The sequence below is a fragment of the Triticum aestivum genome, chromosome 6D (assembly GCF_018294505.1).
Source record: "Triticum aestivum cultivar Chinese Spring chromosome 6D, IWGSC CS RefSeq v2.1, whole genome shotgun sequence".
Lineage (NCBI taxonomy): Eukaryota > Viridiplantae > Streptophyta > Magnoliopsida > Poales > Poaceae > Triticum > Triticum aestivum.
Window position 1 is genome coordinate 473,310,493 of NC_057811.1, and position 72,089 is coordinate 473,382,581.

The window sequence follows — 72,089 nt, forward strand, 5'->3', positions numbered from 1 at the left end:
CTAGCTTGTCTCCGCTGCGGAGAATGCCACTCTCACGGCCCCATTCTCAGAGGATGAGGTCTGGGCGGCCATTAGAGGCATGAAGCCCTCCTCGGCCCCGGGTCCGGACGGCCTTCCGGTGAAATTCTTCCAGACCTTCTGGAATGTGATTAAGCCGGAAATCATGGCCATCTTTGACGAGTTCTACGTTGGGACCATCGACCTCGGGCGCCTCAACTATGGGATCATCTTGCTCATTCCCAAAGTGCCAGGGGCCTCTGACATTCGCCAGTTCCGCCCGATCACGGTGATCAATGTGATCTTCCGGATTCTGGCAAAGGGGTACGCCAATAGGGTAACCCTGCTAGCAGACCTCATTACCCACCCCAACCAGTCCGCCTTCGTGAAAGGGCGGTATATCCTGGATGGGGTATTAGTTCTCCATGAAGTCCTCCATGAGGTGCGGTCTAAACACCTCAAGGCGGTCTTCCTAAAAATTGACTTTCACAAGGCCTACGACACTGTTAGTTGGTCCTTCCTTCAGGAAGTTTTGCTCTGGAAGGGCTTCGATGATCGTTGGATCACCCGGGTGATGCAGATGGTGTCCTGCGGGCGCACTGCCGTGAACATCAATGGGGAGATTGGTCCTTACTTCCCCACCCTCTGTGGGGTTAGACAAGGCGATCCTTTCTCTCCGTTCCTGTTCAACATGGTGGTGGACGCGCTTGCCGCCATCCTAGATAAGGCCAAAACCGCTGGCCATATTCGTGGGATTACCCCTCATCTGGCGGGCGGCTCCGGGATCTCCATGCTCCAGTACGCTGACGACACCATCATCATGGTCGAGGGCTCGGACACGGACATCGCTAACCTCAAGTTCCTTCTTCTCTGCTTCCAACAAATGTCTGGCCTCAAGATCAACTTCGACAAGAGTGATGTGATGGTTATGGGCTACTCTCCGGCTGAAGCCCTTGACATCGCCAACCGCCTCAATTGCCGCCTCGGCTCCTTTCCCACGACTTACTTGGGAACCCCCATCAGTGACTCTCGACTCATTGTCGCGGACTTGCGCCCCACGGTCGCCAAGTTACAAACGCGCATGGAGCCTTGACAAGGCCGATGGCTGTCAAAGGCGGCTCGGACGATCCTCATTAATTCCTCCCTCACTAACCTCCTCCTGTTTCTTATGAGCTTCTACAGCCTCCATGAGACCCTTCACCATGAGATCGCCAAAATTCAATCTCGTTTCTTCTGGGCGGGTGACAACAATAAGCAGAAATACCACATGGTTAGCTGGCCGGACATCTGCAAGCCCCGTGAACAGGGAGGCCTCGGTATCATGTGCTCTAAACGCATGAACATCACCCTCCTCACTCGCTGGCTTTGGCGCATTTCACAAGGACACGGTGTTCTCTGGCTTGACCTTATCCGGAACAAGTACCTGCGCGGACAGCCCCTCGCCTTCTGTCAGAGATCCGGCGGCTCCCAGTTTTGGCAATCGGTTGTCCAACTGTTTCCCGTCCTTCGCATCGGAACCTCCATCGCGGTTGGATCGGGTACAGCGACGCTGTTCTGGTTCGACCGGTGGGCGGGAGACTCCCCCTTTGCGGCCCGTTTCCCCGACCTCTTCTCCATTGCTGTCGCCCCCTTAATCTCCGTTGAGAGGGCCCTTATTGACTTAGGGCACCTCGCCTTCCGGAGGCCATTTGGGCCCCCGGAAGCGGCCGCGTGGCTTGAGCTGCTTGATTGCGTCGCTCTCCACGAGCCGGCGGTGGATGCGGGCCCGGACGAGGTTCGGTGGCGTCTTGAGCCTTCGGGCCAATTCTCCACCAAGTCCCTCTACTCGGCCATTGCCCCTCCTCCGCTCCTCCCCCCTCCCTGCGGTTTGCTCCATCTGCTTGCCATTGAAAATTCGGATATTCATGTGGCAATGGATCCGCGGTAGGATTCCGTCTGGGGTGGAGGTCCGCAAACGCAATGGCCCTGGGTCCGGCATCTGCCCCCTGTGTGGTACCCCCGAAGATTCGAATCACATCTTCTTCTCCTGTGTCTCAGCTCAATTCATGTGGAGCTGCTTTAGGGAGGCAGTGGGAGGAGATTGGTTTCACACCAACTTCCCCGACCTCTTCGCCGAACTCCAGAACTCCCCTTCCCCCTCTCGCCACATTAGGTGGCTCGAGATCAGGGTTCTAGCGTGGACTCTTTGGACGATTCGCAATAAGCTTGTGATCCAGCGTATTCCTCTTCGACGGGCTACTGACGCTCTCTTCAAACTGTCTGGTTACTTGCAGCTTTGGCGGCCGCTTAGCCGCCCTCAGGACCGCGACGCCATCACCGCCTTCATCGCCGACCTTCGCTCGATGGCCGTCCGTCTGTCGCCGCCGCCCCCTCCGCCGCCCCTGGAGCCGGATTAGACGCCTTGCCTCGGCCTCGTCCTTTTTGTTTATTTTGGGCTTGTTGAGCTGTGCCCTCAGCAGAACCTTTGTACTTCTCGTTTTGTGACTTGGGTATGTGTGTTTTGAACTAGTCCGTGTATGTGTGCTCTTGGCGGTTTGCTTTATATATAAAACGGAGCGAAAGCCTTTTTCAGTAACTACCAAAGAGGAAGCTCAAAACTAACAGCAAGCAACCATGGCTTCTTATGACCAACAATTCAAGGTTCTCGAGGTACCTCCGATCGTGCAAGAGCTGGTGGGCGCCGGCGTGCAGGAGCCACCGAGCCAGTACGTGCATCCTGAGCAAGACCGTCCCACTGCTGTGATCTCCGAGATGCCCGATCCCATCCCCATCATCGACCTCAGCCGGCTGTCTGCCGGCAGCGCCGAAGAGTTCGACAAGCTGCGGTCCGCCTTGAAGAACTTGGACCTCTCCCTGGTAACTAAACTTCTTTGCGTTATCATTTACTAGCAAATATGCCCATGCGTTGCAACGGAAGATTTTTTTTTCCTTTTCACATACCCCTATCTCAATAAGCATCGCTCAAAAACAAAAAATAGCAGACAATAATGAAGGTATGTTCGTCCGTTCACTCTTGGCTGAGGACATAATGGTTTTTGACATGACGTTACTATTAATTGTCATAGGTCTAGACACAGAAACGGTAGAGACATTTCTATTCACTTCTAGAAATTTAATAGTTAAATTATTGGCATGAACATGATCAAACAAATTTTAAGAGAGTGGATTTTCTACTCTCGGGTGTACTACACCTGAGTTGTCAATTTTTTTTTTAAATACGTGATCAAACAACTTCCAAAAAATTTGAAATTTTGAGGCATCAAACACTATAAAATGTTTGAGGATCTTACAAAATTTCATCCAAAAATAACATCTGATGAGCTGTCACCAAAAATAACAAAATCGCTGCTCAAAAAGTGCACAAAACTTTAAGCACCATTTTTTTTGTGAGAGCTCCTGGGATGTTATTTTTGGCTGAAATTTTGCAAGAAACCTGAAACTTTTTATAGATTTAATGTCACAAAATTTCAGATTTTTTTGATGTTGTTTGACAATGTTTTTTCAAAAAAAAATTACCAACTCGGGTGTAGTACATCCAAGAGTAGCCACTACTTTCTGAACTTTTAACCTAATGGAAGGTGCATCTCCACTAATGTATATGTGAAACAACACTCGATATCACAAATTACTTAGCATGCCAAATGATCAATAGCTAATACTACTGGAGTAAACCGTATTGTAAACAATTATTCCCTCATTTTGGTTTTGTCAATTATCATCTCAATGAACTATTCTATTCCACCGACTACACTGATATAACACTAAAGCCATAACTTAGTTCTTATAGCCTGTAAAATAACTAAGAACAGTACCTATAATAAAAACTAAGAACAATCACCACATTAAAGTGTAATTGCAGATTAGCATTTCTCTTAAAGCACCATTACACTGGCCCCCAACCGATGGTGCCCCATAGGTAAGAAAGTCAAGCTTCAGACAAACCGAGCCTTCCCACTGAGTTGTGCAATTAGATTTAAGGAAACAGGTACCAAGTTTGATCATAAATTACGCCAACTAACTTTTCATTTGTAGTCTTTGGTCTGGTGTACACTATTGATAGTTCCAGTGAAGTGAAGGACAAAGGCAAACTCACACCAGATTTAGTAATCCAGTGCCTCGGGGAACATGCAGTGTCCCTTCTGAATAATGGTTAGAACACTGAAAAAGGAACACTACGGATCAATAAATATGTTGATCGCATGGCCTTGGGAAGATTGTGGAGGGCGAGAGGACACGGAGGGGGCCTTTTAAAGAACAAATGCCAAGTGTACGTGAGCTAAATATACTTATACTGATGTAGGGGATACGATGAAACAATGCTTCCTAGCAAAGAAAGAAGTACATGATCTGCAATGGCAAAACCAAATCTGCACATAGTAATTAAATAACATGATACAGTATAGACTGTCTACTAGAGGAAACTACAACAAAACGGTTCACGAAATGTACAAACTTTACTGTACAGAGTCCGCTGCCTATAAAAACTTTACTCAGGTGTAGGTTCTTGAAAGTAACTTCAATTGGTTGCACCTTTACTCAAATCAAGTACAAAGTAGTAGCTGCATTTGTTCAGAAAAAAGAGTGAAGCGTTCAGAGCTTACCTGCCCTTTGCTTCAGTTAAATAACAGGTGCTAGCTTGCAATATGGATGTGCCCAAAAAAATACAGTGAACAACTCTGAACCTGACTTTGGCCAAAAGCACAAAATCATTGGCTTATGTGTTCTGCATTATGGACACTGTGAAATGAGTAGCAACTTGAGTAAAGATAACCTGGAAGAATAACATCACCGAGGCCTCTCACCAAGCCTCCAGCTCATTCTCTCATCTGTGCACAATTTTCCAATTAGTGCAACATCCAAAGCTTTGATGATCTGAATCTGAAGGAAGTGTCTGATTTGGTCTGAAGCAAGAAGAGCAGTGGGATTAAAAGTGTTGGAGATATGCCCTAGAGGCAATCATGTATGATGATATTTTCTATGTGTTTACGAATAAAGATAGTCCTTGGACATTATCAATGATGTATATCAGCAAGTACATGACTTGTTTGTGGGACTATGCATTGTATGATGACTGTTCTAAAAGGTCCCTAGTCGACAGGGCTGTGTGGACGCGCAGCCAACTAGACTAGCATATGACACGGTCGATGGCTTGGTCTCGCTAGCCATGGAGCATTGGATGCTAACCGGATAATATGGACTCAGAACGATCTAGTCGGATTCGACGTAATCGGATCCGAGTCAAGATAAGGTCCGAGTCGGACTGACCCAACTATGAGACGCAGCGATATGTCATCTGTGAGTCTCTAGTACAACATACGTTCTATGTCCTAAGACCTGAGCTGGCGCATGTACTCGGGATGGTGACAGACCTGCTTTGGGCTGACCAAACGCTACTCCGTGACTGGGTAGTTACAAAGGTAGGTTTCAGGCTTGTCCAGGCCCATGCTGCGAGACATGGTCGAGCAAGATGGGATTTGCCCCTCCGATCAGGAGAGATATACTCTGGGCCCCTCGTGTGATCCGACCAGGAGAAGCATGGCCATGCGACAAGGATTCTGAGATAATCCGGATAGTGGTCGGCATCACTGGAACGAGAAAGAGGTCGGGCTAGCACAAGGATGACAATCTCGCCTTGAGCCCGACAACATATATCATGTGGCAAAGGGAACAGAAGTGTGACATGTTGTACAGGTTCGCCTAACCAGCTTCATAGTCTGCTTGGTGTTCGGCATGCCTTGCTAGAGGCCGCTACCAACCGTGCAGTTCGGAGATGATCCGAACTGCGACCAAGCCGACTTGAACCTAAGGGGTCGCGCGCTTAAGGGAAGGAACCTGTGAGGCCGGATCGGACTCCACGAGTCAGATGTGATTCTACTCGGACTCGGATCCCGGCCGAACAGATTTTAGGCTTTAGGTTCCGTGCGAGGGCCAAGTGTTGAGCCCGCGACGGACGCCTATATAAAGTGGAGGTGCGGCACACTCATGCGGTTGATCGCTTCGGCACTGTCACTAGGGTTTGCATGTGTTGCGAATAGCCACCTCCACTCGCCGCCGACTGTGTGATCGGACCTAGCAGTCCGTCGCACGGTGTTACTCCTGCACGCGCGGATACCGTTAGAGGCGGTGCACCTGCGCCGCTCCAACGAACTTGTACGTGGGATCGGACGACCGGCTGTACGAGGGTGATCGGATGAGGAGGAGACGATCCACGCGTACGCGCTGCCCCAACTCTTCTTCCGCTGCACGGCACTGCGTGTCGAGTGGTAACGATCAGTGATCCATCTGAAGTAGCATGTTCCTGGATGTTCTGCGCGTAGGATTCTTTAATTTGCAGTCGACGCACCCTACCATAGAACCCAACAGTGGTATCAAAGCCTCTGCTATAGGATTTGGATTCAGATCGTATGCATATTAGATATGTGGAGGCGGCAGATGCGATCTGTCGTCGTTTATCAGATCGGCTATGTGCACGGTTGATGAGATCAACTGCACATGGGGATCGATGTGGCTATGTTTTCTGTCAATCGGAATTGATGAGGTCGTGACACAACCTGCCGGTCGGTATCCGCCATCGGGGTTAACAGTGAAACGTAAATCCGAATCGGATTCGCGATGATCATAAGATCGGTCAGATCAGAAAATTCAGCGTGAACGGAGTTCAGATGCGATCTGTGATTTCCGAAAACGTGTGCGTAGCGCCGTGTATTTCGTACCCGACACACAAACCGGTAGAATGCGATTCTATGCATAACTTTGTTTTGCAGGTTTGATGTGAATAGTATGGCTCATGTGTATGTGATGCATGTGTGTAAATTGTACATGGCCTGCGTGTCATGTTTGTCAGCCGGCAGTAGGCAAAGTGCTGTCATTATATTGTATAACGACCTGCGTGTCGACTTGTGACTCTATGTAAAATTCATTACTAGTAGTAGTAGTTGGATAATAGAGATCAGGTTGGTGGCTTGGCGTCCCGGAGTGACGAACAAGATGGAGTTCCTAGATGGTCATCGGAGTCGAAGCCGACCTAGAAGAACGTCCATGAAGGAGCCATACTATTTCACAATATATGTTTATTTGTGATTGTTATGCTTCTTGTTTTCTATGCATGTTAGAATGGTAGAAAGATCCCTCGTTAATATCAAGCAATTTGCCATTCCCGATGTTGCACCTTCGCACGTCAAGTACGTCTAGTAGTGGGCTCATAAAACTGGGGTGCTGCTAGGTGTCCTTGAACTGAAGGGTTCGTGTCGGACACGGACATGCACTGCATCAGGTTAACTTGACAAGGCTATCAAAACAGTTTTGGGCTTTGTGGCAAAGAAGGTTGGGGGCCGGGGTATAAGATACCTTCCCGACTGACAGGAGTCATATAGAGATACGATTAGCAAGGAGTTGCTTACCGGATAGGTATGTTGGCTAGCAGTGATGCTAAAGCTCACTAGTTGCATGCGCTAGTCGAATCCTGAATCACTGAGAGTTTGCGGAGGGATGCTGACTTCAGTTGGAGTATTTCTGTTTAAGGCTTGAATTACTCTACATAAACACATTGCTTAGTGATTGCATATTTTTCTGTTGTAGATCAATGGCACCACCTGCTCAACCCAACTTTGCATTGAAATCAATTCTGGAAAAGGATAAACTGAATGGGACGAACTTTACCACCTGGTATAGAAATTTGAGAATTATTCTCAACCATGATAAAAAGGAACATGTTCTAGAGGATCCACTTCCAGAGGAACCTGCTGATAATGCTAATACCACAACTAAGAATGCCTATCAAAAACTCGTTGATGAATCAACGGAGATCAGCTGTCTGATGCTGGCTTGCATGGAGCCCGATTTGCAACAGCATTTCGAAAATGTTGAGGCTTACGATATGATCGAGAGTCTCAAGAGCATGTTTCAGACACATGCTAGGACCGAAAGGTTCAACGTCTGGCGATCATTGATGGATTGCAAGCTGAAGGAAGGTGATCCACTGAGCCCACATGTGATCAAGATGATCGGATATGTGCAAGCTTTGGATCGGTTGGCCTTCCCGCTCTTGGATGAGCTGGCTACAGATGCAGTTCTGGGTTCTCTTCCGCCTAGCTATGGGACGTTCATCTCGAACTATCATATGCACGGCATGGATAATAAGCTCACTGAATTGCATGGGATGCTTAAGGTGGCAGAGCAGGATATTAAGAAAGGCACACATCAAGTGTTGATGGTGCAGAAATCGGCTAAGTTCAAGAAGAGTTGGTCCAAGAAAAAGGCTAAGGCCAAGGGCATGGAGACGGTAACCTCCACCTCTGCGCCGAAGTCTGGACCGGACTCGAAGACCATTTGCTATCATTGCAAGGAAACTGGTCACTAGAAGAGGAACTGTAGCAAGTGGCTTACAGAGCATGGCAAGAAGGCCGGGAATGCTGCTTCAGGCAAAGGTACACTTGTTGCATATGTTATAGACATTTACCTTGCTAACATACCTAGTAGCTCTTGGGTATTTGATACTGGATCCGTTGTTCATATTTGCAAATCGATGCAGGGGCTGGTAAGAACTAGGCGTGTGGCACAAGGGGAGATTGACATCAGGGTCGGCAACAAAGCAAGAGTTTCTGCGTTGGAGGTCGGCACGATGCAGCTCCAGCTTCCTTCTGGATTTATTTTGGAATTGAATAATTGTTATTACATTCCTGCACTTAGTCGGAACATTATTTCTGCCTCATGCTTGATGAGTCAGGGTTATGAATTCAATTTAAAGGACAATGGTTGTTCGTTTTATTTGAATGGTATGTTCCACGGCTATGCACCCATTGTTGATGGGTTATTTATATTGAATCTGGAACAGGAACCGGTTTATAACGTGAATGTCAAGAGGCATAAGCCTAATGAGATACATCCGACATACTTCTGGCATTGCCGGCTTGGACACATTAGTCTGAAACGCATGAAGAAGCTCCATGATGATGGGATCCTAACTTCGTCCGACTTTGAGTCGTTCGAGACATGCGAATCATGCTTGCTCGGCAAGATGACTAAGTCTCCTTTCGCAAAGAGTTGCAAGAGGGCGTCCGAGCTGTTGGAACTGATACATAGTGATGTGTGTGGACCAATGAGCACAACTGCCAGAGGTGGCTATCAGTACTTCGTGACTTTTACCGAGGACTTGAGTAGATATGGATATATCTATTTGATGAGGCACAAGTCGGAAACTTTTGAAAAGTTCAAAGAGTTTCAGAACGAGGTGGAGAATCAGCTCGGCAAGACTATAAAACTTCTACGATCAGATCGTGGAGGTGAGTACATGAGCCAGGAGTTTGATGATCATGTGAAAAGCCGAGGTATAGTACCTGAACTCACGCCTCCGGGTACGCCACAGAGAAACGGCGTGTCAGAACGGAGGAATAGGACCTTGTTGGACATGGTTCGGTCAATGATGAGCAAATCCGTAGACAAGACACCACATGAGATGTGGACCGGGAAGAGTCCCAGTTTGTCTTTTCTAAATATTTGGGGGTTGTGAAGCATTTGTCAAATGACTTATGTCAGACAAGCTTACACCTAAATCGGATAAATGCATATTCGTGGGATATCCAAGGGAAACCTTGGGATATAGCTTCTACAACCGGGAAGAGAACAAAGTTTTTGTTGCTCGGAACGGGGTTTTCCTTGAGAAAGAGTTTCTCAGTCGGGAGGCCAGTGGGAGAACGGTCTGACTCGAAGAAATTCGAGGACCACTCGGGGACAACTCGGCTGATGATGAGATCATACAGGAGTCAGTCAGGGAACCCGTAGTGGAAGAGGCACCGGAACCACGAAGGTCAGAAAGATTGCGCAGAGTGCACGATGTATTGTTGCTAGAAAGTGACGAGCCGGCCACGTATGCGGAAGCGATGGTGAGCCCGGATTCCGAGGCATGGCTAGAGGCCATGAGATCCGAGTTAAAGTCCATGGATGGGAATCAAGTCTGGGAATTGGTTGATCCGCCGCTTGGTGTAACGGCCATTGGTTGCAAATGGGTCTTTAAGAAGAAAACCGAGGTGGATGGAAATGTTCAGATCCACAAAGCTCGGCTTGTCGCTAAAGGTTATGGACAAGTTCAAGGAATTGACTACGACGAGACTTACTCGCCGGTAGCGATGCTGAAGTCGGTGAGGATCGTACTAGCTATAGCTGCATATTTCGATTACGAGATATGGCAGATGGATGTCAAGACGGCTTTCCTTCACGAAAATTTAACCGAGGACGTGTATATGATACAGCCCGAGGGTTTTGTCGATCCGACTAGCACTAGTAAGGTATGCAAGCTCAAGAGATCCATTTATGGGTTGAGGCAAGCATCTCGGAGCTGGAATATTTGTTTTGATGAGGTTGTCACTGGTCTCGGTTTCATCAAAAGAGAAGAGGACGCTTGTTTATACAAGAAGTTAAGTGGGAGCTCGATAGTGTTTTTGATCTTGTATGTGGATGACATATTGTTGATCGGGAACGATGTTTCGATGCTGAACTCAGTCAAGGAGTCATTGAATGGCAAGTTTTCGATGAAGGACCTTGGTGAGGCAGTGTATATTTTAGGCATTAAGATCTATACAGATAGATCGAGGAGGCTGCTCGGCTTAAGCCAGAGCACGTACATAGATAAAGTGTTGAAGCGGTTCAACATGAGTGAGTCAAAGAAAGGGTTCTTGCCACTCTCACATGGTATAAGGCTAAGCGAGACTCAGAGTCCTTCGACATCTGATGAGCGAAGCAGGATGATTAGGATTTTGTATGCCTCGGCAATCGGATCCATCATGTATGCCATGATATGTACAAGGCCAGATGTTGCTTTTGCAATAAGCCTAACAAGCAGATACCAGGCCAACCCAGGTGAGAGTCACTGGGCAGCGGTAAAGACTATTTTGAAGTATCTGAAAAGGAATAAAGAGATGTTCCTAGTTTATGGAGGTGAGGAAGAGCTCGTCGTAAGGGGTTACGCCGATGCTAGTTTCCAAACCAACAGAGATGATTGTCGATCATAGTCCAGATTCGTGTCCATCATGAACGGAGGAGCAGTGAGCTGGATGAGTTCCAAGCAAGATACATTGGCCGATTCTACCAGAGAAACCGAATACATTGCGGCTTGTGAAGCTGCAAAGGAAGGTGTTTGGATCCGGCATTTTCTGGATGATCTTGGTATTTTCCTAGCTTTGGTAAAACCGTTGGACCTTTATTGTGATAATTATGGTGCCATCGCACAAGCCAAGGAGCCGAGGAATCACCACAAGGTCAGACACATAGATCGGAAATATCACCTGATACGAAAGATCGTAAAGAATGGTGATGTAGAGTTATGCAAAATTCACACGGATGCAAATGTTGCGGATCCGTTGACTAAACCGCTTCCACAACCCAAGCATGAGGGGCACGTTAGAGCTATGGGCATTCGATGTCTATTTGATTGACTCTAGTGCAAGTGGGAGACTGTTGGAGATATGCCCTAGAGGCAATCATGTATGATGATATTTCCTATGTGTTTATGAATAAAGATAGTCCTTGGACATTATCAATGATGTATATCAGCAAGTACGTGACTTGTTTGTGGTACTATGCATTGTATGATGACTGTCCTAAAAGGTCCCTAGTTGTTGGGGATATTACTACTGGGCGTAAACCGGCCAGGAGAGGCCGGGTTAACTTCATAAGTAGTTCATCTGTATCTGAAGCCCATGAAGACAAACGGTGACGCTTCATGAAGGCCCAGGGCCCAAAGCCGGTTTAAGGCATGTAGACACAAACCGGCATTGAGATGTAAACTTGTGTTGTAAGATATGCGTAGCAGAGACCAAGCCGGACACGATTATGAGCCGGCCTCGGAGTCTGTAAACCGACGGGCGTCAACCCATGTATATAAGGGGACGACCCGGCGGCGGTTCAGGGACAACAGACAACAACTCGAGACTCAGGCAAAGCGTATTCGCTCCCTGGTCATCGAAACCCCATCAATTCCATCACAACTAGACGTAGGCTTTTACCTTCATCGAAGGGGCCGAACTAGTATAAAACTCTCTTGCGTCCCTTGTTCGCTTTAACCCCTTCAAGCTAACCCGTAGCGATGGCTCCATGACTAAGTCCTTTCTCTAGGACATCTGTCGTGACAAAACCACGACAGTTGGCGCCCACCGTGGGGCTATCGCACGATGGTTTCAAGTTCTTGGAGGGCAACTTCGAAGGACTCAAGGGTTACGCTGTGGGCCGGATGACCAAGAGTCGCCGGGCCCGCTCTACATTGACGATGCAGGCTGGGGCCCCGAGGCCGGCTCAATCGAGTACGGGTACCGGGTCCCCTTTGGTAGCATACACGTTTTCATTGGCAAGATCGGTGAATCGGGGCCTGAGCCGGACATCTGCACCGACCTCGTCGAAACGGCTCAGCGTGCGAGATCTGCCCGGGTCAAGCCTATCATGAAGCGTGCCTTCGTGGGAGTCATCCATGGAGGGGAATCTGAGGATATATCGGAATCTGGTGGTGAGACCGTCGTTTATTCCGGCGACGAGTCATTGATTGGAGAGACCCAGTTGTTATATCAGTTACAAGATGGCCGGATTGGGGGCTGTTCCGATGGCGACAGTATTCCGGACCCCTTTGATCTGCCAAGCCGGGTGGCGATCTTCATGGCCGGCACGCAACCAGCGCTCCACTCTTCGACCGCAGTGGCGATGATTTCCGGATCAGCAGCGGCGGCAGCAGCTGGGGCAGGAGGCCCTGTGCGACCGCCGGCTCAGGTTCTATCTGATTGGTTTGATATGTTGGCAACGCCGATGGCGGAGGTTAACCCGGCGGATCAGGATACACACAATGCGGAAATCGCGAAAGTGAAAGATCAGATCACCCAGGAAAAACCCGACTCAGCGGCTGAGGATACCAAGATAGCCGCGGAGCGGGCCGCTTTGGATGCACAAGCTTACTGGATTATGCTGGATCAGAGTGCGTCGAACGAAGTCCTGAAGAGGAGGCACCGATCTCGCCTGCCGCCGGTTTATGACGCTAGAAATCTCTTTAACACCCCAGGAGCAGGAACCAGTAATCCCCGGTGGTAAACCGGGCAGAGGCACCCGGAGCAGGGGCGCGGTTCAGCCACGTTTCGTGGATCCGCCTCGTCAGAACAACGTTGTGGTACCTCATGTCCCCACACCACCGGGTCATTATTCTAACCAAATGGACAACATTGTCGCTGCCGCTTCACGGCTGGCGGCCATCCCGATCGAAGGCGATTCTCCAGCAGCGGTCGAGACGCGTCGGGTTAAGGAGCTTCTTCAGACAGCCTTGATTCAATAGGAGGCTTATTCATATAGTCGCGATCGGGTTCATTCCACTCCCCGTCCAAGCCGGAGTTACAGCAGGCGTATGGATGAACCGGCAGTATCAAGCAATGCGCGGAACTGTGATCCGCCCCGTGGCCATAACCCAGCGGGTGGTGCCGATGATGCTCACGACGTGGTGGACCGGGCTCGGGCACGCAGAGAGGCCGGATTAGCGGCGCAGCACGAGGCCCGTCAGCTTACTCCGGTTCGTCCAACCACATCGGTGGAACCAGGAGTTACCTCTAGTTCCTTGGGAGTGCCATGTCTTGTCCCGGTGTTGCGCAATGTGCGCCTGCCCAAAGATTTCAAGGGCCCGCGCAAGGTGCCAAATTACACCGCCGATTTATCCCCTGAAACATGGGTCGAAAGCTATGAGATGGCCATGGAGATGCTGGACGTGGATGATGCGGCATGTGCGAAGTACTTCACCATGATGCTAGAAGGAACGACCCGCACTTGGCTAAAGAGCTTACCGGCTAATTCTATTAGGTCATGGGCCGAGTTGAGAGCCCGGTTTATTCAGAATTTCAAGGATACATGCAGGCAGCCCATGTCGATTGTGGACCTAGCTGCCTGTGTCCAGGAGGAAGGAGAGTCAACAACCCATTGGGTGCGCCGGGTTTTGCAGATTTTGCATTCATCAGACCGCATCAACGCTGACACCGCAGTTTTAACATTGGAAGGCAATTGCCGGTTTGAACCATTGAAGTTGAAGTTGGGACGGCTTAAACGTCATTGTAATGACATGGGAACCCTCATGGCTGCACTAGTGAAGTATGCCGACTCTGATAGTACCAAGGATCCCGAGTCTGACGATGATAAGACAGGGAAGGGAAAGAAGAGCGGCAACGCCAAGGGGCAGCACCACGACCCGGCGGGTCATGGAAACGAAGGCAAGCGTAAAGCGGACCATGGTTTAGACTTTGTGGCTAACACTAATACACATGACAAGGGCCAGCGGCGTAAGGGTAAACCGCCCCGGCGCAATGGAATGCCAAATCCTAACCCGGACCGTTTGTCGTATCTGTTAAACCAGCCCTGTCCAAAGCATGGGACGAAGGAGGAACCATCCACACACCTCTGGAAAGATTGTTACATCATGCAAGAGTTCAAAAATTCTGACTCTTTCCGGTATGATCATGGATCAGGAGGCGGTTTAGGTGGAGGAAATTCCGGTTCAGGATTCCATGGCAATCAAGGTGGACATAACAATCAAAGTAATCAGGGTAATCAAAGTGGCTATAATCATCAGGGCAATCAGCAGCAGCAGCAGTCACGTTACCAGAGCAACCCAAAGCAGTTGAACAGCGGACAGTATCATGTCTTTACCACTAGCATGGACAAGCGCGATCAGAAGCTTCATAAAAGGGTAGTGAATGCCGTTGAACCGATCGTGCCCCGTTATTTGCGCTGGTCCGAGCAGCCGATTGTGTGGAGTTGACAATCCGGGTCATCTGGTTCTGGTGATGGCACCTCAGGTGGGAGGCTATAAGTTCACTAAGGTAGTCATGGATGGAGGGAGTAGCATCAATATCCTTTATTACGAAATTGTCCGTCGCTTGGGGTTAACAGATAAAAATATTAAACCGTCCAATACGGTGTTCCATGGTGTGGTGCCTGGTAAGTTGGCATATCCTGTTGGTAAGATAGCTTTGGAGGTGGCTTTTGGAGATGAGCATGATTCAAGATCGGAAACCTTGACCTTTGAAGTGGTGAAAATCAGCAGCCCATATCATGCCCTATTTGGACGGCCAGCTTATGCTAAGTTCATGGCACGGCCTTGTTATGTCTATTTGCAGCTCAAGATGCCGGGTCACAAGGGAACTATAACCGTGCATGGGAGCCGCAAGATTGCTCTGGAGTGTGAAGAAGGTGATGCGGCTTATGCTGAGTCGGTTTGTGCAACAGAAGAGTTGAAGTTTTACAAGGACAATGTTGATCCGGCAGATATGACTTCGTTGAAGAAACCAACTACGGAGCATGATCTGGCCCTGAAGTTTAAATCGGCTGATGAGACTAAACTTGTTGACTTCGTACCTGGTGATTCGTCCAAGTAGTTTAGCATCAGCGCTAACTTGGATCTGAAATAGGAAAGCGCGCTCATCGAGTTCATCCGTGAGAATTGGGACATCTTTGCATGGAAGCCTTCTGACATGCCTGGTGTATCAAGAGAACTCGCTGAGCACACTCTCAATGTTGATCCTAAGTATAAACCGGTCAAGCAGTTTCTCCACCGGTTCAATGAAGAAAGACGCAAAGCTATTGGGGAAGAAGTAGCCAGGCTCTTGGCGGCTGGATTTATCGTTGAAGTATTCCATCCTGAGTGGTTGGCTAATCCTGTACTGGTCCTCAAGAAGAATGGCACTTGGCGTATGTCTGTAGACTACACAGATCTCAACAAAGCTTGTCTAGCAGATCCTTTTGCCCTCCCCCGTATTGATCAAATTATTGATGCTACGGCGGGTTGTGAGCGTTTAAGTTTTTTGGATGCATATTCTGGTTATCATCAGATCAAAATGGCAGTTAAGGACCAGGAGAAGACAACCTTCATAACTCCCTTTGGAGACTTCTGCTATGTGTCCATGCCCTTTGGGCTTAAGAGTGCACAGGCAACTTATCAACGGTGTGTACAAAATTGTCTTCATAAACAGATTGGCCGCAATGTTCATGCCTATGTGGATGATATTGTGGTAAAATCAAGGAAGAAGGAGACATTGATTGATGACTTGAAGGAAACCTTTGATAACCTGCAGGTTTATAAAATGATGCTTAATCCGGCGAAATGCGTCTTTGGTGTACCTGCAGGGAAGCTCTTGGGCTTTTTGGTGTCTAACAGGGGCATTGAAGCTAATCCGAAAAAGATCAAAGCCATCACCTCCTTGGCTAAACCGAAGTGTATCAATGATGTTCAACGCCTGGCAGGCCGGATTGCCGCGTTGAGCCGTTTTGTCAGTCGCCTTGGGGAGAAGGCCATCCCTTTGTATCAGATGCTGAAGAAAATGGATAACTTCGTTTGGAGTGACGCCGCTAATGAAGCATTTCCGGACTTAAAGCGGCAGCTAGCTAATACGCCGGTTCTCGCTCCTCCGGTTGACAAAGAGCCATTGTTGCTATATGTGGCAGCTAACGCTCGGGCTGTTAGTGTGGCTATTGTGGTGGAGCGCAAGGAAGCAGGAAAGGAATATCCGGTTCAACGGCCGGTTTACTATATCAGTGAGGTACTTATTGAGTCCAAACAGAGATACCCACATTGGCAAAAATTGGTGTACGGGGTTTTCATGGCAAGCCGGAAGCTTAAGCAGTATTTCCAAGGTCATCCCATCACGGTGGTCAGCTCTGCTCCTTTGGGGGATATAATCCAGAATAGGGAGGCAACTGGTCGAATTGCTAAGTGGGCTATCGAGCTCGGACCTCACGAGTTGAAATACATACCCCGAACGGCGATCAAATCTCAGGCGATTGTGGATTTCATCAATGATTGGACAGAATTACAAGCGCCAGAAGAGAAGCCGGATCACACTTATTGGACTATTCATTTTGATGGGTCCAGGCAATTGGAGGGCTCGGGGGCTGGAGTCGTGTTAACTTCCCCACGAGGTGATAAGTTTTGTTATGTTCTTCGTTTAATGTTCCCTTGCACTAATAATGCAGCTGAATATGAGGCCTTACTCCATGGTCTTCGGATGGCTAAGGAGATGAATCTCAGCCGAGTTAAATGCTTCGGTGACTCGGATCTGGTGGCTCAACAAGTGTCTGGCACTTGGGATTCCAAGGACCCATTAATGGCGGCATATCGTCGTGAGGTGGATATTGTTGTAGGTCACTTCAAAGGTTATCAGGTGGATCATGTGGACCGGCGGAAGAATGAAGCGGCAGACGCTTTAAGCCGCCTGGGTTCCCAACGTAAACCGGTTTCACCTAATGTCTTCCTGGATGTTTTGCATAATCCGTCCGTCAAGCTCCCTGGTGAAGAGGATTTGGCTGTTCCTGATCTGGAGGCTCAGTTGGTGGCAGTTCTACATGTTATCCCGGACTGGACGGTTCCATATTTGGCGTATATAAACCGGGGCGAGTTACCAGATGATGAAACTTTGGCCAGACAGATAACCCGGCGGTCCAAGTCCATGACTGTTATCAATGGAGAGTTACATCATCGCAGTGTGACAGGGGCGTTTCAACGCTATGTATCTCCTAAGGAAGGCCGTGAAATTTTTGCGTGAGATCCACGAAGGAGATTGTGGACACCACACCGGTTCAAAATCTTTGGTGGCCAAGGCGTTTCGTCACGGTTTCTATTGGTTGACAGCTCATGCTGATGCCGAGGACTTGGTTAAAATATGTGATGGCTGTCAGAAATTCTCACGGCGTGCTCATGTACCAGCTCAAGAATTGAGGATGATTCCAATCACCTGGCCGTTTGCAACCTGGGGGCTGGATATGGTTGGGCCTTTCAAGAGGTCCAAGGACAAGAAGACTCACCTTTTGGTGGCGGTTGATAAGTTCATGAAGTGGGTGGAGGCAGAGCCAGTTAGTAAGTGTGACGCAGCCACGACAGTTCAATTCATCAAAAAGGTGATCTTCCGGTTTGTCTTTCCACACAGAATTATAACAGACAATGGTACCAATCTGTCAAAGGGTGCCATGAAGGAGTTCTGTCAACGTGAGCACATCCGGCTTGACGTGTCATCAGTGGCTCACCCCCAGTCCAATGGTCAAGCGGAGAGGGCCAATCAAGAGATCTTGAGAGGCATCAAACCCCGGCTTATGGTTCCTTTGCAACGGACGCCGGGTTGTTGGGTTGAGGAGTTATCTTCAGTATTATGGAGCATCAATACCACACCCAACAGATCAACAGGCTACACACCGTTCTTCATGGTTTATGGAGCGGAAGCAGTTCTTCCTAGTGACATCCGTCATGACTCGCCTCGTGTAGCGGCATATGTTGAAGCGGATAACGAGAAGGCACGACAGGAAGCTCTTGACCTGTTAGATGAGGAGCGTGACATGGCGGCAGCCCGTTCGGCGATTTATCAGGAAGATCTGCGTCGTTATCATAGCCGCCGGGTTAGAACCAGAACCTTTCAAGAAGGAGATTTGGTGCTTCGACTCATCCAGGATCAGATAGATATGCACAAGCTATCCCCCCCTTGGGAAGGACCTTTTGTGGTCAGCAAGAATCTGCGCAACGGTTCATACTACCTCATCGATGTTCGAGAACGCAAAGACTCGCGTAAATCGGAGGAGGGGACCAACCGGCCATGGAATATGGCTCATCTTCGGTCCTACTATACTTGAGCTACAGGCTCTGCTCATGTACATATTATGACATTGTATATATTATGATCAATATAATAAACCGGAACCTCAGCTAAAGCGGGGTATCTGTTGTTTTCTTACATCATGTGTGGTTACATGGAGCTTCCAAAGCAGCGTTCGGTTTACCCCTTGATTCAGCTTTTCAAAGCTTGATATCGGATCACTTGGGGGCTTGGTCGTATTCGAACCATAGCTACACCTCTTGATCGGCGTAATGCCACAGCATCACTTGGGGGCTTGGTCGTATCTGAACCATAGCCACGCCTCTTGATCGGCTTAATGCCACAGCATCACTTGGGAGCATGGTCGAACCCGAACCATGACTACGCCTCTTGATCGGCGTAAAGCCATAGAATCACTTGGGGGCTTGGTCGTATCCGAACCATAGCCACGCCTCTTGATCGGCGTAATGCCACAACATCACTTGGGAGCATGGTCGAACCCGAACCATGACTACGCCTCTTGATCGGCGTAAAGCCACAGAATCACTTGGGGGCTTGGTCGAACCCGAACCATAGCAATGCCTTTTGATCGGCGTAATGCCATAGCATCACTTGGGGGCTTGGTCGAACCCGAACCATAGCAACACCTCTTGATCAAATTTGGGGCCTGGCAGCCCGTGAAAAGCCTCGACTACAACGGTTTTATTTGCTTTTTGCTAAGTTTCTTTTTCTTTTGCTAAGATTTGTGATGTTTTCAAACCAGTGTTTATCAACCCGGTTGGGCTGTCAACTACAAGTTGTCAGTACTTGACCAAGTTATAATCCGGAGACTATCAGCCCGGTCTGGTTTTGACTCATAGTCACCAGTATGGAATAAGCCGGTGTTTATCACAACCCAGAACGGTTTTGTTGTAAACCGGCATTATATAACAGGAGATACTTTTACTCCGGATTAAGGTTATTACCTTCATTACAAGGTTGGTCAGCCAACACTATGCCTAAAGGTTGCAGGTATCATATATTTCCATACTTGGTTATCTTTTACAACCTTGGTTATAAAGCTTGGTCATATCTATAGTTGGGTATCATGACCCGCCCGGTGGTAAACCGCCAGGGCGCTTTAAGCTTTTTATCTGCATGAACAACTGGAATAAATAGCTATGGATTATGAACACCATATCTCAAGCATGGCGGATTAATATGCATCAGTTGCAGATAAATATGCACGAAGGCATAACAGACCAAGTGTTTTAACTAGCCTATTACAAGGCGGTTCAGTGCCCCAAGGAATAATTGTTTCTCAATAAACATTGCAGTATGGAAGATTAAACCGGCCCCCGGGTTATGATCACTGAGCAGCTTGACCTGACGGCTGCGGGTCATCTTGCACCGGTTCTTCTTCTTCGTCCCTACCCAGCGACTGGATGTCAACAGTTGTCCAGTCGATCCCAGTTAAAGCTTGGAACACAGCTTCGTCGCTTATAAGCGTGGACGGTTCAATATCAGGGGCATAAGTGTGCTTACGGATTGGAGGGATCGGGTTTTGAGCCTCAGGAGACGGTGCAGCAACCCGCTTGTTATTGATATCATAACTCGCCTAATAATGTGAAAGATCAGCCTCTTCAGCAAGTTGACAAGCCAGTGGACGTACTTCCCGGTTTATGGCACAGAGACCTTCAGTGCAAAATTCTGATCCGTCTTCTTTCAAGCTTGGGTAGCCTTTAGCCACGTCCGTCGGGTCAAGATCAGGCACCCATGCTTTTGCCCGGGTTATCGCGGTCAGAGCGCCAGCCCTTGCAGCAGACCTCTTCAGCTCTTCTACCTGGGCAGGCAGCATAGATAGCATGTCTAAGGTATCTTTGATTAACGTCGGGGGCGGCTTATTGTGAGAAGCGGTGCAGATAATCCGTTGAGCGCCGGTATACAGTTGTTCTATCAGCGTATAGGCAGCCTTCAGCTTCTTCTGAACATCAGAGCCCAAATGACCAATGCGTTCCTGCATCATTGCAAACATCGGTAAACCGGCAACGCATGGGAAGATATGTTGACAGTATTGAAGACAAGATGCTTACCAAACACAGTAGCGGTCATAGCATGCACTTGCCGCTTTACACCAGTCAGCTCATCAACCACGGGTTCAAGAGCGGCTTCTGCGTTTTCAGCCCTTTTTATCAAAGCGGCTTTTTCAGTCTCCCAATCCGCCCGCTCTTTGTTGAAGCCCTCTTTTAGTTTCTCCATAGCGCCTGGAGCGCGGGTCAACTCTTCCTTCGCTTTGGAGGCTTCAGTTTACTGGGTTTTGATGTTCTCTTGCAGATCAGCGGTTTGGCGTTCCTTCTTGCTCAGCTTCGCCTGTAAGAGACAGATACATAATGAATTGACAGTACATATTTGAAGTACCAAGCACATAACAAGTTATGCCCTTAGTACTTAGGGGCTAATGCATGTTTACTTTTACTCAGAAATTTTTACAAAGTCCCAAGCACAATACAAGTATTAAGCTTGGCACTTGGGGGCTAATGTATGTTTGCTCAAAAAACTGTTGATACGGGAATTCTTCTACAGTCCCGGTTCATCTTTATAAAGTTAAACCGGCCCTTGGGGACTATACCAGCGAAAGAGCAGTATGGCAAATTTTAAGGAACCAGTTCATATTAACAAGGTAATCCGGTCCCTGGAGGCCACATATGCAAAGTTAAGTTATGACAAAAGTCCCGGTTTAGATCGGTATCATAAACCGTCACTTGGGGGCTACTAGGAATTGATGAACTGCAATTGGACAAAGGAGAAAAACAATAGTTACCTCATATCGCTCCTTCATCAAGTTTACCAAACTAGCTTCATAATCACGGCTGGTATACAGACGGTTCAAGAAGCCAGAGTGAATGTCTTGAGCATTGAGATGGGCATAGCTTGATAAATCGGCATTCCATTTGCCTTTGCCGATAGCAGAGAGATCATCCTTGGCAGTATGTTTTGACAAAGCTACAGGATTGCCAGGAGTGGTGTGGCCAGTGCCAGTAATCATAATATCATCTTCTTCTTCGTCAGCAGCCTTCACCAGAGTTGGCGGTTTATCAGTGTCCTTAACTGGACTGACCGGTTTGTCATCAGTTCGGACAGGGCTGGTTGGCCGGTCTGCATGGCTGGTACTGTCAACTTGCACTTGTTCAGCTTGGAAGTCATGGTCTTGAAGCGGCGGATCATGAAGCATGGCATCAACATCGGTTTCTTCCGTCTCTAGAGCTGTTTCCGGTTCAGCAGCTACATTATCATCAGACGGTTTGTTTAACCGAGCTTTTTTGCTGGGTCTTGGCTTGGCGCTGCGAAAAGATAGACATAAGGATCAGTACAGTATGTAAAACACATCAAGAATAAAGACATGTGCATAACTCACCCAGGAACTGTTTTGAGGGGTGGAAGCTGTGTGGCCGAGGACTCGCCAGAGGATGAGTGAGAAGTACCCTGATAATTTGAATCAGACGGGTTAAGAGGCTGGCAAAAACAACCTGCTTTTGGGCATGAAGTATCAATGGGATAAGAGACCTCTGATCGGCGTTTCCGAACCGGACTGTTCGGTAAACTGGCGGAGGTAACTACCTGGCCGCTGTGCCGGGTTGTACGGCGAGCTTCGTGCTGCTGCTTCTTCAAAAGAAAGTTTGGGTCCAAATAAGCAAGAGGGTGAGAAAATTTTACTTTCCGGTTTGCTTGACGGATTTTTGATGTTGGCAGAGGATCTGAATCGGAGGAAAGAATAGTTACCTCTATGTCCTCAGCGTGACTGCCTTCAGCGTCGTCCTGATAATAATCATTGTCAATGAGATGTACGAAAAATGAACCAAGAGAGTCAAGTTCTACCTCTGATTCCGGATTACGCACATTGTCATCAGCTGGTAGATCGGAGGATGCAGTGGTCCTTCTCTTGGCAGGTTTCTTAACAACCTTGGTCTTTGGACGAACTGGCTTGACCGGTTTGTCTTGCGGTTTTGCCGGTTTATCTTGTGATGGTTTCTTGTTCCAAAACGGATCATCACCCTGTCAGAAAATAATCACATTCTCAGAGAATATTTGGACAGAAGCAAATTCAGATATAAAGGATTGTATGATTCTTACAGCTGGTGGTTTGTTGAAGGTGCATAAAGGGAGTAGTCCGATTTGGGCACAGATGGCCTCCGGTTCGTTCAGTATTTTGTTTACAGCCTCAGTGAATTCTTCGTCTGTAAGCTGAATATCAATGTGCCGCTGAGCATCCTTCAGACTACCCGTGTATTCACACATTAAACCGGGGCGCCGGCTTAAGGGCAGAATGCTCCAGCTTATCCAGCAACGAGCAAGATCAACTCCTGTCAAACCGTTCGCCATGAAGGCTCTAAGCTTTGATAGTTGGGGAGCGTAGTTGGCCCGTTCTCTTGCTGTCAAACTCTGAGGAAACGGGTGTGTGTTGCTCAGGCGTTCAGGGCGGTAACCCGGCAGGGGGTTTTTGTCAGATGGAGAGGTATCCATGCAGTAAAACCAAGTTTGGTTCCACTCTTTGGGGTGACTGTGGAGTTTGGGATGGGGGAAGGTGACTTCTTTCCTTTTCTGAACCGCCATTCTGCCCAGTTCCGTATTGGGTCCATCTGAGAACTCGGTGCGATGGTTTAAGTGAAAGAAATCCCTAAACAGTTCGACTGTAGGTTCCTCTTGCAGATAAGCTTCACAGAAAACTTGGAAGTGGCAGATGTTGGTAACAGAGTTGGGACCGATATCTTGAGGGCGCATCTGAAAATTGGCTGGCACATCTCGGAAATTTTTTGAACAGGGAGGGCTAAAACCTCGTCCGAGATGATCAGCAAACATGACTACTCCTCCATTCTTGGGTGTAGGAGGATTTTCCAGGCCAGGGACCCTCCAATGGATGACATCTTTCTTGGCTAAAGCGCCCGTTTTAACAAGGTGGTTTCATTGCTCCTCGGTTACTCGAGAGGGAGCCCAATTGCACTCATAGACTTGTTTAGCCATGACAAGGAAAATCTGAAACATGAGTATTACCGGTTTAAGATTTACATTGGACAACTATACAGCGGTATGAGGATACTAGCATATTGGTAAACCGGAGACTGGAAATTGAACGGTATAATGCATTGGCAGTTCAACAGGGGACTAATGGTATCTACCGGGGCATCATTTTTTCTGTGAGGTTAAACCGGCCAATCTGGTATTCAAAGGGTGTAAGAGAAGGAAGAAATAAGTTTCACATCTTGCTATGGTAATTTCAGATCTACCACGCGTAGGAAAAACAAAATATATTCTGACCTAAATTCCAGTGTACTGAAGGTTCACCAAGATGAGATGAGTTGGATATCAAACAGGTGCTGAAGCTGCTAAAGCACGAGATCTATGTGGTTTAAACTACTACCGCACGAGACCTATGTGGTTTCTGGATCTAGCCCATGGATATAAATAAGGGAAAAGAAGGGCGGCGACGAACACCGATGAACGACAGAAACCCTAAGTGCAGATCTATGGTAAGAGAAAGGGGAGACTTACAGATGATGTTGAGCAGCGGCGGTGCGCGGAGGAGCTCTGGTACGTTCAGGTTGATGCAGCGGCCAAGGTTGGTGCAGCAGTCGAAGGTTGACGGCGGCGGCTGAGGTTGAAGGTTCGGGCGTCGCGAGGATGAAGATGAAGCGAAGAGGCACGAGGGGAAAACTGGAAAGACCCCCTGGCCCTATTTATAAGGAGATAAACGACAGATGCGAAAATCGAGGAGCCGGATTTTTGGATATGAGGCGATGCTGTCGCCTCGATTGTCGGAGGCTCGTTAATGACAGGTGACATCACGGCGGTTTACCAAGATCCTAGAAGATGATGTCATGGCGGTTTACAAGATTGTGTGAAGATGTTGAAGAAGAAATTTTCTCAAGTATTGAAGATTGACATGAACCAGTTAAAATCAATCTGGGGCCTAATGTTGGGGATATTACTACTGGGCGTAAACCGGCCAGGAGAGGCCGGGTTAACTTCATAAGTAGTTCATCTGTATTTGAAGCCCATGAAGACAGACGGTGACGCTTCATGAAGGCCCAGGGCCCAAAGCCGGTTTAAGGCATGTAGACACAAACCGGCATTGAGATGCAAACTTGTGTTGTAAGATATGCGTAGCAGAGACCGAGTCGGGCACGATTATGAGCCGGCCTCGGAGTCTGTAAACCGACGGGCGTCAACCCATGTATATAAGGGGACGACCCGGCGGTGGTTCAGGGACAACAGACAACAACTCAAGACTCAGGCAAAGCGTATTTGCTCCCTGGTCATCGAAACCCCATCAATTCCATCACAACTAGACGTAGGCTTTTACCTTCATCGAAGGGGCCGAACTAGTATAAAACTATCTTGCGTCCCTTGTCCGCTTTAACCCCTTCAAGCTAACCGGTAGCGATGGCTCCACGACTAAGTCCTTTCTCTAGGACATATGTCGTGACAAAACCACGACACTAGTCGAAAGGGCTGTGTGGACGTGATGACCCACAAGTGTAGGGTATCTATCGTAGTCCTTTCGATAAGTAAGAGTGTCGAACCCAACGAGGAGCATAAGGAAATGACAAGCGGTTTTCAGTAAGGTATTCTCTGCAAGCACTGAAATTATCGGTAACGGATAGTTTTGTGATAAGGTAAATGGTAACGAGCAACAAGTAATAAAAGTAAATAAGGTGCAGCAAGGTGGTCCAATCCTTTTTGTAGCAAAGGACAAGCGTGGAAAATTTCTTATATGAAGGAAAACGCTCCCGAGGACACATGGAATTATTGTCAAGCTAGTTTTCATCACGCTCATATGATTCGCGTTCGGTACTTTGATAATTTAATATGTGGGTGGACCGGTGCTTGGGTGCTGCCCTGATTTGGACAAGCATCCCACTTATGATTAACTCCTATTGCAAGCATCCGCAACTACAAAAGAAGTATTAAGGTAAACCTAACCATAGCATGAAACATATGGATCCAAATCAGCCCCTTACGAAGCAACGCATAAACTAGGGTTTAAGCTTCTGTCACTCTAGCAACCCATCATCTACTTATTACTTCTCAATGCCTTCCTCTAGGCCCAAAAAATGGTGAAGTGTCATGCAGTCGACGTTCACATGACACCACTAGAGGAGAGACAACATACATCTCATCAAAATATCGAACGAATACCAAATTCACATGACTACTAATAGCAAGACTTCTCCCATGTCCTCAGGAACAAACGTAACTACTCAAAAATCATATTCATGTTCATAATCAGAGGGGTATTAATATGCATTAAGGATCTGAACATATAATCTTCCACTGAATAAACCAACTAGCATCAACTACAAGGAGTAATCAACACTACTAGCAACCCACAGGTACCAATCTGAGGCTTTGGGACAAAGATTGGATACAAGAGATGAACTAGGGTTTGAGAGGAGATGGTGATGGTGAAGATGTTGATGAAGATTGACCCTCTCCCAATGGGAGGATCGTTGGTGATGATGATGGCGATGATTTCCCCCTCCCGGAGGGATGTTTCCCCGGCAGAACAGCTCCGCCGGAGCCCTAGATTTGTTCCGCCAAGGTTCCGCCTCGTGGCGGCGGAGTTTCGTCCCGCAAGCTTGCTTATGATTTTTTTAAGCTAAAAGACTTCATATAGCAGAAGATGGACACCGGAGGCCTGCCAGGGGGGCCCAGGAGGCAGGGGCGCGCCCCCACCCTCGTGGCCAGGGTGTGGGCCCCCTCTGGTATTTTCTTCGCTCAGTATTTTTTATAATTTCCAAAAATGACTTCCGTGGAGTTTCAGGACTTTTGGAGTTGTGCAGAATAGGTCTCTAATATTTGCTCCTTTTCCAGCCCGGAATTCTAGCTGCCGGCATTCTCCCTCTTCATGTAAACCTTGTAAAATAAGAGAGAAAAGGCATAAGTATTGTGACATAATGTGTAATAACAGCCCATAATGCGCTAAATATCAATATCAAAGCATGATGCAAAATGGACGTGTCAACTCCCCCAAGCTTACACCTCGCTTGTTCTCAAGCGAAAGCCGAAATCGAAAAATATGTCCACATGTTTAGAGATAGAGGTGTCGATAAAATAAAATACGGACATGAGGGCATCATGATCATTCTTATAACATCAACATATATGAATATTGTCATATGAATTCTTTTGATAAAGTAACAATCTATTCACAATGTCAAGTATGAATCAGAAACTTTATTGAAAACTAACAAACTATAATCTCAATCATTGAAGCAATTGCAATTTATCATAACATCGGAAAGAGTCTATGTAATAGCTTTTCAGCAAGTCCACATACTCAACTATCATTTAGTCTTTCACAATTGCTAACATTCACGCAATACTTGTGGGTATGGAGTTTTAATCGGACACAGAGAAAGATAGGGGCTTATAGTGTTGCCTCCCAACCTTTTACCTCAAGGGTAAGGTCAACAATAATAACTCATGCTGACTTACATCCAATTGGATATATATATATCAGGATCGTACCAACACAATGTGCTTGCCAAAGGATAAAATGTAAAAAGGAAAGGTGAAAATCACCATGAATCTTGCATAAGGTAGAAGATAAAAGTAAAAGATAGGCCCTTCGCAGAGGGAAGCAGAGGTTATCATGTGCTTTTAGGTTGGATGCACAAAATCTTAATGCGAAAGAACGTCACTTTATATTTCCACTTGTGATATAGACCTTTGTTATGCAGTCTGTCGCTTTTATTGCTTCTACATCACAAGATCGTATAGAGCTTATTTTCTCCCACACTTATAAATCATACATGTTTAGGGAGCAATTTTTATTGCTTGCACAATGACAACTTACTTGAAGGATCTTACTCAACCCATAGGTAGATATGGTGGACTCTCATGGCAAAACTGGGTTTAAGGGTATTTGGAAGCACAAGTAGTATCTCTACTTGGTGCAAAGAATTGGCTAGCATGAGGGGGAAAGGCAAGCTCAACATGTTGGATGATCCATGAGAATATACTTTATTTCAGATATAAGAAAACATAACCCATTACGTTGTCTTCCTTGTCCAACATCAACTCTTTAGCATGTCATATTTTAATGAGTGCTCACAATCATGAAAGATGTCCAAGATAGTATATTTATATGTGAAGCCTCTCTTTCTTTATTACTTCCTATTAATTGCAACGATGACCAAAACTATGCTTGTCAACTCACAACAACTTTTAGTCATCATACTCTTTATATGTGAAGTCATTACTATCCATAAGATAAATATGATCCCTTTATTTATTTTTACTTCTTTCTTTTTCTTATTATTCACCCAAGATCATAGCGAGATAATCAAGCCCTTGACTCAACACTAATCTTTATTATATAGCTCACGGACTCGATTACAAAGAAGGATCATAAAGCAAAACTCATAACTAGATCAAACTAAAACTTTATTCTACTAGATCAAGATATTACCAAAAGGATCGAACTAAGAAAAAGGTAAAGATAGGAGTGTGATGGTGATACGGTACCGGGGCACCTCGCCCAAGCTTGGCAGTTGCCAAGGGGAGTGCCCATCCCATGTGATTATGTCTCTTTCTTCGGAGGTGGAGAAGATGGTGGTGATGATGGATAGTCGCACACTGAGCGTAAGAGATCCTCCAACTTGCGAATAATGCCCTTGAGTGCGACGATATGCTCCTTCAACAAAATATTTTCACTTGTGAGATACTTGTTTTGTATACGAGCTAGCTCAATCATCTTGAAAGCTTCAATCTCAGTCGGGGTAAAGAGAGGTGGAAGGATGTTTTCTTCTTCTGCTGCCGGAGCTTGATCCTCCGTGGCCTTCTTGATCCCATCATCCTTATTGATCTTCCCGGGTTCTTCTCTCTTCAGCTCTATCTTCATTAGCCAAGCATCGTTGTCACCATTGTTGGAGGAGGGGGACGACATGATGCCTGGCCTTGACAAATCTAGCAGAAAACAGCTCGAAACAAAGACAGAGGATATTTGCGTGATACGGTGGTCAAAACCTTCGGAGATTATATAATGAATTTTTATCGACTGAAAGAAGTAACATGCAAGAAAACGGAGTCCGGAGAGCGCACGAGGTGCCCACGAGGCAGGGGGCGCGCCCAGGGGGGTAGGGCGCGCCCTCCACCCTTGTGGAAGCCTCGTGTCCTTCTCAGAGTGCTTCTTATTTTCCTATTTTCTTAAATATTCCAAAACAGAGAAAAATTGCTATTAGGACTATTTTGGAGTTGGTTTACTTACCGTACCACATACCTATTCCTTTTCGGAGTCTGAAACGTTCTGGAAAGTGTCCCTTATGTATTCCTCCAGAGTTACGGTTTCAATAATATTGGTTTCAACATTTATGGGATTACCTGAGATGTAATGTTTGATTCTTTGACCGTTCACCACCTTCAGATTTGTGCCCTCGAAGTTGTTGATTTTTATGGCACCAGAACGATAGACCTCCTCGATAACGTAAGGACCTTCCCACTTAGAGAGAAGTTTTCCTACAAAAAATCTTAAACGAGAGTTGAATAGCAACAGATAATCACCTACATTAAACTCACGCTTTTGTATCCTTTTGTCATGCCATCTTTTAACTTTTTCCTTAAACAGCTTGGCATTCTCATAAGCCTGGGTTCTCCATTCATCAAGTGAGCTAATGTCAAATAACCTCTTCTCACCGGCAAGTTTGAAATCATAATTGAGCTCTTTAATAGCCCAATATGCTTTATGTTCAAGTTCGAGAGGTAAGTGACATGCTTTTCCATAAACCATTTTATACGGAGACATACCCATAGGATTTTTGTATGCAGTTCTATAAGCCCATAATGCATCATCAAGTTTCTTAGACCGATTCTTTCTGGATCTATTAACAGTCTTTTGCAAAATTAATTTAAGCTCTCTGTTGGTTAATTCTACTTGACCACTAGACTGTGGGTGGTATGGAGATGCAATTCTATGATTAACGTCATACTTAGCAAGCATTTTACGAAAAGCACCATGAATAAAGTGTGAACCACCATCAGTCATTAAGTATCTAGGGACTCCAAACCTCAAAAAAAATAACTTCTTTAAGCATCTTAATAGAAGTGTTATGATCAGCACTACTAGTTGGAATAGCTTCTACCCACTTAGTAACGTAATCAACAGCAACTAAAATATGTGTATATCCATTAGAGGCAGGAAACGGTCCCATATAATCAAAGCCCCAAGCATCAAATGGTTCAATAACAAGTGAATAATTCATAGGCATTTCTTGACGTCTACTAATATTACCAATTCTTTGACATTCATCACAAGATAAGACAAACTTACTGGCATCCTTGAAGAGAGTACGCCAATAAAAACCGGATTGCAATACCTTATGTGCAGTTCTATCTCCAGCGTGGTGTCCTCCATAAGCCTTAGAGTGACACTTGCGTAGGATCTGTTCCTGTTCATGCTCAGGTACACAACGTCTAATAACACCACCTACTCCTTCTTTATAAAGATGTGGGTCATCCAAGAAGTAATGTCTCAAATCATAGAAAAACTTTTTCTTTTGCCGGTATGTGAAACTAGGTGGTATGAATTTAGCAACAATGTAATTAGCATAATCAGCATACCATGGAGCAGTACGAGAAGCATTTATGACAGCTAATTGTTCATGAGGAAAGCTATCATCAATAGGTAGTGGGTTATCAAGAACATTCTCTAACCTAGACAAGTTGTCTGCAACGGGGTTCTCAGCTCCCTTTCTATCAAAAATATGCAAAGCAAATTCTTGCAGCAAGAGAACCCATCTAATAAGTCTAGGTTTAGCATCTTTCTTTTCCATAAGATATTTAATAGCAGCATGATTAGTGTGAATAGTTACTTTAGAGTCAACAATATAAGATCTAAACTTATCACATGCAAATACAACTGCTAAAAATTCTTTTTCAGTAGAAGCATAATTTCTTTGGGCACTGTCTAGAGTTTTACTAGCATATTGGATAACATTTAATTTCTTATCAACTCTTCACCCAAAAAACAACACCTACAGCATAATCGCTAGCATCACACATAATTTCAAAGGGTAAATTCCAATCAGGTGGCTGAACGATAGGTGCATAAATCAAAGCTTTCTTAAGTATTTCAAATGCTTCTACACAATCATCATCAAAGACAAAAGGTATATCTTTTTGTAATAGATTAGTCAGAGGCTGAGAATTTTTTGAGAAGTCCTTAATGAACCTCCTATAAAAACCGGCATGACCAAAGAAACTTCTTATACCTTTGATGTCCTTAGGACACGGCATCTTTTCAATAGCATCAACCTTAGCTTTGTCAACTTGAATACCTCTTTCGGAAATTTTATGCCCCAAGACAATGCCTTCATTAACCATAAAGTGGCACTTCTCCCAATTCAAGACAAGATTAGTTTCTTCACATCTCTGCAAAACTCGGTCAAGGTTGCTCAAGCAATCATCAAAAGAGGATCCATAAACGGAGAAATCATCCATGAAAACCTCACAAATATTTTCACAAAAATCAGAGAATATAGCCATCATGCATCTTTGAAAGGTAGCAGGTGCATTACATAAACCAAAAGGCATACGTCTATAAGCAAAAGTACCGAAAGGGCAAGTAAAAGTGGTCTTTTCTTGATCATCCGCAGACACGGGTATTTGAGAGAAACCAGAATAACCATCTAGAAAGCAAAAATGTGTATGTTTGGATAATCTTTCTAGCAATTGATCAATAAAAGGCAGAGGGTAATGATCTTTTTTAGTAGCTTTATTTAATTTGCGGAAATCAATTACCATCCTATAACCTGTAATAATTCTTTGCGGGATCAATTCATCTTTATCATTAGGAACGACAGTAATACCTCCCTTCTTCGGGACACAATGGACAGGACTTACCCACTGACTATCAGCCACGGGATAAATAATACCTGCCTCAAGGAGCTTTAATATTTCCTTTCTTACCACTTCTTTCATCTTAGGATTCAGCCGTCGTTGGTGATCAATAACAGGTTTGGCATGTTTCTCCAAATTTATTTTGTGTTGACATAGAGTGGGACTAATGCCCTTAAGATCATCAAGAGTATATCCAATGGCAGCACGGTGCTTCTTCAGAGTTTTCAATAATCTCTCTTCTTCATGCTCTAAAAGGTTAGCACTAATAATAATAGGATATATCTTCTTTTCATCAAGATAAGCATATTTAAGAGTATCAGGTAATGGTTTAAGCTCAAACACGGGATCACCCTTGGGTGGAGGGGGATCCCCTCGGATTTTGACAGGTAAGTTGTGTTTCAGAATAGGATCCTGTTTAAAGAATACGTCATCTATTTCCCTTCTTTCATTCATGAACATATCATTTTCATGGTCAAGCAAATATTGTTCTAAAGGATCATTAGGAGGCACGGCAATAGAAGCAAGACCAATAATTTCATCTTTACTAGGTAATTCCTCATCACGGTGTTGTTTACTAAATTTAGCAAAGTTAAACTCATGAGAGATATCATCCAGACCAATAGTAACAACATCCTTTTTGCAGTCTATCCTAGCATTAACAGTGTTCAAGAAGGGTCTACCGAATATAATGGGACAAAAGCTATCTTGTGGGGAACCAAGAACAAGAAAATCAGCAGGATATTTAACCTTCCCACACAAGACTTCAACATCTCTAACAATCCCAATCGGTGATATAGTATCTCTATTGGCAAGCTTAATTGTGACATCAATTTCTTCTAACTCAGCGGGTGCAATATCATGCATAATTTCTTGATATAAAGAAATAGGTATTGCACTTGCACTAGCACCCATATCACATAAGCCATGATAACAATGATCTCCTATTTTAACAGAAATAACAGGCATGCCTACAACAGGTCTATGTTTATCTTTAGTACCAGGTTTAGCAATTCTAGCAGCTTCATCACAGAAATAAATAACATGCCCATCAATATTATCAGCCAAGAGATCTTTAACCATAGCAATATTAGGTTCAACTTTTATTTGCTTAGGAGGTGTATAAGTTATAGTATTACTCTTACGAACCACAGTTGAAGCTTTAGCGTGATCCTTTATTCTAATAGGGAAAGGTGGTTTCTCAACATAAGTAGTGGGAACAATAGGATCATTATAAGTGATAGTCTTTTCTTCAACTTTAATAGGTTCAACTACCTTTACTTCTATGGGAGGATGATATTTAAACCACTTCTCCTTAGGGAGATCAGCATGAGTAGCAAATGATTCACAGAAAGAGGCTACTATCTCAGAGTCAAGTCCATATTTAGTGCTAAACTTACGGAAAACATCGGTGTCCATAAAAGATTTAACACAATCAAACTTAGGTGTTATACCTAACTCCTTACCTTCGTCGAGATCCCAATCTTCAGAGTTGCGTTTAATTCTTTCCAATAAATCCCATTTGAATTCAATAGTCTTCATCATAAAAGAACCAGTACAAAAAGTATCGAGCATGGTGCGATTGTTGTCAGAAAGCCGAGCATAAAAATTCTGGATAATCATTTCTCTTGAGAGCTCATGATTGGGGCATGAATATAACATTGACTTAATCCTCCCCCAAGCTTGAGCGATGCTTTCTCCTTCGCGAGGCCAAAAATTATATATATATATAATTACGATCACGATGAACAAGATGCATAGGATAAAACTTCTGATGAAATTCCAATTTCAATCGTTTGTAGTTCCATGATCCCATATCATCACATAGCCTATACCATGTCAATGCATCTCCCTTCAAAGATAAAGGGATGACCTTCTTCTTGATAACATCATCGGACATACCTGCAAGCTTAAATAATCCACAAACTTCATCCACATAGATTAAGTGTAAATCGGGATGCAATGTTCCATCTCCTGCAAAAGGATTAGCTAGCAGTTTCTCTATCATACCCGAAGGAATTTCAAAGTAAACATTTTCGGTAAGTTCAGTAGGTTGAGGAGCAACTATTTTCTCTACTAGACGGGGTGAAGATACCCCAAACAGGCCCCTCAAAGGATTACTTTCCATAGTAACAAGTGACAGTAAATTTCAGCACACTATATAATTTTTTCCTTACCAAGTTCTACTTACCATAGGCGCTTCACTCCCCGGCAACGGCGCCAGAAAAGAGTCTTGATGACCCACAAGTGTAGGGGATCTATCGTAGTCCTTTCGATAAGTAAGAGTGTCGAACCCAACGAGCAACAGAAGGAAATGACAAGCGGTTTTCAGTAAGGTATTCTCTGCAAGCACTGAAATTATCGGTAACAGATAGTTTTGTGATAAGGTAAATGGTACGAGCAACAAGTAATAAAAGTAAATAAGGTGCAGCAAGGTGGCCCAATCCTTTTTGTAGCAAAGGACAAGCCTGGACAATTTCTTATATGAAGGAAAACGCTCTCGAGGACACATGGGAATTATTGTCAAGCTAGTTTTCATCACGCTCATATGATTCGCGTTCGGTACTTTGATAATTTGATATGTGGGTGGACCGGTGCTTGGGTGCTGCCCTTACTTGGACAAGCATCCCACTTATGATTAACGCCTATTGCAAGCATCCTCAACTACAAAAGAAGTATTAAGGTAAACCTAACCATAGCATGAAATATATGGATCCAAATCAGCCCCTTACGAAGCAACGCATAAACTGGGGTTTAAGCTTCTGTCACTCTAGCAACCCATCATCTACTTATTACTTCCCAATGCCTTCCTCTAGGCCCAAACAATGGTGAAGTGTCATGTAGTCGATGTTCACATGACACCACTAGAGGAGAGACAACATACATCTCATCAAAATATCGAACGAATACCAAATTCACATGACTACTAATAGCAAGACTTCTCCCATGTCCTCAGGGACAAACGTAACTACTCACAAATCATATTCATGTTCATAATCAGAGGGGTATTAATATGCATTAAGGATCTGAACATATAATCTTCCACCGAATAAACCAACTAGCATCAACTACAAGGAGTAATCAACACTACTAGCAACCCACAGGTACCAATCTGAGGCTTTGGGACAAAGATTGGATACAAGAGATGAACTAGGGTTTGAGAGGAGATGGTGCTGGTGAAGATGTTGATGAAGATTTACCCTCTCCCGATGGGAGGGTCGTTGGTGATGATGATGGCGATGATTTCCCCCTCCCGGAGGGATGTTTCCCCAGCAGAACAGCTCCGCCGGAGCCCTAGATTGGTTCCGCCAAGGTTCCGCCTCGTGGTGGCGGAGTTTCGTCCCGCAAGCTTGCTTATGATTTTTTCCAGGGAAAAGACTTCATATAGCAGAAGATGGACACCAGAGGCCTGCAAGCGGGCCCACGAGGCAGGGGGCGCGCTCCCCACCCTCGTGGCCAGGGTGTGGGCCCCCTCTGGTATTTTCTTCGCTCAGTATTTTTATAATTTCCAAAAATGACTTCCGTGGAGTTTCAAGACTTTTGGAGTTGTGCAGAATAGGTCTCTAATATTTGCTCCTTTTCCAGCCCAGAATTCCAGCTGCCGGCATCCTCCCTCTTCATGTAAACCTTGTAAAATAAGAGAGAAAAGGCATAAATATTGTGACATAATGTGTAATAACAGCCCATAATGCGATAAATATCAATATCAAAGCATGATGCAAAATGGACGTATCAGGACGCGCAGCCAACTAGACTAGCATATGACATGGTCGATGGCTTGGTCTCACTAGCCATGGAGCATTGGATGCTAACCGGATAATATGGACTCGGAAGGATCTGGTCGGATTCGACGTAGTCGGATCCGAGTCGAGATAAGGTCCGAGTCGGACTGACCCAACTATGAGACGCAACGATATGTCATATGTGAGTCTCTAGTACAACATACGTTCTATGTCCTAAGACCTGAGCTGGTGAATGTACTCGGGATGGTGACAGACCTGCTTTGGGCCGACCAAACGCTACTCCGTGATTGGGTAGTTACAAAGGTAGGTTTCAGGCTTGTCCAGACCCATGCTGCAAGACATGGTCGAGCAAGATGGGACTTGCCCCTCCGATCAGGAGAGATATACTTTGGGCCCCTCGTGTGATCCGACCAGGAGAAGCATGGCCATGCGACAAGGATTATGAGATAATCCGGATAGTGGTCGGCATCACTGGAACGGGAAAGAGGTCGGGCTAGCACAAGGATGACAATCTCGCCTTGACCCCGACAACATATATCGTGTGGCAAAGGGAACAGAAGTGTGACATGTTGTACAGGTTCGCCTAACCAGCTTCATAGTCTGCTTGGTGTTCGGCATGCCTTGCTAGGGGCCGCTACCAACCGTGCAGTTCAGAGATGATCCGAACTGCGACCAAGCCGACTTGAACCTAAGGGGTCGCGCGCTTAAGGGAAGGAACCTGTGAGGCCGGATCGGACTCCAAGAGTCAGATGTGATTCTACTCGGACTCGGATCCCGGCCGAACAGATTTTAGGCTTAGGGTTCATGCGAGGCCCAAGTGTTGAGCCCGCGACGGACGCCTATATAAAGTGGAGGTGCGGCACACTCATGCGGTTGATCGCTTCGGCACTGCCACTAGGGTTTGCATGTGTTTCGAATAGCCACCTCCACTCGTCGCCGACTATGTGATCGGACCTAGCAGTCCGCCGCATGGTGTTCCTCCTGCACGCGCTGATACCATTAGAGGCGGTGCACCTGTGCCGCTCTGGCGAACTTGTACTTGGGATCGGACGACCGGCTGTTACGAGGGAGATCGGACGAGGAGGAGACGATCCACGCGTACGCGCTGCCCCAACTCTTCTTCCGCTGCACGGCACTGCGTGTCTAGTGGTAACGATCTGTGATCCATCTCCCGTAGCATGTTCCTGGATGTTCTGCGCGTAGGATTTTTTAATTTGCAGTCGACGCACCCTACCGTAGAACCCAACAAAATTTTTGGAACACATCTTGACACAACTTGATCCATGCTTTGAAATCAATCTATTTAGCACATACAACGAAATCCCAAATCCCCCTCCTCTAATCCACCCAGCCATGGGCCTCCTGTTCTTCTCCACAAGCTGTTGGAATTCTTCTGATCTCTAGCAAGACACGACCGCGAGATGCAGCGCTGGCTCCTCTATCACCTCTATCACTCCTCTCCTCCCAACAACACCGGCGGCCCACAGCTCCTCCCCTCCACCGACGTCTGCTGCACATCACAACCCCCGCTACAGACAATGGCCACTCCTCTAGAGTCCAGACACAAGCTAGAGGGCAGTAATGTCTACTACACAACCTTCTTCTTGTAGACGTTGTTGCGCCTCCAAGTGCAGAGGTTTTTAGGACAGTAGCAAATTTCCCTCAAGTGGATGACCTAAGGTTTATCAATCCGTGGGAGGCGTAGGTTGAAGATGGTCTCTCTCAAGCAACCCTGCAACCAAATAACAAAGAGTCTCTTGTGTCCCCAACACACCCAATACAATAGTAAATTGTATAGGTGCACTAGTTCGGCGAAGAGATGGTGATACAAGTGCAATATGGATGGTAGATATAGGTTTTTGTAATCTGAAAATATAAAAACAGCAAGGTAGCAAGCGATAAAAGTGAGCGTAAGCGGTATTGCAATGCGTTGAAACAAGGCCTAGGGTTCATACTTTCACTAGTGCAAGTTCTCTCAACAATAATAACATAACTGGATCATATAACTATCCCTCAACATGCAACAAAGAGTCACTCCAAAGTCACTAATAGCGGAGAACAAACGAAGAGATTATTGTAGGGTACGAAACCACCTCAAAGTTATTCTTTCTGATCGATCTATTCAAGATTCCGTAGTAAGATAACACGAAGCTATTCTTTCCGTTCGATCTATCCTAGAGTTTGTACTAGAATAACACCTTAAGACACAAATCAACCAAAACCCTAATGTCACCTAGATACTCCAATGTCACCTCAAGTATCCGTGGGTATGATTATACGATATGCATCAAACAATCTCAGATTCATCTATTCAACCAACACAAAGAACTTCAAAGAGTGCCCCAAAGTTTCTACCGGAGAGTCAAGACAAAAACGTGTGCCAACCCCTATGCATAGATTCCCAAGGTCACGGAACCCGCAAGTTGATCACCAAAACATACATCAAGTGAATCAATACAATACCCCATTGTCACCACGGGCATCCCATGCAAGACATACATCAAGTGTTCTCAAATCCTTATAGACTCAATCCGATAAACTTCAAAGGGAAAAATCAATCCATTACAAGAGAGTAGAGGGGGAGAAACATCATAAGATCCAACTATAATAGCAAAGCTCGCGATACATCAAGATCGTGCCAAATCAAGAAAACGAGATAGAGAGAGAGAGATCAAACACATAGCTACTGGTACATACCCTCAGCCCCGAGGGTGAACTACTCCCTCCTCGTCAGGGAGAGCGCCGGGATGCTGAAGATGGCCACCGGTGATGGATCCCCCCTCCGCCAGGGTGCCGGAACAGGGTCCCGATTGGTTTTTCGTGGCTCTGGAGGTTTGCGACGGCGGAACTCCCGATATATTCTGCCCCTCGATGTTTTTAGGGTATATGGACATATATAGGCGAAAGAAGTCGGTCAGGGGAGTCACGAGGGGCCCACGGGGGTGGGGGCGCGCCCAGGGGATAGGGCGCGCCTCCATGCCTCCTGGCTTCCTCGAAGCTTCCCTGACGTCTACTCCAAGTCTCATGGATTGCTTCCGTTCCAAAAATAACTCTCCCGAAGGTTTCATTCCTTTTGGACTCCGTTTGATATTCCTTTTCTTCAAAACACTGAAATAGGCAAGAAAACAGCAACTTGGGTTGGGCCTCCGGTTAATAGGTTAGTCCCAAAAATAATATAAAAGTGTTTAGTAAAGCCCATAAACATCCAAAACAGATAATATAATAGCATTAATACTTCATAAATTATAGATACATTGGAGACGTATCAGCATCCCCAAGCTTAATTCCTGCTCGTCCTCGAGTAGGTAAATGATAAAAGAAATAATTTATGAAGTGTGAATGCTAGCAGGTGCACAAGTTTGATCAATGATAATTTCAATCACCTTTTCTAGCATCATTATATGTCATAACAGTAGCTCATCTCATAAAACTTCTCATGATCAAGTAACAAGCTATTCACATGTTAAAGCATAGACCATAAACTTCTTGAAAAATATGTTCTCAGTCATGAAACAATTGCAATTCATCTTATTTTCAGGAAGGGTCTATGTAGGAGCTTTGATTTAGCAAATCCCACATACTCAACTATCATATAGTCTTCCATGATTGCTACCACTCAAAGCATATTTTTAGAACAAATAGCATCCATCGAACACAGAGAAAGATAGGGGCTTAATGTTTCGCCTCCCAACTTATTTATCATATAGATAATTGTCAACAATAATAATTCATGATCAAATATATTTGAATGGCCATATATGCTTAGGTCTTCCATCACATGATGCTTGCCAACTAAAGAGTAGGTTGGAATGGGAAGGAATACTACTGACTCTTGCATAAAAGTAAAAGATAGTCCCTTCGCAGAGGGAAGCAGGGATTTGCAGAGGTGCCAGAGCTCGAAGCTTTTAAAACAGAGATGAAAATAATTTTGAGAGGTATCCTTTCATTGTCAACATAACAACCAAGAGTTCCCAATATCTTCCATACTACATACATTATAGGCGGTTCCCAAACAGAAAGGTAAAGATTTTACTCCCCTTCCACCAACAATCACACTCCACGGCTTGTCCGAAACAACGGGGGCCGTCCAACTTATCAACAATCCTGGGGGAGTTTTGTTTAAATTATTTGCGATTTTGTTTTTGATCTTTTGATCATAGGACTGGGCATCCCAGTTACCAGCCATTTTCTCGTGAATGATGAGCGGAGTCCACTCATCGTGAGAATAACCCACCTAGCATGGAAGATACTGACAACCCCTAGTCGCTACATGAGCGATTCGGGCATAAAAAACGGATTATTATTTGAAGGTTTAGAGTTTGGCACATGCAAATTTACTTGGAAGGCAGGTAAATACCGCATATAGGTAGATATGGTGGACACTCATGGAAGAAACTTGGTTCAAGGATTTTGGATGCACAAGCAGTATTCCCGCTTAGTATAGAAATTTAGGCTAGCAAAAGATTCTAAATAGCAAGCACCACATGTTGAAGGATCCATAACAATATAACTTCTATACAAATATACCCAAGCATAACTCATTATGTTGTCTTCCTTGTCCAACTTCAACTATTTGCTCAAGTTTGAAAATAATTAATGGGGCTCACAATCATAGAAGATGTCCAAGATAGTATATTTATATGTGAAATCTCTCTTCCTTCAATATTCTTTCATGAATTGTTCAAGTGACCAATACAATGTTTGCTAACCTTCAAAAAATTTACCACCTCTACTTCTTATATGTGAAGGTATTACTCCTCATGGGAAAGGCATAGGAAACATATATAATTTCAGATTTATGACATTCAAATCATTCAACCATTTACTCATAGGATATAAGTGAAGCACATGCGTAAATGACAAACTACTCCAAAAAGATATAAGTGAAGATCAATGAGTAGTTAAATAATTATGTAGCTACAGGAAGACTCTCTCTCCTTAAGAATTTCAGATCTTGGGATATTATTCAAACAGTAAGCAAAACAAAATAAAATGACATTTCAAGGATAGCACTCATCATGTGAAGAAGCAAAAACTTAGGCTCAACCGATACTAACCGATAATTGTTGAAGAAGAAAGGTGGGATGCCTACCGGGGCATCCCCAAGCTTAGATGCTTAAGACTTCTTGAAATATTATCTTGGGGTGCCTTGGGCTTCCCCAAGCTAGAACTTTTGTGTCTCCTTAATTCCTCTCATATCACGGTTTCCTAAATCTCGAAAGCTTCATCCACACCAAACTCAACAAGAACTCGTGAGATAAGTTAGTATAAACCAATGCAAAAACCTTATCATTTTCTACTGTAACAAATCACTAAAATTATTATTCAACATTGCATACTAAATGCCTCTGCATATTTAACACTCCTATCCTCAAATAGAATCATTAAACAAGCAAACATATGCAAACAATGCAAACATAACTGCAATCTGCCAAAACAGTACAATCTGTAAAGAATGCAAGATTCATCATACTTCCCTAACTCCAAAAATTATGAAATTCTACCACACTGTAGAAAATTTATCAGAGCTCAATATGCAAAAAGTTTCAACACTTTATCATATTCTGAATTTTCTAGGGAATTTTTGCAACAGCGGTAAACTTTCTGTTTTGAAACAGCAACATGTATACTTGCAAAATAAGCATGGTAAGGGCTATCCTTGACATTTTTATTGGAAATAGAGATGCAAAACATTATTCTAAATAACAGCAAGCAAATACTAACAAAAGAAAATGACGCTCCAAACAAAACACATATCATGTGGTGAATAAAAATATAGCCCCAAGTAAAGTTACCGATGAACGAAGACGAAAGAGGGGATGCCATCCGGGGCATCCCCAAGCTTAGGCTCTTGGTTGTCCTTGAATATTGCCTTGGGGTGCCTTGGGCATCCCCAAGCTTAGGCTCTTGCCACTCCTTATTCCATAGTCCATCGAATCTTTACCCAAAACTTGAAAACTTCACAACACAAAACTCAACAGAAAACTTGTAAGCTCCGTTAGTATAGGAAAATAAATCACCACTTTTGGTACTGTTGTGAACTCATTCTAAATTGACCAAAATTGAAATTCTGTAAATTTTGAATGTACGAAAAAAGTGAAAAAGAAAAATATTGTAAAAGGAAAAAATAAATAGGAAAAAAAGGAAAATACAAAATACAGAAATAATAAGAAAATGGGCCGGCCCAGTCTTGGGTGACATGTGCAAAGCCGGGACTAATATGCGGCGGCGAGCGACAAATAGGGTTTTCCCCACTACCTGGGCAGTAAATTAAGTGGGTTGGCTTCGCCTGGGCCAGGAGCACGCATGGCCCATATACAAAATTCTGGTGAAACCATTATTCTTTTCTAACAGACGGACACACAAAAATTTAGTACCACCTCAAATAAAAAAATAACTTTTCAGCGGTGATCGGATGAAACTTTTTTGCTACATTTTTTGTCTCCAATTTGTTTGTGCGCTATTTTTTAAGGTTTCACGCTGAATAACATTTTAAAAATGGTTAAGAGGTAAGAGTAACATTATATTCGAATCCTAGAAATTTTTCAAATCAAATTTCATGTATAACATGTTGAAATTGGGGTTATGGTTTAAAAGATATGGGTATTTAAAAAAAACGTAGACTACGGGTTAATTAGTATAGAAGACATGGTGTTTTCTGTAAAACGCAAAAAAGATTCAATTTATCACTTAAAAGTGAACTGCGGGTTCATTACCTAAAAGTGTAGGGGGTTTTATGTAAAAACACAAAAAAAATGTATGTAATACTTTGTTGAAGCTCCTTTCGGAGCCACAACTCAGTCACTTGTAGTTGTTCATAGGGGTAAGGTGTGCATGCGTGTATTTATAGGGGTGAGTGTATATGCATATGTATGAGCATCTACGTATGTACTGTGTTAAAAAAATCTCAGACATCAATATCTAAAATTTACGGCCAATATAATTTAATCTATGTAGATGAATGTAATGCCTTGTTTGCCTCTTGTTTTAAATATACAATGATAGATAGATAGATTAACGTCACAATAAAGATGGTTGTGTGCATCGCTTGGTATAGAGGCCGGACGTTATCCTACTTTTCGTAAAAGAAAAAGAGATTAATATCATAATTTCCAACGGTTCATTAAAAAACATTTTATAGTAGTCTGGCTAACTTTTCTGTTGTATTTGGTCATTGCGCCATTGACGCAAGGGATCATCTAGCAAGATCGGTATCCGAGGACGTTCCACCATAGGGAAGACAGAGATTGGCACTTCTCCCTGCGCATACGTTCTTGTTTGTACAGCTCCAATGCCTCCTCCATGACCTCCTTTCGTGATAACATCCGTGATCTTGTCTCAGACGAAGGATGAGTACCGATGTAGTCCATTAATTTGGTGTCTCCAATGATCTCTCCAATCTTCTTGCGGAACTCAGGGGCTACGCGTGGATCGAAACCAGCAGCGGCCATTATCATCAATCCGATGTGATCTGCCTCCAATTCGGCCCTACAATGTATATATAGATAAGATATACAGCTGCCTCGACAATAAAATATCCTTGCATACATAGAGCACCTAGTATTTGGCAAACCAGCATGTTTCAGTTTCCATACAAAATGTAGTTTTTTTAAGAGAGAATGCAATTACTAATTTCAAGAACAATGTAATTAATTATTAAATCACTGTACCTTCGTGAGAAGGGCATTAGTTTGTAGAACGGAATTGACCTCAACAACTCCATGCTATGCCTTGCAACAACATGTGCGGCCTGCAAAAAAATTGCGTCAATGACTGTCCCACTTGAAAACAACCAAACTTCCGTCTGATACTCCAGTAAGGGAGACCTACCTCATGGCCAATAACGGTGGCAATCTCGGCATCGGTCTTCAAATGCTTGAGGTATCCAGTGTGGATTACAATCTTCCCGCCCTTTGAGCTGAAAGCCCTTACTTTGTCATCTTCGACAACCATCACCTCCCAGTTAAGGTCATTGAGATGCCCCGTCTGTGGCCGCATCACCACCTTCCCCTGCTTAACATCATCGTCATGGATGCCGTTGTTGGGGAAGAGGCGGCGGACTCCGTGGATGATGTCTGAGGCGATGCGGCGGACGAGGACAGTCCTCAGGTCAGACGGGCCAAGGATGTCTTTGCCGCGCTTCTTCTTCCAATCGTTGAAGTCTTCATCGCCAAACTCGCGCTCCTCCGACGAGGTCAGGAGGACACGATGGGCCCGGTTGGTGTAGGGCACGGTCTCTTTTTGGCTTATCGCGGCAAAAATACTGAACTTGGCAGCGTAGGGCAGGACAACCACCGCAGCGGCCACCTTCCACGGGTTCGGGTACCACCGCGGTCGGCTCCGTGAGACGACTGCCGGCAGTGACCGCGCATGGGCCATATGGGAGGCGGCGTGGCGGAAAAAGAGCCGTCGGATTGAGCCCATGACATTGGAACGCGATCGAGGACCTGGTAGTGTCTGGGCAGGGTTGCAGTAGCGTCGGACGATCTGGAGCCTGGAGAAAATTAAGCGCGAGTTCCTGAGCCAGTTCATGCTGGCGGGACAGGCGGCGGCGCTTGATTGTTGGAGGGACACGCCGGGGGCTAACTTTAAGGGCACAGCGCTTCATGAGAGTAGGACGAAGTGGACTCGAGTTCAATAATACTCCTATAAGACGATCTTGCTTCCTTCATGAGAGTGTGTCCGAGACGGACTGCGTGGCTTTGGTTTGAGTTTAAGACGGATTGCGTACGTTTTGCTGCCTCGTCCCCACATCCTGCTCTACTCTGCTCATCTACACTCCTGCTTCGTCCACGTCCCTGTTAGCCATCGGGTGCTCCTTTTAAAGCCAGGAGACTGGCAAAAATGGAAAAGGCTTACGATCAACCGACTGATCCATTGGCCGCCTAAACGCATGTCGTTAAGCCAGGAGACCATCGGGTGTTCGTTCCATCACGAGCTCACATGCAGACTTAGGTATGTGATGAAGCTAGTGGTCATCGTCTCATCTCCGGCCGATGTTTCTCCAGGCTGTTGGACATGGAATGGAGCCTAGCTTTCTTGCCGAGGCGATGAAGGCCACAAGAGAGTTCTTCAACCTCCCACTAGAAGAGAAACAAAAGTACTCGAACATTGTCGACGGCGTGAAGCTAGGCATGTATGGATACGGTAACGACATGGTCGTGAAAGAGAATCAGGTCCTTGACTGGAACGATCGGCTCAATCTTCTAGTGGAACCCGAATCCCTAAGAACCTACAGACTGTGGCCAACACAGTCCCCCTTCTTTCAGGTACTTGCGTCTAGCTCTAGGTTTTTACCATATGCATGGTACATGCACATGTTGCTGGAGACACTGCAATAATGCCTAAGGCGATATCTATTTTCTCAAACTTATACTACCTCTGTACCAAAATATAAGACGTTTTTGTCGGGTAAACTAGCCTAAAAAACGTCTTATATTTCGATTCAGAGGGAGTACATCAGTACTCCGTCAGATGATGAGTAAACCTATGCAATTGTCTTAATTATCATCCATAATTGTGCAGAGACATTCTGTCTGAGTACACCATCAAGTGCAAAGCCGCGGCTAACCTTGTCTTTCAAAACATGGCCAAGATACTCAATTTACAAGAGGAACACCTGGTAAACATGATCGGCGAGAACTCCATCACCCAAGCTATATTCAACTACTACCCTCAGTGTCCAAGGCCGGACCACGTCTTGGGCCTGAAGGCCCACACCGACGGCTCCATAATCACAGTCAACTTCGCCGATGCTGAGGGGCTCCAACTTCAGAAAAACGGCGTCTGGTACAACGTGCCCGTCGTTCCAAATGCATTGGTTATGAACATAGGAGATATAATGGAGGTACGTACTGTGTGTGTAGCCTGTAGGCAGCTACATGTATAATTGTTTGACCTTGTCTTGTGGATTGTCAAGCTGAGATATAATACATCTCTCTATTCCATCCTGATGATGCAGATTTTGAGCAATGGGTTTTTCAAGAGCCTGGTGCATAGGGTTGTGACCAATGCAGAGAAAGAGCGCTTGTCGTTGGTGCTGGTCTATACATTGGAGCTAGAGACAGAGCTTGAGCCGGTGTCAGAGCTGGTGGATGACAAGAGACCTGCGCGATACATGAAGATCAAGCTCCACGACTACATGGAAAAATACCATGACACTTATGCCACAGGGACACTAGCCATCGACGGCGTGAAGATCTCAATATGATTCCGATGTGTGCAAGTCCGCTAATGAAGAACTATGCATGAAGTATCTTCTGTTGACCAGTTTGTAACGAGTTTATATTTTTACGTACCCTTTTCCCCAATTTCTGTGTGTGTACTCCTTCATGTAAAATGTTCGGCAGCTTGTCTGGCTGCATGAAACAATAAAATAAAATGTATCCGCTGTGTGCAACATGCGGATGCAAAGGATGGAATAAAACTTATTGGTTGTGTGCAACATGCGGATGCAAAGGATGGAAGGATAGTTTATTGGTGGTATGTATCACTTCAAAGATTGATAAGTACCATTGTGCCTCCTTTTTGAGAGAGAAAAAAGACCATTATGCATGAAAAATGTGGATTAACCATAATAATTCCATGTGCATCTTTCCTAAAAAATAGAAACCCACTACTATAAAGCGTGTCATCACTAACCGGCAAAAACTGCTCATCGCTTCTTTGCTGACTATGTTGGCTGGCACTGACTAGTTATTGGAGAATTAGGCCATTCCATTATTAATTCCGATAAATAAATCATCACTAGAACAGTAATTAGCATGCATAACTCTAGCATATTTAGATGAACAGAACAGCAGTATCGCACATGCAGCACCAACCATAAATAAAGACATGATGATTAGATCAAGATGCACATATTGTTCGTTTGTAGCCGCGGGTGTTGCAGAAACAATGTTACTGGCGACAACGTTAGTGAAGACCGATCTAGGCAGAGGACATTGAAGATGCTAGTACACTGCACTGCCTGATTTGGATGAAAGACGATCCGTGATGGCAAATTTGAGTAATCGCGTCTCCACTTTCGGGGTGGGACTAAAAATTGCGCCTCCGGTCGCCATTTACACATGGTCATCCTTTGAGATTTACATTGGAAATTTCAGAAATTATTCATGGGCCAAGCCCTTAACTCATTACAAACTGATCGTTGGAAGAAACATGACCATAGTACTCATTGAACTTCTTTTAACACAGTATAATGAAAGTCGCTCTCATACACGAGCATACACTCACCGAACTTATTCATATTGGATTCCTAATTCAGATCCTCATGGAGTCGATGGCTAGTTTCCCTGTTGCATAAGTGTCAAAGAATTTCGCTAGGTAGTCCTTGCTCTTCATCTTCCTGTATCGTCTAGGTCTCTGGTCATCCACCAGCTCTTGCACCGGCTCAATCTCCGCCTCTGGGTCCAACGCGTAGAACATCACCAACGACAAGCGCTCTTTCTCCGCATTGGTCACGACCCTATGCACCAAGCTTTTGAAGAATCCGTTGCTCACTATCTGCATGGATGCACCAGGATGAAACAGAGAGATGCATATATATCTCAGATTGACAATGTACAAGACATGATCATACAGCTATGTATGCAGCTGCCTACGCACACAATAAACTTACCTCCATTACATCCCCTATGTTCACAACCAATGCGTTTGGGACGATGGGCACATTGTACCAGATGCAATTCTTCTGGAGCTGGAGCCCGCTGACGTCGGCATCAATGAAGTTGACCGTGATCATCGAAGCATCGGTGTGGGGCTTAAGGCCCAAGACATGGTCCGGCATGGGGCACCGAGGGTAGTAGTTGATTATAGCATGGGTTAAGGACTTCTCGCCGAGCATGGTTGTCAAGTATTCCTCCTGTAAATTGAGAAGCTTGGCTAGGTTTTGCAGGATAATGTTTGCCACCGCTCTGCATCGGACCGTGTACTCACATAGAATGTCTCTGCACAGCACAATATACTATGGATGATAAAGAGAAATGTATTGCATCGGTTACTCATCAGTTTAGGGTTTTTTTTATCATGGATTGCAATTTGAAAATGTACTCATCAATCTATATTCATATGTTATGACCTGGCGGCATTTTATTGTACAACTTGTAACAAAAACTCAAATGTTGGTAATAAATCAAGGACAGATTTGACCAATGTCGCATATGCATGCTTAATCACATCGAGACACGGAAGATAATTTCTGAGCCATATTACTTCTTGAAATGCAGCCAATGGGGTCCCGGCAAGAAAGTTCTTAGGGCATCTCCAAGAATGATCCGCAAACGGCCCGCATCCGTCCGGTACACGCTGTCTGGACCGCGGAAGTCATCGAACGCGGGTCTGTATCGGTCCGTGGGATGGTCCGGACGCAATTTCTCCCGCAAACCGGAGACAGTAGTGGGAGAGCTTTGCAGAAGTCCGGGCACAAGAAACGTACGGATCCGACACCCCCGGCCCACCCAAAACCCTCCCCGAACCCCGTGACTCCATCCTCCCCATTTTCTCTCCTTCCTTCTTCTCTCTTGCCTTCGCTGCCGCTCCACCATCCCGGCCACCACCCTGCAGGAACTCTACGTCTCCGGCACCTCTAGCGCTCCAGCAGGGCTCCACCCCGCTTCCCCTCCGTCTCCGTTCAACCCCTGTCCTCCAACCGCCCCACCAGGTACCATCTGCTACTGCTATTCTCAGCAAGCCCGGCAACTGTTCGATGAATTGCCGGAGCTAAAAACAGTTGTGGCTTCTTCTTTCTAGCAATGGAATTCGATTACATATACGAGCAGTATGTTGAGTCGTACGACGGCTCATCGAATGAGGAGATGTACTCTGATGAGACGACGACGACGCATGCGATCCTTGAAGATGCAGCACGTGCGGAGGAGCATGTTCTCAATTTCAAGGGCTCAATCAAGGGTCATTGAGTGCTCAACCGCAACAGGGCACGCGGCCATTTGACACTGATGGCCGACTACTTTGCCCCCGATGCACTATTCGCTGACCATTTTTGCCGGCATTTTCAGATGTGTAAGACTGTTTTCGACCGTTTGTACCATGATGTCCAGTCCTATGATGACTACTTCATCCTGAAGAAGGACGTCGTGGGAACGAGCTGCACTCCGGATGCTTGTATATTGGACGACCGATGATTCGTGGGACGAGTACCTACGGATGTCTAAGAGCACATTCGGTACCTAAGAGAGCCATTATGACACCGAGAGGCTCTTTGCAATCTCAAAGGCAAGAGGGTGGCCATGTTTGCTTGGATCTCTTGACTGCATGCATTGAAAATGGAAGAACTGCCCAAAGGCTTTACACGGGCAATATCAGGGTCATGTTAAGAAGGCCATAATCATTCTTGAAGCAGTTGCATCACAGGATCTTCGGATTTGGCACGCTTTCTTTGGCATACCTGAGTCTCACAGTGACATCAATGTGCTGCAGCGATCACTGTTGTTTGCGAGGCTGACTGGAGGAAAAACTCCTCCTTGCCAATATACTGTCAGTGGACATGAGTACAATATGGACTACTATCTGGTTGACGGTATCTATCCTTCATAAGCTACCTTTTCAGCACCAAACACAATTGGCCAGAAAAAGGCTTACTTTGCCCAAAGACAAGAAGCAGCTAGAAAGGATGTTGAGAGGACATTTGGAGTTCTGCAGGTCGTTTTGCAGTTGTTGTGGACCTTCTAAACAATGGGATCTGAAAACCTTGTGGTATATGGTGTGTGATCATGCACAACATGATTGTCGAGCATGAGGGTAACGATGCTGCCGTAGCTCTGGAATTTGAGAACATGTGTGATCCTATCCAACTTCCGGACCAGAATCCAGCCACATTTGAAGAGGCATCAACAAATTCGGCATTGACCAACTCATGAGCAGCTAAAGAAAGATCTTATTGAGAATCAATTGACGGTCAAAGGGGACAACAATGTTGGGATGCAATATTTGAATTTTTTTTTTAATTTGAGCTGGTGCTGCATGCGGCTATTTAAACGTCTGTACCCTTCGCATGGGGCTATTTGATCGTGCGGACTTGGAAAAAAATTAGGAAGGCTAAATGTATGCGGCTAGGATTGGATGGCGTCCTCCTGCATTCATGTTCGCGGACTGGTTCCTCTCTGTTCGTGGACGGGTGCAAAGAAATTTGCGGATTGCCGTTGAAGATGCCTTAGAGGCCCAAAATGCCTTAGAAAGATCAGATATTACGATGAGCTGTAATTGGGCGAGTTGTTGAGCTACTTTTTCCTTCTTTCATTCCATCTGACCTTCTATGCTTGGGTGAAGTGATAAGCAGATTATTACCATTTACATGCATAATTGGTTGTATAGGTTTCGAAGACAAGTCTAAGATTTATTTTGACATTATACTAGAATCTTGATATTCTGTATACATGAGTGGGTTAAATAAAGATTAAAAGATTTAGCTGCACGTGTTTTGGAAGGATATGTATTTCTGAAGTAGATCTATGTGTCGTTCCCCCCCATCGCTCCTGCATCTGGCGACTCGGGCGGGTCGCTACCCTAGCCGCCGCCGAGCCCTGATCTACTCCCTCCTCTCCTCTCGCCGCCGGTGCGTGACGCCGCCGGGCTAAGCCCAGGGGCAGATGGCGATGGCGGGAGTCTCACCTTCTCTCCCGTGGCTTGTGGAGGCACGACTGGTCGGGTCCTGCAGCGCGGTGGCCGGCCCTGCCTCGCAGCGGCGGCAGGCGGCTTTGCGGCCGGTCCGATCTCGGATCGATGGCAACGACATGGAGGGCCTGCCGGATCGATCTGTTGTACATGTGGTCTGGCCTCCGGTCAAATCTGATCTAGCTGATGTGGCCTGCTCCATGCGCGGCGGCGGTGATCAGAGGCGACCCCGTGCACACGAGGCTGGATGGAGGTTCCTCGAGCGGGTCCAAGTGAAAATCCTACTCTTGGCTCATCGCCAAGGCCTGCGATGGCGGCGTTTTCTGCATCGTCCCCTTCTTGAAGGCATCGTCATGGAGAAGCTCTAGACCCCTATCCGCCACCTCCAAGGGGAACCCTAGATCGATCGATTGGATGACGGCGGTGCTCTTGTGTCGTATCCCTCTTGGGGGCGTCATTCTTGGAGGTATGCATAGGCTCGAGGGACTAGTGCACAGCATATACGGTGGAGTGGCGTTCCGTGTGAAGCATCGACAACGTGGAGTCTCGGCGGCGCGGCGCGGCAGGGCCTCGGCGACGGATGTGTGATGATGGACGCGCATAGGGAGGAGGCGTTGTCTGGCGCCGTGGTGGCGTGGACAGCAGGCCTGGCAAGGTCGATGCGTCAATATCTGCTCTGAAGATGGATCGATGAAAGACGGCGGTGACGACCTATGAGAGTGCGTCGGACCGGTTTGTGCCTCAGATATACCTGGTATGTGGCTTGGTTGGGGTCTCCGGCTTTAGATTTCAGGCATAGGTGAGAGGTTTGTGTGTTCTGCTCACACTTTCTGCATCCCTTCATTAATGGATAGGAGTAGCGACAGATGTTGCCAAGATGACGGATTCAAACATACTGATGTATTACTTTGTAAGGTCTTTGTGAATAATTAATAAAGTGGTTGCATGCATCTCCCGGATGCAATGCAGATGTCGGGGGTCATCCTCCTTTTCAAAAAAATGTATTTCAATTAATGAAGATATATAGCAGTATATGTTGATTCCAGTGGAAACCCAAAAATGCAACTACTTACGCTGTTTTTCGTTGAATCTCAATGCCAACAGGTCGGGCTTTCCAACCAACAAACAGATCATGGCAAAAACCTAGAGGGTACGATACCTGAAAGAAGGTGGTTGTGTTGGCCACCGTGCATAGGCTCTCTCCGACTCGGGTTCCAATTGGAGGCTGAGACGGTCGTTCCAGTCAAGGACCTGATTTTCCATCACGACCATGTCGTTGCCGTATCCATCCGAGCTCATCTTCTTGCCGTCGACAATGTTCGAGTACTTCTGTTTCTCTTCTAGCGGGAGCTTGAAGAACTCCCTCATGGCCTTCATCACCTCGGCAAGAAAACTAGGATCCATTCCATGTCCAACGACCTGGAGATAGATCGAAATGACCACTTCATCACATCACATGACGACAAGAAGACCGAAAGAAAATTTGAGAATAAATTTACCAGGAAGAGGTCCCAGCTCTGCAGTGCGGACTGCAGCTTGGCGAGCTCGTCGGCGCTGTTGGCGGACAGCCGGCTGAGGTCGACGACTGGGATGGGCTCGGGCATCTCCGAGACCGCCGCGGTGGGACGGTCTTGCTCAGGAACCACGTACTGGCGCGGTGGCTCCTGCACGCCGCCGGCCACCAGCTCCTGCACGATCGGGGGCACCTCGCGGATCTTGAATTGTTGGCCGTATGACATGGTTGGCTGCTTGGTTTTTGTTGGTTGTTACTGCTGTTAGACTGTTAGTGGTGAGCTCCCGCTTTGGCAGTTTCTCCTGGGCGCAGCGCAGCGGCAGCAGCACGCGGGCTTGAAGCTGGGCTTTGTGGCACCGCCTGGACGATCATGCGGTAGCATTCAGCGGACGACGGCGGCAGTTGGACGCGCGAGCAAGATAGGATCATGCATGGGTGTCCCCGGGCGCACGGCTACAGCGGCACCGCCTGGACGGGCGTGGAGCTGGAGATCATTCAGTGACGTGAGAGATTGGTGACCATTTGAACCAAAACCAAAACCAAAACGGTGGTGCTCGAGCGGTCGACGTTTCCCTCCCGGGTCTGGCACGTGCCGCCTGCCTCCCTGCGTGGTTGGACGACACGTATCCTTTGTGTCACCGAGCTCACCTGCATCTGGATGGATGAACGGTAAGTTCGAAAACAATAGCAAAAGAAACGAATAATGTTTAGCAACAACATGTTTGGGTGTCCTATAGCTGCGTCTGAGATTTCGTGAAGAAATAGCTTTGTGGTGCTTTACGCACAAATAAAACAAAATCGGTGCTCCAAAAAGCTTCAAATTAATTAGACTTGAGCAGCGAATTTTACAGACCATCATGAATGTCAAATCTTGTTACTCCTTTTGCTACATTGTTTGCAATTTTTTGTTGGTAATTTACCAAGCTGACGAAAAATTCCACCTTGTGAATTCTAGTGATCTAAAAAGATTCTAATGGAGGTCCCCCTTTCCCCTTTTCCCAGCCCCGCTCCCGCGAGCGGACGAGGAACCCTAGGTCGCCGCCTCTCCACCCCTTCCTCCGGTCCCCTCCTTCCCCGCCGCCGCCTGGAAGCGCCGCCGGGCGAAGCCCGGCCGGCGTGGGCAGCGGCGGGGCCGTTTCTTCCACTTCGCGCGAGCGTACTGGCTGGTGCGGGACGGCCAGCCGCCAGAGGCGCTGGGCTTTGGCGGGGCTCGGCGGCGCGGCGTCAGGCGCTCGTGGTGGCGGCGGCGGCGTCGGGTGGCGGCAGTCACTGGGTTGCATCCCCACGGTCCACCGGGATCGGCAGGGGAGGCAAGTGTGGGCACCTCCTACTGTGGAGGCGCTGACCCAAATAGGATGGCTGATGTCGGGCTAGGAGTGAAAGGAGATCCCTTTGGCTCCTACTACCGTGGTTGGGGGCTGTGATGTGGATGGCGGGTGGTGTCCGGGGCCATGGATGCCGGGGTGGTGGTCTCGGATGGCGGGCTTCACTGTTAGCTTTCCGGCAGGCTCCGTGGTGGCGGTGCCGACTCCACTTTTTGGTCGTATGGGCGGCAAGGGGTGGAGTGGCGGGAGGCCTTGGTCCGCTATGGCAGTGCCCAGATCTGGTGTGGATGGGCTGGCCCTCATGGTGGTGTTGATCGGGACTCCTCTTGATGACGCATGCGAGTGTCCAAGCGAAAGCTTCGCGCTATCTGGCGCCGGCGTCGGCGGTGCTCTTGGGTGCCGCTTGCTTCTTGAAGTCGTCGTCGTGGATCTCGTTATGTGAGGGCTTCGGGTGAAAATCTTTGTCTACAAGGACTCGGCAACGGCGACGCTGTGCGTCGTTACCCTCTTGGGGACATTGTCGTGGAGCTCAGGAGTCGTCGGTCCGGCCTCGGCGAGGTGTTATCTTGTTCTAGGTTTATCTTGTATCTTTGGATTTGCATTGTAAGAGGGCCTCCTCACCACATTGTATCGTTTGACCGTTTACTTTGTTGTGTTGCTTTATTTTTAAAGCGGCGTTAAAGCCTATTTCGAGGAATTTACCAAGCCGACCGCTTGGCTGGTGCATGTGAGCTCGGAAGCAACAACATCATGTTTGTCATAAGCCTTATCTTTTAATCAATGCAGCATTGTTCACAAGGAAGATACTCCCACCCTCTTTGTTGTGAAGTTGTCAAGTTGCCAAAATCCTCTATCCGTAGTAAACCTTATCTTTAATCAGTGCAACGTTGTTCTCAAAACTTGCCTTGGAAACTCTCACCATCGTCATTGTTACAAGTTGCCAAAACGCTCTATCTGTTGTAAGCCTTTAGATCACTTTCTCTTCTTCGTCTCTCTTTTTTTTAGTGAACTTTCAATCTATTCATCAAGATCAAGGTGGTATAAAGACCACCAAAAGTAACAAAAATTGCATTTGGGTCTGTACACCACCTAGTTTTTTCGGAAAGGAGGATTTGCCCTGGCCTCTCCATCAAAATGAAGCATGCAGCCATTTTATTGATCTGAAGTTCCACCTAGTGACGACTACAAAGCACTAAAGCGAGTCGAATGCGCGCCACCGTCATCACCCCTCCTTCATCAGAGACGGGCAAACCTTGTTGAAGTAGGCAGTCGAAAATCGTCGTGCTGAGGCTTCATATGATCAGCGCGGCGACTCGGTTGGCAACCCCCCCCCCCCCCCTACTCGCCGTCGCAGGCCGGACCTCGCGGCGCGTCTTCCTCATCCTCATCCACGGTCGGCGTGTCGCCCTCCCTCGTCCCGTCCCCCGTTCCCCCTCGTCCCGTCTCCCCCCGCTCGCGCAGCGCTCCGGACGCGGGCTCGAGGTGGGCCGATTGGGTGGCGGCCGAGGACCTCGCTGACGCGGCCGCGGCGGAGGCTAAGCTGCGACCCGCAGTGTGCCGCTTTGGCGACCGACTGGCGGAGGCTGTGGCGACGGAGCTCGCCTTCCTTTCGCCAGATGGCGTCCCCCAGGTTAGTCCCCTTCCCACCTCGTCATCTCTGTGGCAGACCCGCGATCCCGTCGTGCATAGTGGTAGGGGTCATCGTCCGAGGGCCTGGGGCGTGGTTGGCCGGGACGACCTCGACGCGGCGGCTCGATCTTGGTGTCGCCTGGCGGGTTCCGGTGATCGGCTTGGTGGCGTCGAGGCGGGTCAAGGCGCAACCTTACCGCCTCTGGCTCCGTTCTTGCCCTGGACGGCCCCCCTCTAGTGTTGCACGTTCCGTCCTTTCGCGTGTTACAGTCATCATCGTCGGTGGCTGGCCGCCTGGGAGGTGGCCAGCTTGAGCCGCCACGCCGCTCCTGGATGTATGTACGCGAGGAAACCCTTCCCTCCCATCCCGTGGTGGTGCGCGGTGGGTTGGGTCCGCGTTTGGGCCGTGGGCCGCAAGCACCGGGGCGTGACTCTGCCCCTGCCCAAGGGGTGGGGTTGGGCCTGGCCTGTGGGGTGGGGCTGGGCTTGTCCTGCGGCCTGGTGGAGACGGATGGGCCGTTGGTGCCGCAGGGCCAGTCGGGTGGAGTAACCCTAGGGGCTCCCCCTGTTACTTACTCTGACCATCCTGCTTCCACGCTCATCCCCCCGTGCCGCCCACAGCACAGCCTTCCCCTTCCCATCCCCGCTCCTGCCTAGATCTGTGCGACCCCATGCCGTGGGACGTCAACGATGGAGCCCCGCGTCCCAAGCGTTGGGTGCCGGAGCGGGAGGACGAGCGGATGGCCAAGCCGCGGCGTCCCTCTCCTACGGCCAACCGGTGGGAATCCAAGCTGCGCAGCTCCCTCCTCAAGGGCAAGGCGGCCGCTGTCGATGAGGCCTCGACCTAGCGCGACTCCCGCCAGCGCGAGCGTTTCCCTGACCACTGGAGGGGACGGGAGTACCGATCCTCGCTGCACCGGCGTTCTTGGTCTCCGACGCGCTCGAGCCGGGCGGATGCATCCCCTTCCCGCCGATACAACCCTCCCCAACGCCAACCCCAATTCCCTCCGGTGGGCCCTGGTGGGCGGAACAACAAAGGGGCCTTTGCAAAGAAGAAGAAGGGCAACCAGCCATTCAATGGTGGCACCGGCCAAGCGTCCTCAGTGACCCACCCCCTCCTCCAACGGCTGATGCGCCTACTTCGATGGCTCCTCGCGGCTCATCCATGGTCGGCTTCAACTGTGGTATTGAGGGTCACTACCAAGTGGACTGCAAGCTGCCCCCGACGTGCCACAAGTGCAAGAGTCCCGACCATCCAGCTCTGCTCTGCCTGGAGGGACCGATGGAGGGGGAGTTGGCGCTCTATGGACATGCTCTTGATGACTTTGGCTACTGTCAGATGGAGATTTCGGAGCCGGCAGCTACCCCGTCCCTCACCACTCTCATCTCGGTGTTGGGCGGAAAGACGGCGACCCCGGCAATCATTACGGTGGAGTTGCAACACCTGTTTCGATCGGACTGGGACCGGGCGGTGGCTCCAATCTCGGACCACGAGTTTACCGCCGTCTTCCCTGATCCGGCAAGTCTCTGGTTCGGCACGCACAGTGATGAGCTGACCCTAGCCCTCAACAAGCTCACGGTGAACATCTCTGTCCCAGAGGTTGATACGTCTCCAACGTATCTACTTTTTCTAACGTTTTTCCTCTTGTTTCGGACTCTAATTTGCATGATTTGAATGAAACTAACCCGGACTGACGCTGTTTTCAGCAGAACTACCATGGTGTTGTTTTTTGTGCAGAAATAAAAGTTCTCGGATTGGAACGAAACTTTGCGAGCATTTTTTATACAATAAAATAGAATTTCTGGAGCCAAGAACCACCGGAGGGGGGCACCTGGGTGGGCACAACCCACCAGGCCCCCCCTCCAGGCACGCCTAGGTGGGTTGTCCCCACCTGGTGGCCCCGCAGACCTCAACCCTGATATTATAAAGTCATATTTTCGAAGAAAAAATCAGGGAGAAAGAATTATCACGTTTCACGAGATGGAGCCGCCGCCACCTCCTGTTCTTCATCAGAAGGCCAGATCTGGAGTCCGTTTGGGGCTCCGAAGAGGGGAATCTTCGATCTTCGTCATCACCAACCCTTCCCCATCGCCAATTCCATGATGCTCCCCACCGGGAGTGAGTAATTCCTTCGTAGGCTCGCTGGTCGGTGAGGAGTTGGATGAGATTGATCATGTAATCGAGTTAGTTTTGTTAGGGCTTGATCGCTAGTATCCATTATGTTCTGAGATTGATGTTGCTATGACTTTGCCATGCTTAATACTTGTCACTTTGGGCCCGGGTGCCATGATTTCAGATCTGAGGCGTTTATGTTATCACCATTATATCTATGTTCTAGATCCGATCTTGTAAGTTATAGTCACCTACTACGTGTTATCATTGTTGGGGAACGTAATAATTTCAAAATTTTCCTACGCACACACAGGATCATGGTGATGCATAGCAACGAGAGGGGAGAGTGTGCCCACGTACCCTCGTAGACAGAAAGCGGAAGCGTTAGCACAACACGGTTGATGTAGTCGTACGTCTTCAAGATCCGACCGATCCAAGTACCGAATGTACGGCACCTCCGAGTTCAGCACACGTTCAGCTCGATGACGTCCCTCGAACTCCGATCCAGCCAAGCTTTGAGGGAGAGTTCCGTCAGCACGACGGCGTGGTGACGGTGATGATGATGCTACCGACGCAGGGCTTCGCCTAAGCGCCGCTACGATATTATCGAGGTGGAATATGGTGGAGGGGGGCACCGCACACGGCTAAGAGATCAAAAGATCAATTGTTGTTTCTAGAGGTGACCCCCTGCCCCCCTATATAAAGGAGGGGAGGAGGAGAGGGCCGGTCAGGGGACAGGCGTGCCCAAGGGGGGGCAATCCTACTCCAAGTAGGTTTGGCCCCCACCTTTCCTATTCCAAGAAGGAGAAGGGGGAAGGAGGAGGTGGAGAGAAGGAAGGAGAGGGGGCCGTCGCCCCTTCCCCTTGTCCAATTTGGATTGGGGCAAGGGGGCCGCGCGCCACCTCCTGGCTGCCCTATCTCTTCTCCACTAAGGCCCATAAGGCCCAATAGCTTCCCGGGGGGTTCGGGTAACCCCCGGTACTCTGGTATGTGTCCGAAACCTCCCGGAACCTTTCCGGTGTCCGAACATAGTCATCCAATATATCAATCTTTATGTTTTGACCATTTCGAGACTCCTCGTCATGTCTGTGATCATATCCGGGACTCCGAACAACCTTCGGTACATCAAAACACAAAACTCATAAAACCGATCATCATCTAACTTTAAGCGTGCGGACCCTACGGGTTCGAGAACTATGTAGACATGACCGAGACACGTCTCCGGTCAATAACCAATAGCGGAACCTGGATGCTCATATTGGCTCCTACATATTCTACGAAGATCTTTATCGGTCAAACCGCATAACAACAAATGTTGTTCCTTTTGTAATCAGTATGTTACTTGCCCGAGATTCGATCGTCGGTATCTCAATACCTAGTTCAATCTCGCTACCGGCAAGTCTCTTTACTCGTTCCGTAATACATCATCTCACAACTAACTCATTAGTCACAATGCTTGCAAGGCTTATAGTGATGTGCATACCGAGAGGGCCCAGAGATACCTCTCCGACAATCGGAGTGACAAATCCTAATCTCGAAATATGCCAACCCAACAAGTACCTTTGGAGACACCTATAGAGCACCTTTATGATCACCCAGTTACGTTTGTGACGTTTGGTAGCACACAAAGTGTTCCTTCGGTAAACGGGAGTTGCATAATCTCATAGTCATAGGAACATGTATAAGTCATGAAGAAAGCAATAGCAACATACTAAACGATCAAGTGCTAAGCTAACGGAATGGGTCAAGTCAATCACATCATTCTCCTAATGATGTGATCCCATTAATCAAATGACAACTCATGTCCATGGCTAGGAAACTTAACCATCTTCGATTAACGAGCTAGTCAAGTAGAGGCATACTAGTGACACTATGTTTGTCTATGTATTCGCACATGTATTATGTTTTTGGTTAATACAATTCTAGCATGAATAATAAACATTTATCATGATATGAGGAAATAAATAATAACTTTATTATTGCCTCTAGGGCATATATCCTTCAGTCTCCCACTTGCACTAGAGTCAATAATCTAGATTACACAGTAATGATTCTAACACCCATGGAGTTTTGCTGTTGATCATGTTTTTCTCGTGGAAGAGGCTTAGTCAACGGGTCTGCAACATTCAGATCCGTATGTATCTTGCAAATCTCTATGTCTCCCACCTGGACTTGGTCCTGGATGGAATTGAAGCGTCTCTTGATGTGCTTGGTTCTCTTGTGAAATCTGGATTCCTTTGCCAAGGCAATTGCACCAGTATTGTCACAAAAGATTTTCATTGGACCTGATGCACTAGGTATGACACCTAGATCGGATATGAACTCCTTCATCTAGACTCCTTCATTTGCTTCTTCCGAAGCAGCTATGTACTCCGCTTCACACGTAGATCCCTCCACGACGCTTTGTTTAGAACTGCACCAACTGACAGCTCCACCGTTCAATGTAAACACGTATCAGGTTTGCAATTTAGAATCGTCCGGATCAGTGTCAAAGCTTGCATCGACGTAACCATTTACGACTAGCTCTTTGTCACCTCCATAAACGAGAAACATATCCTTAGTCCTTTTCAGGTATTTCAGGATGTTCTTGACCGCTGTCCAGTGATCCACTCCTGGATTACTTTGGTACCTCCCTGCTAGGCTAATAGCAAGACACATCAGGTCTGGTACACAGCATTGTATACATGATAGAGCCTATGGCTGAAGCATAGGGAACATCTTTCATTTTCTCTCTATCTTCTGCAGTGATCGGGCATTGAGTCTGACTCAACTTCACACCTTGTAACACAGGCAAGAACCCTTTCTTTGCTTGATCCATTTTGAACTTCTTCAAAACTTTGTCAAGGTATGTGCTTTGTGAAAGTCCTATCAAGCGTCTTGATCTATCTCTATAGATCTTGATGCCTAATATGTAAGCAGCTTCACCGAGGTCTTTCATTGAAAAACTTTTATTCAAGTATCCTTTTATGCTATCCAGAAATTCTATATCATTTCCAATCAGCAATATGTCATCCACATATAATATCAGAAATGTTACAGAGCTCCCACTCACTTTCTTGTAAATACAGGCTTCTCCAAAAGTCTGTAGAAAACCATATGCTTTGATCACACTATCAAAACGTTTATTCCAACTCCGAGAGGCTTGCACCAGTCCGTAAATGGATCGCTGGAGCTTGCACACTTTGTTAGCTCCCTTTGGATCGAAAAAACCTTCTGGTTGCATCATATACAACTCTTCTTCCAGAAATCCATTCAGGAATGCAGTTTTGACATCCATTTGCCAAATTTCATAATCATAAAATGCAGCAATTGCTAACATGATTCGGACAGACTTAAGCATCGCTACGGGTGAGAAATTCTCATCGTAGTCAGTCTCTTGAACCTGTCGAAAACCTTTTGCAACAAGTCGAGCTTTATAGACAGTAACATTACCGTCAGCGTCAGTCTTTTTCTTGAAGATCCACTTATTCTCAATGGCTTGCCGATCATCGGGCAAGTCAACCAAAGTCCACACTTTGTTCTCATACATGGATCCCATCTCAGATTTCATGGCCTCAAGCCATTTTGCGGAATCTGGGCTCACCATCGCTTCTTCATAGTTCGTAGGTTCACCTTGCTCAAGTAACATGACCTCCAGAATAGGATTACCGTACCACTCTGGTGCGGATCTTACTCTGGTTGACCTACGAGGCTCAGTAGTAACTTGATCTGAAGTTTCATGATTGATATCACTAGCTTCCTCACTAATTGGTGTAGGTGTCACAGGAACCGGTTTCTGTGATGAACTACTTTCCAATAAGGGAGCAGGTACAGTTACCTCATCAAGTTCTACTTTCCTCCCACTCACTTCTTTCGAGAGAAACTCCTTCTCTAGAAAGGATCCATTCTTCGCAACGAGTGTCTTGCCTTCGGATCTGTGATAGAAGGTGTACCCAACAGTTTCCTTTGGGTATCCTATGAAGACACATTCTCCGATTTGGGTTCGAGCTTATCAGGTTGAAGCTTTTTCACATAAGCATCGCAGCCCCAAACTTTAAGAAACGACAACTTTGGTTTCTTGCCAAACCATAGTTCATAAGGCGTCGTCTCAACGGATTTCGATGGTGCCCTATTTAACGTGAATGCAGCCGTCTCTAAAGCATAACCTCAAAACGATAGCGGTAAACCAGTAAGAGACATCATAGATCGCACCATATCTAGCAAAGTACGATTACGACGTTCGGACACACCATTACGCTGTGGTGTTCCGGGTGGCGTGAGTTGCGAAACTATTCCGCATTGTTTCAAATGTAGACCAAACTCGTAACTCAAATATTCTCCTCCACGATCAGATCGTAGAAAATTTATTTTCTTGTTACGATGATTTTCCAATTCACTCTGAAATTCTTTGAACTTTTCAAATGTTTCAGATTTATGTTTCATTAAGTAGATATACCCATATCTGCTCAAATCATCTGTGAAGGTGAGAAAATAGCGATACCCGCCGCGAGCCTCAACATTCATTGGACCACATACATCAGTATGTATGATCTCCAACAAATCAGTTGCTCGCTCCATAGTTCCGGAGAATGGCGTTTTAGTCATCTTGCCCATGAGGCATGGTTAGCAAGTACCAAGTGATTCATAATCAAGTGATTCGAAAAGTCCATCAATATGGAGTTTCTTCATGCGCTTTACACCAATATGACCCAAACGGCAGTGCCACAAATAAGTTGCACTATCATTATCAACTCTGCATCTTTTGGCTTCAACATTATGAATATGTGTATCACTACTTTCGAGATTCAACAAAAATAGACCACTCTTCAAGGGTGCATGACCATAAAAGATATTACTCATATAAATAGAACAACCATTATTCTCAGATTTAAATGAATGACCGTCTCGCATCAAACAAGATCCAGATATAATGTTCATGCTCAACGCTGGCACCAAATAACAATTATTCAGGTCTAAAACTAATCCCGAAGGTAGATGTAGAGGTAGCGTGCCGACGGCGATCACATCGACTTTGGAACCATTTCCCACGCGCATCGTCACCTCGTCCTTAGCCAGTCTTCGCTTAATCCGTAGTCCCTGTTTTGAGTTGCAAATATTAGCAACAGAACCAGTATCAAATACCCAGGTGCTACTGCGAGCTCTAGTAAGGTACACATCAATAACATGTATATCACATATACCTTTGTTCACCTTGCCATCCTTCTTATCCGCCAAATACTTGGGGCAGTTCCGCTTCCAGTGTCCAGTCTGCTTGCAGTAGAAGCACTCAGTCTCAGGCTTAGGTCCAGACTTGGGTTTCTTCTCTTGAGCAGCAACTTGTTTGTTGTTCTTCTTGAAGTTTCCCTTCTTCCCTTTGCCCTTTTTCTTGAAATTGGTGGTCTTGTTGACCATCAACACTTGATGCTCCTTTTTTATTTCTACCTCCACAGCCTTTAGCATTGCGAAGAGCTCAGGAATTGTCTTATCCATCCCATGCATATTATAGTTCATCACGAAGCTCTTTTTGAAGAATTCTGTCAATGACACTATCATCCGGAAGATTAACTCCGAGTTGAATCAAGTGATTGTTATACCCAGACATTTTGAGTATATGTTCACTGACAGAACTATTCTCCTCCATCTTGCAGCTCTAGAACTTATTGGAGACTTCATATCTCTCAATCCGGGCATTTGCTTGAAATATTAACTTCAACTCCTGTACCATCTCATATGCTCCATGACGTTCAAAACGTCGTTGAAGTCCCGGTTCTAAGCCGTAAAGCATGGCACACTAAACTATATATCGAGTAGTCATCAGCTTTGCTCTGCCAGACGTTCTTAACGTTGTCAGTTGCATCTGCAGCAGGCCTGGCACCTAGCGGTGCTTTCAGGACGTAATTCTTCTGTGCAGCAATGAGGATAATCCTCAAGTTACGGACCCAGTCCGTGTAATTGCTACCATCATCTTTCAACTTTGCTTTCTCAAGGAACGCATTAAAATTCAACGGAACAACAGCACGGGCCATCTATCTACAATCAACATAGACAAGCAAAATACTATCAGGTACTAAGTTCATGATAAATTTAAGTTCAATTAATCATATTACTTAAGAACTCCCACTTAGATAGACATCCCTCTAATCATCTAAGTGATCACGTGATCCAAATCAACTAAACCATGTCCGGTCATCACGTGAGATGGAGTAGTTTTCAATGGTGAACATCACTATGTTGATCATATCTACTATATGATTCACGCTCGACCTTTCGGTCTTAGTGTTCCGAGGCCATATCTGCATATGCTAGGCTCGTCAAGTTTAACCCGAGTATTCTGCGTGTGCAAAACTGGCTTGCACCCATTGTAGATGAACGTAGAGCTTATCACACCCGATCATCACGTGGTGTCTCGGCACGACAAACTTTGGCAACGGTGCATACTCAGGGAGAACACTTTTATCTTGAAATTTAGTGAGAGATCATCTTATAATGCTACCGTCAATCAAAGCAAAATAAGATGCATAAAGGATAAACATCACATGCAATCAATATAAGTGATATGATATGGCCATCATCATCTTGTGCTTGTGATCTCCATCTCCGAAGCACCGTCATGATCACCAACGTCACTGGCGTGACACCTTGATCTCCATCGTAGCATCGTTGTCGTCTCGCCAACTATTGCTTCTACGACTATCGTTGCCGCTTAGTGATAAAGTAAAGCATTACAGGGCGATTGCATTGCATACAATAAAGCGACAACCATATGGCTCCTGCCAGTTGCCGATAACTCGGTTACAAAACATGATCGTCTCATACAATAAAATATAGTATCTTGCCTTGACCATATCACATCACAACATGCCCTGCAAAAACAAGTTAGACGTCCTCTACTTTGTTGTTGCAAGTTTTACGTGGCTGCTATGGGCTGAGCAAGAACCGTTCTTACCTACGCATCAAAACCACAACCATAGTTCGTCAAGTTAGTGCTGTTTTAACCTTCTCAAGGACCGGGCGTAGCCACACTCGGTTCAACTAAAGTTGGAGAAACTGACACCCGCCAGCCTGTGTGCAAAGCACGTCGGTAGAACCAGTCTCGCGTAAGCGTACGCGTAATGTCGGTACGGGCCGCTTCATCCAACAATACCGCCAAACCAAAGTATGACATGCTGGTAAGCAGTATGACTTGTATCGCCCACAACTCACTTGTGTTCTACTCGTGCATAAACATCTACGCATAAAACCTGGCTCTGATGCCACTGTTGGGGAATGTAGTAATCTCAAAATTTTCCTACGCACACACAGGATCATGGTGATGCATAGCAACGAGAGGGGAGAGTGTGTCCACGTACCCTCGTAGACCGAGAGTAGAAGCGTTAGCACAACGCGGTTGATGTAGTTGTATGTCTTCACGATCCGACTGATCCAAGTACCAAACGTACGGCACCTCCGAGTTCAGCACACGTTCAGCTCGATGACATCCCTCGAACTCCGATCAAGCCGAGCTTTGAGGGAGAGTTCCGTCAGCACGATGGCGTGGTGACGGTGATGATGATGCTACCGACGCAGGGCTTCGCCTAAGCACCGCTACGATATTATCGAGGTGGAATATGGTGGAGGGGGGCACCGCACACGGCTAAGAGATCAAAAGATCAATTGTTGTTTCTAGAGGTGCCCCCTTCCCCCGTATATAAAGGAGGGGAGGAGGAGAGGGCCGGCCAGGGGACAGGCGTGCCCAAGGGGGGCAATCCTACTCCAAGTAGGTTTGGCCCCCACCTTTCCTATTCCAAGAAGGAGAAGGGGGAAGGAGGAGGTGGAGAGAAGGAAGGAGAGGGGGGCCGCCGCCCCTTCCCCTTGTCCAATTCGGATTGGGGCAAGGGGGGCCGCGCGCCACCTCCTGGCTGCCCTCTCTCTTCTCCACTGACGCCCATAAGGCCCAATAGCTTCCCGGGGGGTTCCGGTAACCCCCTGTACTCCGTTATGTGTCCGAAACCTCCCGGAACCTTTCCGGTGTCCGAACATAGTCATCCAATATATCGATCTTTATGTCTCGACCACTTCGAGACTCCTCGTCATGTCCGTGATCATATCCGGGACTCCGAACAACCTTCGGTACATCAAAACACAAAACTCATAAAACCGATCGTCATCTAACTTTAAGCGTGCGGACCCTACGGGTTCGAGAACTATGTAGACATGACCGAGACACATCTCCGGTCAATAACCAATAGCGGAGCCTGGATGCTCATATTTGCTGCTACATATTCTACGAAGATCTTTATCGGTCAAACCGCATAACAACATACGTTGTTCCTTTTGTCATCGGTACGTTACTTGCCCGAGATTCGATCGTCGGTATCTCAATACCTAGTTCAATCTCGTTACCGGCAAGTCTCTTTACTTGTTCTGTAATACATCATCTCGCAACTAACTCATTAGTCACAATGCTTGCAAGGCTTATAGTGATGTGCATTACCGAGAGGGCCCAGAGATACCTCTCCGACAGTCGGAGTGACAAATCCTAATCTCGAAATACGCCAACCCAACAAGTACCTTTGGAGACACCTGTAGAGCACCTTTATAATCACACAGTTACGTTATGACGTTTGGTAGAACACAAAGTGTTCCTCCGGTAAACGGGAGTTGCATAATCTCATAGTCATAGGAACATGTATAAGTCATGAAGAAAGCAATAGCAACATATTAAATGATCAAGTGCTAAGCTAACGGAATGGGTCAAGTCAATCACATCATTCTCCTAATGATGTGATCCCGTTAATCAAATGACAACTCATGTCCATGGCTAGGAAACTTAACCATCTTCGATTAACGAGCTAGTCAAGTAGAGGCATACTAGTGACACTATGTTTGTCTATGTATTCACACATGTATTATATTTCCGGTTAATACAATTCTAGCATGAATAATAAACATTTATCATGATATGAGGAAATAAATAATAACTTTATTATTGCCTCTAGGGCATATTTCCTTCAATAATCCGGCAAACCCGGAGTGACAGAAGTCGGAACACTTCCCGATGATGACCGTAGTTTCAGGAGTTCATGTATTCACCGTGTGTTAATGCTTTGTTCCGGTTCTCTATTAAAAAGAGGCCTTAATATCACTTAGTTTCCAATAGGACCCCGCTGCCACGGGAGGGTTGGACAAAAGATTTCATGCAAGTTCTTTCCATAAGCACGTATGACTATTTACGAAATACGTACATGCCTACATTATATTTATGAACTGGAGCTAGTGCCGTATCGCCCTAGGTTATGACTGTTATATGATGAATATCATCCAACGAATTCATAGATCCAATGCCTACGAATTTCTCTCATATTGTTCTTGCTAAGTTACTACTGCCATTGTTACTGTTACACTTGCTACAAAATTATTGCTATCACTGTTACTGTTACTGTTGCCGTTGCTACTACTATCAAAACTATCATACTACTTTGCTACTGGTCACTTTGCTGTAGATAATTAATCACCAGGTGTGGTTGAATTGACAACTCAGCTGCTAATACTTGCAAATATTCTTTGGCTCCCCTTGTGTCGAATCAATAAATTTGGGTTGAATACTCTACCCTCGAAAACTGTTGCGATCCCCTATACTTGTGGGTTATCAGAGGTTGACCCTCTCGTTGTCGCGGTGCTTGAGACGGTGTGGATCCTGATTCAGGGCCTCCTCCTAATCGCCAAGCAAGCCAGGGTGATCCGCAAGATGTCTCGCCTCTTGGGCAAGATTATGGTGGTGGATAAGCCCTCGCTCTTCAGGGGGAGGCGGTGCACGCCAAGGTCATGACCCCGGACCCCTCCAAGCTCCAAACTATGGTGCGAGTCTTCTTCAACAAAGCTGGCTATGATCTCCACATCTTTGTTGAGGGGGCTGCGAAGGATGAGGGCATGAGCCCGGGACCAGGTGATGGCACGTCTGGACCTCAAGCTGATGGGGACAAGGGTGATGGGCGGAGCAGTCCTGATCACCGCCGCTCTCAATTCCCGGCCTCAGAGGACGAGGATGAGACTTCAGGGCTGGACGCCCCTCCCAGGCGCGACCTCAAGAAGGGCATGGAGCAGACGGCCTCGGACGACAAGCTAAACGATGAAGACCTGGAGGCGATCGCGGCAATGTTGGACGAGGCTTCCACGATTCCCCCCGACGCGTGTGTATCCCTGCTGCTTGCATCTCCGGAGCCCTCCGGGCAGGTGGTGGGGGAGAGTGATGCCAGCAGTGTGGGCATGGAGGTGTGCCTGCCTTCCTCCCACCGCATCGCTTCCCCTCCCACTTTCGCGGAGCCACCGCCTCCTCTGGTGATCCTCTAGGCTCCGGTCGCGTCGCAGGCCACACCCCCTCGGCTGGTGGCGGGGTTACCCCGAGCTCCTGACCCGGCCGCGGCGGTCAGGCCGGCTCGGCATCCCCTGTGCACCAAAGGCCGGCCCCGCTCTGCATCATTGCCTGCCACAACTGCGTGGAAGAGCATGCGCCTTTGCTCCTCGGGCTCGGTTGGGAAGTCGCCCAACGCCGTCGAGAAGGCTCTGCGGCGTGCTGCGGCCCGCAACCTTGATCCAGGTCTGTCTCATCCGCCTCCCCTTGCATCTATTGCTAATGATGATGATTCATCGTCCTTCTCGGCACTTGCGGGAGTCCCTCCGCGGTCGTCTTTCGGGGTGAGAAGGGCCTTGCCCTTGAACAACTCGCCGCCATCCAGGCTAAGGAAATCCTTGAAGGGTGTCTTGTGGCGGCACGGGCTTGGGCAGAGTTGGAGTTGGTGGCTGAGGTACCGTCCACTCCCTGGCCCCTGGCAAGAGGGGAGAGATTGGCCCTCTTGATCCTGAGGAGGTGCGCCGATGCACCCGCTCCCGCACTGTGCAGTTACGTCGCGCTCTCGCCGCTTCCACTACTCCAGGATCCAGGGAGGACCCCCTAGACAAATAGATGTGTGCGCTTTTCTGGAACCTGTGGGGATTTGGGCATGATGGCAGCCGCAGGCAACTAGTAGAGTATATGCGTGATGAAAACATCGACATTGTTGCCATTTTGGAGACTATGCGAACGGAGTTCTCCCTGGCGGAGCTTGAGCGGCTGAGTAGGCACTTGTTCTTGTGGCACTGGCTGCCCTCCTCTGGGGTAGCTGGGCACTCGGGTGGTATCCTGCTAGGTGTGAAGGATACCACCTTCGAAGTTGGCTCCATGGATCGGGGAGAGTTTTTCGTGAGTATGGAGGTTTGGGAGCGAGCAATCAACTTCAAGTGGGAAGTGATTGTGGTGTATGGTCCGGCCGACCATACCCGTTCCTAGGCCTTCCTAGGTGAGGTACACCGGAAAGTCGCAGTTGCGATGTTGCCCCTAATCATCGGCGGCGACTTTAACCTCATCTGCTCCCCTTTAGATAAGAGTAATGCCTGGGTAGACATACGAGGCATGCAGGGTTTCAATGATTGGATCATTGGTCTCGGTATCCGAGAGTTAGACCGCGTTGGGGCAAGATTCACATGGACTAATTGTCAGTTGAACCACATGCAGAGTGTTCTTGACAGGGTGTTCATGTCCCATGACTGGGAGTCGCGGTTTCCCCTCGCGACTTTGCAGGCTATCACCCGGATTGGGTTAGACCATGTGCCCCTGCTGCTCTCCTCATCTGATGAGCGGCCGTGTCCTCCCCCCCCCCCCCCGTTCCACTTTGAGACCTTTTGGTTGCGGCAACCGGGCTTCATTGCGGAGGTAAAGGAACATTGGGTGGCGTCTAGGGGAGAACCACACCGGGTGATGTCGGCGGTGGACGATTGGCACTTCTTGGCCAAGCGGTCCAAGCAATTCATGAAGGTCTAGGGTGCCAATGTAGGGCGTGACCTGAAGCTCTGGAAGCGCGCCCTACTACTAGAGATCCAAGGTCTAGATCTAAGAGCAGATACGGCCGGCCTCACACCGGACGAATGGGCTTTACATTATAGTTTGGAGGATGAGTTGCTAGAGATCTATCGGAAGGAGGAGGAGCATTGGCGCCAACAGGGATCCTTTAATTGGGTCATCTTTGGCGATGCCAACACGGTGTATTTCCATGCAATCGCCAATGGTCGCCAACATAGGTGCACCATCCCGCTCCTTTGGGAAGGCGAGCGGTTGCTACAAGACCTGGGTGAGATCCAGGAACATGTGGACAGATTCTATAGGGCCCTCTTTGTCGAGCGACATCGACTGGGCCTCGCTCTCGTAGACTGTCGGGACCGAGAGTATATCGACCAGAGGGGGGTTAATGGGAGATTCAAAAATTCTTTCGAATGTTTTGAACTGGTCCCAAACACAGCAGCGGAAATAAGGTTCGGTAAACAAGAACTTAATCACACTCGATATTGAGGATCATTTCCATCGAGATAGCGAGCAACAATAGATCGAGCATAGGCTACCACGGGTTTGACAACAACGATGGTAATGCAATATGCGAGCAGATACAGTAACATGAGAGAAGGTATAAACTACGAAAGGAAAGCATGAGACAACATAATGACAAGGAGAAAGAAAGAACACGGGGAGAAGCACGCCAGTCTAAATATGTTCAGAACAAAGAGTAATATATGTGACTGGATCAACTAAACTGAATGATGATAATGCAATAGGGTAAGCAACGAACAACAAGGGATAGAACGACAGAGATGACAGAAACGAAAGATATGCAACAATCAATGAATGATCAGATAAACTATCATCACAGAGCACGAATGTAAACTGCTGAAGGTAATGCAGTAAAGTAGAGAGAACCAGTGGTGCTCGATGGCGACAGATGGATTTGGTAGACCAGTTCGCCCTTCTGCCAACCAACTACGTCTGGTTGGAGGGGTTGTCATTTAACACAGAAGATAAACTCTCTTCGCCCTATTCTCCTTCAACTCAGAGCTGATCAGACTCTAGTTGATTTCACTCGTGGTAGATACTTGTCGGCGATCTCAAAACCTTCGATCGACCTTCGAAAACCACAATCACTCTTGGTTGCTGAAGATCTTGCTCGGTGAAGACAACAACTCTTCAACACTTGAGCCGACACCTATCTGTCTAGAGAGTGCGCAGATCTCAAGAGTAATAGGTACAAGAACTCTAACTCAGAACTACTGTGATGCTCAACCACTGTCTAAGTTTGGGCTCTTGATTTTTCTCTCGGTGGATCTTAAACTCAAATCACTCGGAGAGGGGATGCTCAATCAATCTTCTCAGAAATCTTAAACGGAGCAGCCAACGGGCAACGTTGGAGTGGGGTGGCTATTTATAGCTACAGCCTTCCCTGAAGGGAAATGACAAAATTGGACATGTGGAGCAGCCAGTGGTCGAACGACACGAGTCCAACGGTCGGAAATTGAGCACAACGGTAACATTACTTGCGGAGAAGGTAATGCTAACTCCTCAGTTCGAAAGATATCTCCTGTGGCACGAAGAACAACGTCTACTGTTGTCAGGTAATCATTCGAAGCATAAAGAGATTTCTCTCAGTTTCGCATAGGTTTTGGGCTAAGCATCACAGCGGATCTAAACTTCGAGAACCTATACCCCTCTTAATAGTACAGAGGTCCTATGACTTAAATGAACAAAAGAAGAACAACAAAAAAGAATACTACGTCTTCACTTTGTCTTCGACTTCCGCTCGCTGCAGTCAGTTTCTTCAGACAGAATCTCCGAACCAATTGCTTCACATCGCAATAAATTTTCGAGGGGTTAGCTCCTTCACTTCAATCTTCTCGTCTACATGTCTTCAACTGATGAAGCTCAGTCTTCTCTGCACCGCAGATATTCTTCGGTGAAGTTCTTCGAACTTGGCACTAGCAAACACATCAGTCCATGCCAGTTTCTGTCAACAATCTCCAAAACACAAGAGGGCAAATGTTGCACCAACATAGACTCTATCTGGGGTGAGGGGAAGCAGGTCACTCGCGCAGAGAATAATGCTCTGCTAGCAGCCTTTGAGGAGGACGAAGTGGCCAAGGTTATTAAGGGTATGAACCCATCATCGACACCGGGGCCTGATGAGCTCCCGGTTAGATTTTTCCAGGTCCTCTGGCCCACCATTAAGGGGGGTATTATGGCGCTCTTTCACGAGTTCGCCCAAGGCGTTTTGGACCTCTCCCGGCTGAACTACGGGATTATCACACTTATCCCGAAGGTCCCTGGAGCGTCGGATATTCGGCAGTTCCGGCCTAACACTGTTATCAACGTGATCTTTCGGATTCTTGACAAAGGGTATGCCGGTAGGGCGGCCCTGATAGCGCCCCGGTTTACCCATCCGAACCAAATGGCTTTCATTAAGGGACGGCTCATCCTTGATGGGATTCTGGTTCTCCATGAGGTTATCCATGAAATCAAGTCGAAACACCAAAGGGCGGTATTCTTCAAGATCGACTTTCACAAAGCATATGACACGATACATTGGTCCTTCCTTCGGGAAGTGTTAATAAAGAAGGGCTTCGACCCGCAATGGATTGCTCGGATGATTGAAATGGTGATGAGTGGTCGGACGGTCGTTAACGTCAATGGCGAGATTGGCCCCGATTTTCCCACGGCACTAGGTGTCCGACAAGGGGACCCCTTCTCGCCTTTCCTATTCAACCTGGTGGTTGACGCCCTGGCGGCTATTCCAGATTTGGCCAAGGGGCCGGCCACATTAGGGGTGTCTGCCCCCACCTCCTCGGGGCTGGAGGAATCACCCATCTCTAGTACGCCGACGACACGATTCTCATGGTTGAAGGCTCTAACGAAGATATTGCCCACCTCAAGTTCTTACTACTTTGCTTCCAGGAGATGTCTAGCTTAACGATTAACTTCACCAAAAGTGAGGTCATGGTTATGGGCTACTCTGAGGAGGAAAAGACTCGTATAGAAAACCGATTAAATTGCCGACTAGGGTCATTACCGACCACCTTCCTAGGCATGCCCATAAGTGACACCCGTATCCTGGAAAAGGATCTGCGGCCCTCGGTGGCCAAGGTGTTGGGGAACGTAGCAAAAATTAAAAAAATTCTACGCATCACCAAGATCAATCTATGGAGTAATCTAGCACCGAGGGGAAGGGGAGTGCATCTTCATACCCTTGAAGATCGCGATGCGGAAGCGTTGCAAGAACGCGGATGAAGGAGTCGTACTCGTAGCGATTCAGATCGTGGTTGATTCCGATCTAAGCGCCGAACCACGGCGCCTCCGCGTTCAACACACGTGCAGCCCGGTGACGTCTCCCACGCCTTGATCCAGCAAGGAGAGAGGGAGAGGTTGGGGAAGACTCCGTCCAGCAGCAGCACAACGGCGTGGTGGTGGTGGAGGAGTGTGGCACTCCAGCAGGGCTTCGCCAAGCACCGCAAGAGACGAGGAGGGAGAGGGGTAGGGCTGCGCCATGAGGGAGATGTTCTTGTGTCTATGGCAGCCCCAAACCCCCACTATATATAGGGGAAAGGGAGGGGCTGCGCCCCCACCTAGGTTTCCACCTCTAGAAATGGCGGCCAGCCCTAGATGGGACTTGGAGGGGCGGCCAAGGGGGGAAAGAGGGGGGCGCACCACTAGATGGGCCTTAGGCCCATCTCAGCCTAGGGTTTCCCCTTTTTCCCTTCTCTCTTCGCCTTGGGCCCTGGTGGGGGGCGCACCAGCTCACCTGGGGCTGGTCCCCTCCCACACTTGGCCCACGCAGCCCTCTGGGGCCGGTGGCCCCACCTGGTGGACCCCCG

General features: G+C 47.0%; 2 protein-coding genes and 1 pseudogene across 2 annotated transcripts; 1 reads left to right on the forward strand and 2 right to left on the reverse strand.

Moving 5' to 3' along the window:
- The first annotated feature begins 2,610 nt into the window (after window positions 1–2,610).
- Window positions 2,611–45,407, forward strand: LOC123142741 (protein SRG1-like; annotated as a pseudogene).
- On the reverse strand, window positions 42,204–43,804 carry LOC123146036 (mitochondrial metalloendopeptidase OMA1). The gene is made up of 3 exons (XM_044565606.1): window positions 43,028–43,804; window positions 42,868–42,947; window positions 42,204–42,685 (listed from the first exon to the last, which is right to left on the reverse strand). The coding sequence occupies exons 1-3, from the start codon at window positions 43,727–43,729 to the stop codon at window positions 42,397–42,399; spliced, it is 1,071 nt and encodes a 356-aa protein (XP_044421541.1). The 5' UTR covers window positions 43,730–43,804; the 3' UTR covers window positions 42,204–42,396.
- A 799-nt stretch (window positions 45,408–46,206) lies between the features above and the next one.
- On the reverse strand, window positions 46,207–51,815 carry LOC123142105 (protein SRG1). Its single transcript, XM_044561124.1, has 4 exons — window positions 51,328–51,815; window positions 50,988–51,247; window positions 46,818–47,145; window positions 46,207–46,702 (listed from the first exon to the last, which is right to left on the reverse strand). Exons 1-4 carry the CDS (start codon window positions 51,565–51,567, stop codon window positions 46,460–46,462), a joined length of 1,071 nt encoding a protein of 356 aa, XP_044417059.1. The 5' UTR covers window positions 51,568–51,815; the 3' UTR covers window positions 46,207–46,459.
- Window positions 51,816–72,089: the final 20,274 nt, after the last annotated feature.

Excerpts from the sequence above, each read along its gene's own strand:
- LOC123146036 (XM_044565606.1), bottom strand. The coding sequence starts at position 43,729 with ATGAACTGGCTCAGGAACTCGCGCTTAATTTTCTCCAGGCTCCAGATC. Across the intron at positions 42,948-43,027 it reads CCACCGTTATTGGCCATGAG|GCCGCACATGTTGTTGCAAG; the intron begins GTAGGTCTCCCT and ends ATTTTTTTGCAG. Across the intron at positions 42,686-42,867 it reads CTAATGCCCTTCTCACGAAG|GGCCGAATTGGAGGCAGATC; the intron begins GTACAGTGATTT and ends TATACATTGTAG.
- LOC123142105 (XM_044561124.1), bottom strand. The coding sequence starts at position 51,567 with ATGTCATACGGCCAACAATTCAAGATCCGCGAGGTGCCCCCGATCGTG. Across the intron at positions 51,248-51,327 it reads AGAGCTGGGACCTCTTCCTG|GTCGTTGGACATGGAATGGA; the intron begins GTAAATTTATTC and ends ATCTATCTCCAG. Across the intron at positions 46,703-46,817 it reads ACATAGGGGATGTAATGGAG|ATAGTGAGCAACGGATTCTT; the intron begins GTAAGTTTATTG and ends GCATCCATGCAG.